Raw genomic sequence first — 72,089 nt, forward strand, 5'->3', positions numbered from 1 at the left:
AAGATTTATGTAATAGAGTATCTAATTATAGGAGGATGTCACTGAATGTAGATCTTTTCAGTGGACAGAGTCATGACATGCATTTAACAGGTAACATTAGTAAATATTGGTATGTACAAACCAAATCCAATATTTTTTTAGTTTTTCTTATATTCCAACACTTTATTTTGTATTTTTTCCCTTAGTAAGAGACCTTATTCTCTGCTAAAACAGTATATTTATTCATTTTATCTATTTTTCTGTCACACATTAGATGATAAAAAATAGATACTTAACAACTGCATACTGATAGGACAACAATAACTTACCAACATACAATTTAAGATTTTCTTCAGTCGTTTTTTCCTTGTAATACCTCACACATTAATAATATTAATAATAACAGGATAATAATAGTGGCATATTAATGTATCTTACTAAAGGTACACAGTGTACACTGTTCAGAATAGTCAACCTTCAGTATCCATTGGTTTCAGGACCCCTAAAATCCATATATGCTCAAGTCCCTGATATAAGATGGCATAGACTTTGCACATAATCTATCCACTCCCTGCCATACATTTAAAGTTACCTCTATATTATTTATAATACCTAATATAATGTAAATGGGATGTAAATAGTTTTTATAATGTATTAGTTGGGGAATAGTGAAAAGAAAAAAGCCTGTTCATGTTCAGTACAGACACAACTATTATTAATTAATTATGTATGTATTATTGTTATTGTTATTTTGCGACAGAGTGTTGCTCTGTCACCAAGGCTGGAGTGCAGTGGTGTGATGTCGGCTCACTGTAACCTCTGCATCCCAGGTTCAAGAAATTCTTTTGCCTCAGTCTCCCAAGTAGCTGAGATTACAGGTGCCAGCCACCACACCCAACTAATTTTTGTATTTTTATAGAGATGGGTTTTCACCATGTTGGCCAGGCTCTCAAACTGCCAACCTTCAGTGATCCTTCCATGTCGGTCTCCCAAAGTGCTGGGATTGCAGGCATGAGCCACCACGCCTGCCCCACAATCATATTTTTTTTTTTCCTGAATGTTTTCAGTCTTCAGTTAGTTGAATGCACTGATGCAAAACCCACGGATACAGGTCAATCATACTGTAATTTCCATGGTCATGTTATCAACTTAATATTCAATTAGATTAATTTGTTTCTGTTTCTATTTAATTTTAAAGATTGTGTTTGCTTGGCTACATGTGTTTATTGTGCATTTTTTAGTTTTGTTTCCAAAAAACAGTTCTTTCTTATTATCAGTTGGACATTTTTGGTTCTTTGAATTTACAGATTCCTTTCTTATGTTTTACCTGTTTTCTTATGCTTTACAAAATGTTTTTATCAATATCATTGTAATCAGTATTTTATAAATATATAGTTCACCAATTTATTAAATCAAATAAATACTATATCAAAATGATATATCTGTATTTCAGTATTTTCAACAGTGATTTTTAAAAATCAGCAAGTCTCTACCTCAGATGAACCCACAACCTGCCCATTCTTTAGAAGGAAAACTCCTATCTCTTTTTCTTGTTTTCCCTACCCCACAAACTTTCTCTGTAGTGGCTCTTGAGGTATTTCACTTAGATCTCTCTTCAAGAAACAACTTGTTATAAAACTTCAAAGAGAACATTTAGCTACAGCTTCTATATATTAGAGTCTTCAGAGTTATCCTTCCTTGAGCTAAGGTCATATTCTTGAATATTTCTATAAAGTCCCAGATAATGTCTTAGCATAGTGGCATGTTTCTCTCTAAACTAATAACCTTGTGATAATTTTTGAATATTTATATTGTTTGCACAAATATGTAATTTTACAATAACCAAAGGTTCATCTCTCCTAATTATTAATTGTTTAAAGAGGATAATTCCAGATAACAGAGACTATGCAATAATCTGAAGGCAATTATTTAATAATTTAATGGTCTCTTACCATTTCTGCCCCCATGTAAGTCATCTCTAGTAGTTGATCTTTGTTCCAGAGCTCCCAGAATTGACCAGGAGTTTATTATGTCTGCATTATTGTTTGGAAGCTTTTCCTTTCCAATCCTCTTCCTCCCTCTTTTAACTATACAAGTGTTACTCTTCAATAAATCTTCTGCACTCCTAAATTTATCTCATAGTCTGTGACCTAGGAGGCCTAAACACACACACACACACACACACACACACACACACAAATGTGTACACTGCCAGTTGTACATATATGAATTCTAGACTTAATGTGTATGGTAGATAAGTTTGTATGTCATTAGAACTCTTCATTCTACCTCTAATGTAGTTATATTGTACCTGTTTATTATTATAAATACATAAATATTGTCATCTAAGCAGACACTAAGCCTAATTGCTTGGGGTTTTTGTATACATGATTTTGTGCTATCTGGAATAAATATGTACATTATACCTATATATAACTTTCATCATAACTTTTCTACATGGCTAATTTTATCTCATAATCTATAATTTCTATTTATTTTTAACCTAGAAAGATCTCTCCTGGTGCTTCCTGTTTATTAGCTCAAGACTCTGACCAAATTTCATAAAGTTCATAGAAATAGCCCTCCTTTAATATTATAAACTTATTAGAATAAATGTTTTAATTATCACAGACTTTACCAAAGTAATCCATCATTTTTTGTTATTTTCTGATTAAAACTACAGTAACCAGCTCACAGTATATAGTGATCACTTGCAATTGCAGGCTGCATTAAGAACAAATGTTTAATATACTGGGTCCAGTTACAAAGCACACTAAACTTACATATGCTTATAATTTATATATGTTGGTTCAACTGGCTTTGAATTATCGCATAGTCTCTTTTTTCTGGAATTTTGCTCATTAAGTGTTTAATAAAAATTAGGAGGGATAAGACTTCAGGATTTATGAAATTATATATTTATACTAATAATATAAATATTATAAATATACTATATCAAAATGATATATCTGTATTTCAGTATTTAATAGTATAATATAAATATTATATATTATACCATTATACTAATAATATAAATATTCAAAAATTATCACAATTGTATCTGTTTTGAGAGAAACATGATGCAGAAGTTACCACCCCACCCTTCCCCAGACATTTCTCATAAATAGCCCTTTAACCTGCATGTTATTAAAAATGAGTATAAATATGACTGCAAAACTGTCCTAAGCTGCTACTGTCTGCCTACGGGGTGGCCCTTCTCTGCAGTAGCCACTTCACTAATGCTGCTTTCTACCTCTGGAATGCCCTCAAATTCTTTTCCTGGGCAAAGCCAAGAACCCTCAAAGGCTGAGACCCACTTTGGTGCTTACCTGCCCTGCATCAGCATCATTTAGTTTCCAATATTTATTATAAGAATAGAAATCTCAGTTTGTTAAAATATAGACACATAGCTCCTTGGAAGTGCAATAGACCCAAAATATTCTATGGTAACTGTAACTAGAGGATGAAGGGGGCACTTTGAAGTTTCTAGAACCAAAAGCTGACAGAAGTGGCTGGAAGTTCATTTCTCATCAATTAAAAACTAAAATTTCTTTAATAAAAGCAAGCTCAAAAAGATACTGCTGCCTTTGTGAGTACATGCTAAAACTTCTACTACCAATACCAGGGATGTGGCCGCCATGAAGCTGTTGCCAGGGCTAAATGGTAAGAATTGAATGGATCTTCCTTCTGGGTCATAAAGTGACTCTGTAACATCTCTACGAAGAAGCAACTTGAGCCTGCACTCCAATACCTGATTTTGAGCTAGGAGGCCAGGGGACCAGGTACAACCCACTCAGCTTGAGGATTTTTCTCAACTTGAGGCATTTTTGAAACTGGAGAAAGGTTTTTCTCAAGAATTCTTGAAGATTTCTCTCCACTTGAAGATGTTCAAATGAGCAGAAGGAAATACATAATACCATGAAGCTCTCAATCAGATAAACTTGCAGATTTCAATTTCACAGTTGATGAGAAAAACTGAGCCATGAAAATACAAGATTTATAAGAAATACAAAGATAGGGTCCATATGCAGAGATAGAGTCTCTTTTCTAGGGACTACACAAATGGGTCTCTATGATACTCGTGACATTCCAGTTTTGAGCTCTATCTTACTTTTTTGTATGTGATCCAAGGATACAACAATCTTGCATGGCAATATTAAATTTCTCTTTCTTCTCAACCAGACTCAATCTGTTACTTCTAATCAAATCAGTCATAACAAAACCTAAAGGAAATAAAAAAATTAAAATAATTAAAAATAACAGTAAAATATAACAAAAACAATATATGGATATATTTCCAATAAAACATTCAACCTAATGATATATTTGACTTGCACTTTATATATAACTTTACATATGACTTATGTTCTCCAAAACTTAAAAGGAAAAAAATGTATAAAAGCAACAAATAATAATGAACCTGTTAAATTAGTTACAAAACAGAAGCTATAAAATAATTCTGGACAAAAAGTAACTCAAATTTATAATATAATATTGCAAAAGTTTCTCTGTCACTGATTATTTATAAAATATATTCTACAGAATGAAATAACTAATGAAATTATATTTTGTTTAAATTTGAGGAGGCAAGAAACATGCATCATGATACAGTATACACTATAGAAATTGCACATTCTGCAATAAAATTAGGCCATAATTTCTACTTCAAAATTATTATCAATTTATCAAGATCCATGAGAATTACAAACATGTGCATAGTTAGCCATCCTGGATTTAATTAAATATGTTCCATACATTATGCATTTAGGACAGCCACATACACAAAAAATGTTTCATATAATAAAAAGCAGTTAAATGCAGTATAATAAAATTTTCTTCCTGGTGTGTTTTGTTACAAAATAAGAGGTACCAGTAGCAGTAACCCAAACTATGAATAATGTATATTTTAATGTGTTGGTATATTTGTAAATAAGCTCAATCATATGTCAGGAGATATCTCTGCAAAACATCGTGCTTGGAATAGCTTTGCATATCATTAAATATCTTTAATTTTAATTGAGAAAAAAATGTGAGTAATACTTCACACAAAGTGCTTTTCTCTTGAAATTAAAATATTAGTTTTTCTCAGAAGTGATAAACCTGGGTCAACATATGTATATGCATTATATTATAATTAAACATCATTCTATTTACACAATTAAAATGTAAAGAAAAAGAAGTCACTGAGAAAAGTGACTACAAATTATATAAAACATAAATAACATATCATTGGCATGTGTAAAATAAGAAAATGAGACTTTGATCTGGATCTCCACAGAACAGACATTTTCTGCACTAATAGAGGAAAGAAATCTTATGATCTATTTGTATGCAGTTCTGCAGAAGATTTAATGTCAAATTCCCTAAACAGTGAGTAGTCAGGGCATTTTGGAGAGACTCTCATTCTTTAGTCATCTTTTTTCAGATTGTTTCTTACATAATTTTACTTGCTCTGTATTATCTCTACAAATGAAGGAAAAGCAAGTAGCAACAAGTATTGCACTTCTCTCGTGGGGTAGCAAACACAATAGTAAGAAAATAAATTGCCTTCACTGTGCTATCTTTTGATGTACTGCTTAACGGTAGGTGGCCCTCCTCTGATCATCGGTTGAATGCCTTTAGGAACAGTTTGTGGCAGTTCAGAAGACAGACTCCTAGGAATTCTATAATTGCAGCAGAATACAAGAGCTCTAAGTGTGTTACCCTGAGGAAAGCCTGCGAGGACTGGAGTAGTCAGGGTCTATTTATTAAAGTGAACAAAAAAATCTGAGACATAACCCAAAGTGATCATTTCTTAATACATTGTCCCCTCAAGTACACCACATCATTGTATATACATAAAGTTAGACAGGCACTTTTTATGGTAAGGCTATTATGATCTTCATTTTATAATTCATTTATTTTTTATAAGGCTGTAAACAAATTTAGTCAATGACATGTGTATACACCAAGCTGAGAACCACCCTTTAGGTACTCTTGAATAGTATTCGCTTTTTTTCTTAATTTTACTTCAGATCTTCTTTTTCCTCCATAACCCTTAACCATCTTTGCAACTCTCAGATTTCAGAAAATTAATCAGGAAAATACAAAAGTAGTATAAAGGATTAACATTTTGATTCCCAGCATATAAAATATTGATTATCATCTTTTTTTGCTAAGCTCTCTACTAAGAATTTTAAATATATTATTTTACTCAATTTGAACATTGTTGTTTTAGTTTGAGAAAACTGGGGTAGATACAAAATTGTCCAGCTAGCAACTGCCAAAATCAGGCTATGAAACTTAATAAATCTGACTATAGGATTTATATTCTTGTCACATTAAACAAATTAAAGAATGCAATACTTCAATATGTATCACTAAAATGGGATAATTGATTATATACATATTTAAATCACATATTTATATTCATATATATGTGTATATTCATATATACATATATATGTAAATTGTACTCACAGTAAAAATTTTTAAATTTTCTTCCACTTTAAGAAAAACATTGAATTATAATATTTTTTGAATTTTTAATATTTTTGAATTTGACTATAAGTATAGTCAAATTCACAGACAATAAATCTGTGTTGATTAATTGCTTGTTCCTTGCTTTGTCTGAGAAGAAGCTCAAACCCTCCATTATTACCTAACCATTGATTAAAAAATAAATTGTGGTATGCTCTTTGTGTGGTTTTATTTGGTGTAGAATGCGTAACATTAACTTATTTAACTTAAAAAATATTTGAACTTTTATTTTCTTCTTATATTCCCTTTGGAAATGTGACATCAATTTATTTTGCAGTATTGCATTTTAGAAAAAAATACATAGGAGATTATATTTGGGAAGTAGAGGTTGGCATTGAATTCTTAGATATGACACCAAAAGTATAATTTATAAAAGGAAATAGTGATATATTGTACCTCAAAATTACAAGATTTTTCTATGAAAAGACCACTTAAGAGGATGAAAATAAAAACTGCAACAGGGAGAAAATATTTGCAAACCACGTATGCAACAAAAAGCTGGCATCAAGTTCTAGTCCTGGTCCCAGTTCTCAAAACTCAAGAGTAAAAAACAATACAATTAGACAATTGGCAATAAATATAAAAAGGCATTTCTTCTAAGTGGATATAGAGATAATGAATAAATACATTAAAAAGCATTTAGCCTCATTAGCTTTTGGGAAATGCAAATAAACCCACAATGAGAAATCACTAACACAACTATCAAATGGCTTTCAAAAATAATGACAACACCAAATGTGGGTGAGCATGCACAGAAATTGGGTTATGCATATATTGCTGGTAGGATCATAAAATGTATAACTCCTCTGAAAACAATTTAGCAGTTTCAGAAAAATAGTTACATATGCAACTAACATACAATCTAGTAACTACCCAATTAAAATTCATATCAAAATTTGAATTGCTGAGAAAAGTCCTTACTATATATTACATAAAATATAAAGAGCATGTATTTTCCACTACCTAGCATCTTTAAAATGGCAAAATTATAGAAATATAAAACATACAAGTGATTGGCAGAGTTTAAGAAGATGGAGGTCAGGGAGGAAGTCTAGGAAATATAAAAGCCAACTTTCAATACTCTTATTCATCATAGTACTGGAAGTCATAGCCAGAGCAATCAGGCAAGAGAAAGAAATAAAAGGCATTCAAATTGAAAAAGATAAAGTCAAGTTATCTCAGTTTGCTGTTGATATAATTTTATACCTAGAAAAACCTAAAGACTCCTCCCTAAAACTCTTAGATTTGATAAACAAATTTAGTAATGTTTCAGAATACAAAATTAACATACAAAAATCAATGACATTTGTATACACCAAAATGAGAAGCACACCAAGAAGGCAATCCTATTTATAGTAAATAAAAATAAAATAAAAAAATAGGATAAAATAATATACGATAGTAGGAGTATATTTAACCAAGGATGTAAAAGGTCTCTACAGGAAAACTACAAAACATTGACAAAAGAAATCATAGATGACACAAATAAATAGAAAAACACCCCAGGTTCATGGATTGAAAGAATTAACATCATTAAAATTACCATACTGCCCAAAGCAATCTCTGAGGATTCAACCCAATCTCTATCTAAATACATCATTTTTCACAGAATTAGAAAAAAAAAAAAAATCTAAAGTTCATATGGAACTGAAAAAGAGCTGCAATAGCCAATGCCATTGTAAGCAACAAGAACAAACCTGAAAGCATCACATTACCTGACCCCAAATTATACTACAAGTCCAAACTAAAACAGGATAGTACTGGTATACAAATAGATATCAATACCATTCAGTTCCATTCTTATCAATAGAACCAAATAGAGGACCCAGAAATAGAGCCACAGATCTATAGACATCTCATCTTTGAGAAAGTCAACAAAAACATACACTGGAGAAAGAACAACTTTTTCAAAAAATGGTGCAGAGAAAATTGGATTGTCATATGCAGAAAATGAAGCTGGACCCCTATCACTCACCGTATAAAAACATCAACTCAAGATGCATCGAAGACTTAAATGTAAGACCTGAAAGTATAAAAATCCTGGAAGAGAACCTAGAAAAACTTTTCTGAACATTGGTCTTCTTGCAGTCTGCTTAGTCTCTAGTTCAGGTAGTTTTGAATTCTTGTCTCATCACCAAGAAGAATAAGGCATGTGACCATCAGAGAGTGAGTAGAGTAGGATTTATTAAGGAAAAGGAAAGCTCTAAACAAAGAAGGGGGTGCTGAAAGCAGGTTTCCAGAAATGGGACAGAGTTCTAGAACTTTATGTGACAGAAGCCAGGAAGTCTTCTGCGGGTTTTGCCCAAATAGGAAGGGTAAAGTTCCCTCCTAGGGGTGCCACACCTGCATATGCCTAGGGTTGGCCAGAGTGACTCCATCTTGTTTATTACCCATGAGCACTAAGCAAAATCCATGGGGTGGGGGAACTCAGGTAAAGACAAAAACACAATGCTAATGTCATGTTAGTGATATTATAATGAGCTGGATTAAGATAAGGAAATTTAGGTTGATTCATTGTACCTATACCAAAGTTGGGACCATCCCTTCTGAGCAACATCCTAGCACAAGGAGAATTTCTTAACCATATTCCATCCTATTACCAGCAGAGGCAGTGTAGGTGCTGTCCTGTGGTTTTTCCTTTGCTCTTCTCTGTCCTTCTTCTGAGACCCTCCCTCTCTGTCTGCCTAACCAGACCCTAACTGCCTCCTCTCTCAGTCTAGGCAAATAATTCATGAATAAGACCTCCAAAGCACAAGCAAAAAAAAAAATTAACAAATGGGACTTAAAATATAAATATTCTACACAGAAATAAAAAATAATCAACAGAGTGAAGAGAAAACCTGCAGAATGGTAGAAAATGTATGCAAACTCTGAATCTGACAGGGGACTGATAATTGAGAGTTTACAGGAAACTCAAACAAGCCACCAACAATAATACACAAAAAAACTCCATTAAAAAGTGGGCAAAGGACCTGAATAGACATTTTAAAAAAGAAGACATACACATGGTTAACAAGGATATAAAAAAGAAAACACTCAACATCCTAATAATAAAAGAAATGCAAATCAAAACTGCAATGAGATACCATCTTACACCAGTGACTATTATTAAGCAAGAAAATTCACAATTGCAAATATAAGAACCAACCTAAGTGCCCATCAATTGATGAATGGATAAAAAATATGGTATATATACACCATGGAATACTACTCTGCATAAAAATAATTAAATATTTTTTTTTGCAGCAACCTAGATAGAGCTGGAGGCTATTATTCTAAGTGAAGTAACTCAGGAATAGAAAACCAAGTACCGTATGTTCTCATTTATTAGTGATAGCTAAGCGATGGGTATACAAAGGAACGCAAAGAGATATAATGAACTTTGGAGACCCGGTAGGGGAACAGTGGGAGGTGGGTGAGGGATAAAAAACTACATATTGGATACAATGTATACTACTTAGGTGATGGGTACACTAAAATCTCAGACTTCACCACTATACAATTCATTCGTATAATAAAAAAACACTTGTACCCCAAGAGCTATTGAAATGAAAAAAAGAGAAAAATAAAAGCCAAAAATTAGCATGTCAGGATGCAGAGAAAAGGGAATTCATATGCACTTTTGGTGGGAATGTAATTTAATGCAACATCCATGGACAATAGTATGTAAGTATCTCAAAGAACTCAAAATAGAACTACCTTTCAATTCAGCAGTTCCACTACTGGATGTATATCCAATGGAAAAGAAATTATTAAATCAAAATGATACCTACACTCATGTTTATCGCAGCACTATCTACAATATCAAAGTCTTGGAATCAATCCAAGTGTCCCTCAACAGATGATTGAATAAATAAAATGTGGTATATATGCACCATGTAATACTGCACAGCCATAAAAAAAGAACAAAAACATGTCTTTTGCAACAACGTGAATGGAATTGGAGGCCCTTATCTTAAATGAAACAACTCAGAAGCAGAAAGTCAAATACCAGGTTCTCACTTATACGTGGGAGCTAAATAATGTGCACATGTGGACATAGAGTATGAAATAATAGTCATTGGAGGCTCAGAAAGGTGGGAGGGTGAGGAATGAGAAATTACTTTTTGTGTGCAATGTATACTAATCAAGTGATGGTTAAACTAAAAGCACAGATTTCACCTCTAGGAAATATATCCATGTAATACAATTGCACTTATACCTATACTCTATGCAAATAATAAATAAAGAAGCAACATGAGGGATCCTTGTGGTTGTCTGGTTTGTACTACACTACTAAAGTGTCTCAAGAAGTTATTATTGAGGAAACCTGAGTAAATAATACACATAATCTCTTTCTGTTATTTCTTACAACTAATTTCTTACAACTAATTATGAATCTACATTATCTAAAATAAAAGTAATTAAAATACATGGAGTCAAATTAAAAATGATTAAACTTATATTTTAGATTTGTACAAAGTAAATACTAGTTCCTAGCAATTTTAAGTCCAGGTATTATCTCTATATCCTATTATATATTATATACCTTGCATGAGGTAATATTGAAATTGCTCACGTTTGTATTATCATGGAGTTTGTATCAATCATAATATTCTCTACCTCTCTTTTCTAAATATGTCCTGAAATTATATTCTAGATTGAAAAATATATTATGAAACATAGTATTTAATAAAAGCACCCCAAATGAGAACTAAAACAAGATGAGTTTTTGGCAAACCGCAGAAAATTAGAACAAAGCAACATTCATTACTTTAAATTCTAATCTGTAATTTGTAAAATCAATAAGTTCAAAATATGCATCTTTGTACAATTTTGATGATTGAAAATTACAGTGAACTTCTTTAGTCACTGTTAAAAACTATCAAGTATAGTGTCTGTAAGTCATTTATAACACATCTTTTTTTTGAGACAGAGTCTCGCTGTGTCGCCAGGCTGAAGTGCAGTGGCGTGATAGCAGCACACTGCAACCTCCGCCTCCCGGGTTCAAGTGAATCTCCTGCCTCAGCCTCCCGAGTAGCTGGGACTACAGGCACACGCCACCATGCCCAGCTAATTTTTGTATTTTTAGTAGAGATGGGGTTTCACTGTGTCAGCCAGGATGGTATCGATCTCTTGACCTCCTGATCTGCCTGCCTCAGCCTCCCAAAGTATTGTGATTACAGGCATGAGCCACCGTACCCAGCCATAACACATCTTAAAAAATAAAATCCACAATATTAATTTAAAAATTAACCAATCTTTTGAACAGTCATTCAAAATTGTCATAGAGATTGTTTCATTTTGGAATTAATTGTATATTCTCTCACAACAAGCGATTTTTATTCAGGATGACTGAGCATTAACAGGATGACTGTACTTTAAAATTATGCCTAGAACATTTATAATCTACATACTCAAAATTTAAATGCTCAGTATAGAAAATAAGAATTTGCTTCCTACAGAAAATAAAATCTTATCTACACAATGAAGATATAAAACAAGGTAATCTTCAAGTTCTCTTCTAGCATGAATATTTTATTCTGTTCAGAGCTGTAGAATATATCTTAAAGAATAATTGGATTTACATTTTAAGCATTGGTTAATTGGCATAAACAAACATTTTAAACACTAAGAAGACACTAATCACATGTAATTCTTAAGGGTACTATGTATCTAAATAAAATTTCATAAATAAGATTTCTCTGAATGAATAGCCATTTAAAGTTTATTACATGTAAATATAATACAATTTAAATATTAATATACACAAAATTATGGTTTCTTATGAAATTATAATTTCAAATAAATGTAAAACTTGAAAAGAATTAATGAATCCATTTAAGATAATGTATTATTCTTAATAGATTCTAAGCCACTGTGTTAAATATTTGTAATCTAGTATTAATATTATCTAACTGCTGAGGCCATACAGAAAAATAATGTAGGAAATAGACGCATTGACAAACAGCAATACCTATTATGAAGTCACATGTGTTAGTACAGTAGGATAATATAATAAAAAATGAATCTGAATCTACTTCTGAGAGTCAGATAAAACATAACATAACATAGGAAAAGACATTTCAAAGTGTTTACAAAAGAAGAGTAGAATGATATTAGCAGAAAACCAGAAGACAGTCCAGGTCAAGGAAACATTTAAGCAGACACATTTAGTGTGAAGGAGCATTTCACGTGTAAAAAGTAATCTAAGTTCTTCACCGGACTAGATTATATGTTCCACGACTTAAATGAAAGAACTAAGATAGTTGTCTACATCTCTGTATTCTAGAGATGTTCAAAATGGGTTGCAGCATAATAAAGTGCTCAAAATTATCAATTATGGCTGAGGAAGAATATTTGTATTTATTTTGTTCAAATTTAAATATTATTAATAAGAAATTTATGATTTTATAGCTGCACACTCTGGCCACATGTCAATTTGTCTTGCATTACATATAGTATTTGAGAGGAGACAGAATATTCCACTATATGCAGAGGGTAGAAAATTTGACCTTTCCCTTATTTATTAATGTCCCACACATTTCCTTGGTTTACCTATGCTGGATTAAGTGGATTCATATTTAAATAATTAATTTTTAGTGAAATTAAATCTCACTACAGTTTTGAGAAAAGTTTAAATATTAACCTAAATGAATTATAGAAATCATAGGTAATTGATTATGGATTAGTGTGCTCAATATAATTGACATATTGTCTTTCCATATTAATATATACATGTAATGATTTTCAATTAAATGGATTATGTTGAAATTTTTGTCATTCTAAAGTGAATATAAGAAGATGAGAGATTAAAAATAGTCAAAATGATAATTTAAGAGAACAAAGTTAGGGGTGGTGGAAGGGACTTGCCTTATCAAATTAGAAAAATGTAGTGAAAATTATAGTACATAATTAAGACAGTTACGTATTTGCACAAAATAGAAAAGTTAATTAACAGAACAGAAAATAGAGCCTAAGAACCATATCTACTCTGATGTGTGAACTTGTTTTATGACATAGATGATATTTCAGATAAAAGTGGAAAGAGTAGGTGAAATTTCACTAGATTTTCTCGAGCAACTGGCTTTTTATATAAAGAAAAAAGGAACTACGATCATTCACAACACATAATAATCTTAGGAGAGAATATGATTTCAGGGTCAGAGAGCAGAAAACATGATAACATATTTACATCATAAATATAAAGTACACTATAAGTAATAATTCATAATGATCAAAGACACAATTATGACAAGCTACACACTGGGAGAAACCATTTGGAACACTAACAACCAACAGAGAGTTAAACGTAAAGAATATGTGGAACTCCTCCAGATGAATAGGAAAAATACAAATAACCCACTGGAAAATAAGAGAAAAAGAACAGGAATTTTAAAAAGATGAAACAAAGTGAGCATTAATTCATGAAAACATTTCATTACTCATTAACTATTTAGAAAATACAGAGAAAAAAACATTATGATGTGTTACTTTCTCACAAAAATATCCAAGTCTGTTAACTAAGTGGAACAAAGATAACCCTCATTTTCTGCTGGTGGTAATATAAATATGTAGAAGCCATCTGGAATTATTTAATAATTATTAACACATTTGTATCCATGAACAAGTCTGTTTCCACACTTGAACAGTGTAGTAAGTTGTTGGCTTCTATTCTATTAGGGCATTGCCCTTGACCTTACTTTGGCTAAATATTTTGAATATCATTCCTTTTAAAATTTCACAACATAGTTTGTCCATTCCCAGTTGAATATTTAAGAAAGTCTTGAACTTGTCTAAAGTAGACATTCCCAAATTATTTACAACAGGGTCTTTTTTTTTTTTTATAATAGCAAGCATTGGAAACAAAAGGATTGTCTAAGATGATATAAAATTAAGTCGTTGTGTTGAAGGACTTTTCCTTAGTTTAGCTAAAGACGGGATCTTTGTCCCACAGCCACAGAAGTTTGGGCTCGCAGACAGTTTGTAGGGTAAGGCAGGGTTTTACTGAGTGTAAAGGGGAAAAAAAGGGGAAACAGGGATCTTTTGCAAGGCCAGAGTCCCTGCTAGAATGCTTCCTGCCCACAGCTTGAATTCCAGGTTTCACACAGGAAGAGGAGGGGCCAGGCTCTTTCCCACTGCAAAGGGCAAGAACTTCCAGAGGCTCCACCACAGGGTGCATTCCCAGCACACAAGCTGGTTGGAATTTTCCAGGTACTCCCTCCCACCTGTCTGTCCCATTCCCCCCTCTAAAGATGTACATCTAACTGTTAGAATAAGGATAAGGACAAGACCGATCTTAACTGCTTCCTGCTGACAAGGGGTGCTGTTTTGGGGAAATAGCAGTTAGAGCTCCCTCAGAGGCCTATTTAAGGGCTCCCAGCAGAAATGGCCATTGTCAGAGGCTCCGGTTGCATGACCGTTTGGAGTCTGATGGCCTGAAGGCAGGAACAGACAAACCAGGTTATTAGAAAACGTATACCAAAACAAAACAAGGGGGAAGTAGGGACAGCTCAAACATTCTGGGGCCTTCTAGTAGTTTACACAGGAGAGGGAGCCAAAAGCCTGAATGGGAAAGAAACTTTACCCTTTTGCCAGCATGTTGGGCTTCTGGGTTCCCTTCCCCTGAGCCCAATCCTAAGCCAACCAGTTTAAGGTTTGAATAATTAACTCTTTCCAGTTTGGAGGATGCACCTGAGGGGAGTGTCCCATAGTATGGAGACACAATTACCTATCTGTGAAGAGAGAAGTGGGGAGGAGAAAGGAAAAAAGAAGCTATTTTCATTCAGGGGTTCAGGATGCATTTGAAAGGTGTATAGACTGAAGATGAATGGCTACCCATCTAGAAAGAGGCGAGAAGGTGTCCCTGGTTCCCTTCCTACCAGATACCTAAGGTACATGAGGGAGAGATGGAAGAGTGTCCTCTTTCCTCTTCTGTCCTGGCATCCCTGAGTCCCAGCGACCTTGGCAGGTGCCACCTTGGGTGTAAAAGTGGCTTGCACCCATGGCGGGGAGGGGCGTGTTGGCAGTGGGAATCATCTGCTTTTACCCACGTATGACCTATCTCCCCTGCTATCAGTAGCCTTGGATTTCTCTAGACCTCATTTATGCCATGGATATTAACGTGGCCTTTATCCATGAAACATGAAGCTTGGGGTTAGCTTATTCAGCATAAATCAGCCACACTCACCTGCACTGTGCCTTTTAATCTCTGTTGTCATCTGCCTCTGGATCCCTTAGATCCAGTTTTCTTTCCTAGGGCTTTGACCCCAAGTTTGGAATGGAATCTGGGACAAAAATGTGTCGGTGGGGGGATTGCATGGATTCCTTATGATAAGCCAAATGCTAAGGTGCAACTGTAGAACTGAATCCTCCTCCACAAGGGAGAAGAAAGGATGTCTTGTGACACACCCAGATAACTGGTGGCTATAGGTATGCTTGCTAGGATTTGGGTGCTTGGTGCTTGGCTTTAGTTAGTTCCATTGGTTTTACTTTCCCAAAAGGAAACCTCTGAGTGATAGGCATCCTATTTTTTTCCCATCACCTGGCAGGATTTGCAGGATAATTAATCAGTAGAATACTGATCAGGATTTCTTAATTACCCATCCCTGATGTTCTTTCTGAGCTGCAGCTGGAGGTTGCTGGTTGGTTCACAGGAACAAGCAGGGTTAGTCTAAAATGTAGGCTAAAACTTAAAAACAACTAGTGAGTTTAGAATGTAATGATAAATGTATGATAAGTTTTGGAACATAGTTTCTCTCTTTCCAGTCCTCAGATTTGTTTAAAAACAAATCATGGGGCAGGGCGCGGTGGCTCACGCATGTAATCCCAGCACTTTGGGGGCCGAGGTGGGTGGATCACGAGGCCAGGAGATCGAAACTATCCTGGCTAACATGGTGAAACCTCGTCTCTACTAAAAATACAAAAAATTAGCTGGGCGTGGTGGCAGGCGCCTGTAGTCCCAGCTACTCGGGAGGCTGAGGCAGGAGAATCGCTTGAACCTGGGAGGCAGAGCTTGCAGTGAGCCGATATCGTGCCACTGCATTCCAGCCTGGGTGACAGAGCGAGACTCCGTCTCAAACAAACAAACAAACAAACAAACAAAAACAAATCATGATAGGACCAGGTTGTTTGCAAAAATAGACTTTAGTCTTATATTTGGCTTGATTATTTGCATAAAGTGCAGCAAGAATAATTATTTCTACATAGGCCTTTTGGATTGGCTCTGATGGAACTCTGTTTCCCAAGGAATCTCAGATAAGACCTTTTAAAGCCAACCCCAGCCATAGGTTTATCCTAAAATACCTGTGAGTTGGGTGATTCTCTCCTCTTAAGATCTCAAGATAAATTTGGAGCTCCTGGACCTGTTAGAAAGTAACATTCTTTACTAACCATAGGTCAGGAACCCTTTCCAGGCACTCCGTAGGCAAGGTTATAATGCCAGTTTCTCCCATGGTTTTTTTTTTTTTTTTTAATCAGCTCTGCAAGTCGAATTTGACTCCTTAAAGGGAAGCATACATTTCCAGTCAAGGCCTTGGTAAAATAACCACTTTCTGCAATTGGGTCCTGTTGCAAAAGAAAAATGGATTCTTATTGCACTGATGCAAACAACAATATTGCCATAAGAATACTCACAAAGTTTCCAAATTCTAAAGGAACCAGGCAGAGAGAAACAAACATGCTCCAAATTTTGTTCACGGGAGAATAACTTACTCAATTATTAAAGGCTGTAAATAGTTCAAAATAAGTTTTCTTGACTCTGAAAAACAAAACAAGGATCAGCAATATTCCAAGTAAAGGTCAAAAAGATTTTCTTCAGCTTTCTGAGTTCAGTCTATCTAGTTAGCCCTTGTTTTGCTTGGCATTTGTAAACATTTCAGCTCTTTATGAGTCCTGTATATTTTCCTTTATTCCAATGTTACGATCTCTAAAGTTATCAGAAGCCTGTATTGAAGAGCACCAGTTAAAGTTCTATAGTTAATTAAAAACCATTTTTCAAAAGGATTAAAACAAGACAATTGTCTGTGAATAGCAAAATGTCCAGTATAGTTATAGTTAGAAAGATGATTGACATAGAAGTTCAGTTCTCTCCGTGGTTTACAATGTCTTACCATAAAAACCTTAATTGTGATTGATAGCATATACTCAGACATTAGAATTTTAGAAATCCCACACAACTTTGGAGAATATGTTTGCATTATTTACAATAATGTAACATAAAGAAGACTGAGCATCACTGTGACAATCCCATGTGCCTAAACATGTCAAATAATCCTGTTTACCTCTTTTCTGGAAACTGCCAGGGCCCTCTGAAGTACTCCAAAAGCCAGGTGCCAGGGAAGACAATTTTGAAACTGAAGTTTGATTTTCAGAAGGCTGTTAAATGCTCCAGGTTTAAAACACTTGGTATTATTAAATAGAATTCCAGATTACCATAAGTTATTTATTTTGCCAAAATGATTACTCAGAAATCTTAAAGGAGCAAAAAGCTTCATAACCCATTACAAATTTTGCCAAAGAGCAGATTAGCGCCTTAGGAAAACCTTGTTATGCTTTTATTTCAATGCTCAACTTACAGAAAAACCATATAATACCCTTTTTGGAATTTAGCCAATATGTCCACACAGAGAACCTCTTCTGCAAGATTAATTTCCACAATTCTTCCATCACTTCTTTGAACCTTCAGCTTTTTCCTACTTTAATTCAAAATAATCCTTTAACCCTAGGCCAAAGTTTACATTTCCATGACTTATTATAACCTTTTACTAAAAAACATAATTTACTGTTCTTACACACCTGACATGTAAATCAATTTCTAGTAGTTTCAATTAACTCCTAGCAATTTTAAATTTTAAGGTAAAACCTGGTAAGTTGCTGTAATTGTGTGCTACCTGCAGCCAAGGTTTACCTTCTTAGTTAAGGGCATGGTTAGTTCCATATGTCCTCAGGTCTCAAAAGCCACAAAGCAGTTTATAACCTCAAAACACTTAGCAAACCTTGCATCTGACCTGCATTTTACCAATAATCTTTAGGGCTGTTTTTATTTCTCAGGGGAAAAGGAAGCAGGTGAAGGCTTGTGGCTGGGAACCAGCCAGCCGGCTGTGTGGGACCCTTGGGCCATGCGTCCCAGCCCTGGCACAGAGGGGAGGGGCAGCAAGGAGCCCCACTAGCCTGTCTGTCCTGAAAAAGTAAGGAAAGGGTATTTCCCCCGAATCTGGGGGTGACAGGGTTGGGGGGCATGTTTTCTCTACCCTGTGAAATACCAGGATGGAAGGCTTAGAAGCCGCAGTGATAGGTTTTGAGTCTCTATTTCACTCACTGCTTCTCGAGCCCCCACGTTGCATGCCAAAAATGTTACAGGACTCTTCCTCAGTTTAGCTAAAGACAAAGTCCTTGTCCGTCCCATGGTCACAAAATTTTAGGCTCCTAGACTGAAGGGTGAGTAAGACAGGGTTTTATTCGGTGGAAAGGGTAAAAAAGGGGGAAACGGGGCACGGCGTGGTGGCTCACACCTGTAATCCTAGCACTTTAGGAGGCCGAGGCAGGTGGATCACCTGAGTTCAGGTGTGGTAGTGGGCGCCTGTAATCCCAGCTACCTGGGAGGCTGAGGCAGGAGAATCGCTTGAACCTAGGAGGTGGAGGTTGCAGTGAGCCAAGGTAGCGCCATTGCGCTCCAGCCTGGGCAACAAGAGTGAAACTTCATCTCAAAAAGAAAAAAAAAAAGGAGGGAGCGAAACAGGGATCCTCCACAAGGCCAGAGTCCTGGCTAGAATGCTTCCCCGCTGCAGCTGAAATTCCAGGTTTCACATAGGAAGGGGAGGGGCCAGGTTCCTCCCCACTGCAAATGCCACATACTTCTCAAGGCTTCTCCACAGTGCTCATTCCCAGTGCGCAGGCCCGTTGGAGTTTTTCTGTGGAGCCCCCTCCCACCTGGCTGTCTCAGTTGCATATCTCTAACCAAAATGCCAGATGTTCAGTCTAGTTTCTGCTGCTCACCAAACAGAAAAGTAATCTCTGAGACAATGAGTATTGACAAGGAAGAAGGCTTTAATTGGGTGCTATAGTAGAGGAGATGGGAGATCAGTCTCAAATCCATCTCCCTGACCAATTAAAATTATGGTTTTATATAACAGGGAAGAAATGTAACTACATGCAGGAAAACAGGAATTAGGGAGGGGTAAGGAAGAGGAGTTTGTCAACAGGAGGCAGGTGGTTGCTTAGACCCTCATGATGGGTGAGAAATCGTGTCTCATTGTCCAGATGTGGTGATCTAGTAAGTCTCAGTTCCTTGATACTATCTGGGAGTCCTGATGGTTGGCTTCTTGAGAAAGGAATTCAGATAAAACACATGTAATTTTCTCAAGTTTCAAGACTGTGAGGGTCAATTTCTACATTCAATCAAATTAAAACATAAACATCATTTTATGGGACAATTGGGTGAGATTCATATTTATATGCTGAAATACTATACAAAAGAAATAGGATAGAAAAATGTAAACACTACATTATTTTAAAAAACTATTCTAAAACAAAAAAGAACATTGTGAGTTTTTTTAAGGATACACACATAATTAGAAAGTCTATAAATAGTAAGTAAAAATTGAAATATAGCACAGGGAATACTTTTGGGACTAGAAGGGACCTACAGAAGACTTTTAAAATGTACTTCTTTTAAGTTTAAAACCTAACAAGCATATATATGCATGTTCATTATATTGTTATTCCTTAAATTGTCCAGATATTGTGCACTCTCCTTAGTATGCATGCTGTATTTCATAAAAAAAAACAAGAGCATAAAAATACCCTCAAAAACCCCTGTCTTTTAAAGGAAATACGAATGAGTTGGCAAGAAGAATACTTGACATCAAGACATCAGATGACATCACTTTTATCCTGGTACATCCCAGGTGAAAAACAGTCAAGAAGTAATATCATTGTCAGAAAATATGCCCAGTTGTTTATAAATCATCATAGAGGCTATTTGAAAGTGGAATTTTCATATGTAGTTAATGATTACTTTGGCTCTACGTGTTATAAGCCAGGATTATAGCCTATATAATCACATATAGACTGTGAAAAGATATACAAGTTTGCATAATTAAATAAATTTGAATACATGTTTACAAACAAGTGTATTCATTAAAATATTTTTAAGGAAAAGAGTGTATCTAATTTAATCTAAATTTTGATGTTGAGTGTGGAGAACAGGGAGAACTAGAGGCAAAGAGACAAGTTGGGAAGCTATTTTGGCAGTCCCAACAATGAAGAGTTATTTATTAGAGTAATAACTGTGAAAATATTGTTCGTATGTATGTTAATATGTTATAGGATAAAAGAAAACAATTTGCATTCAAATTTGCAGGTCTGTATATATCCAACTGGGCACAGCTATGCTGGAAAAAAAACAACAAAATTATATATTTGAACCTCAGCATAGAATCACAATATATGATACAATAAAAAACAGAGACTGATTTATTTAGCATTCTGTAATGAGTGATAGTATCATTCTTGGTGTGATATGCTTTTTTAAATTGCAAGAAGCTTTCAGTAAAGATTCAAATCAAACAGCGTGCAAATGTCTTTTATTGCAAATAATCATTGAATTCCTGAAAAACTCAGTGTATATCAAAGCTCTACAAAAACGTGTTGTTTTTATAGGTTAAATAAAATTAGGATCTAGTATGAAAAACTTATAAACAATATTTTACCATTTTGGTATATATACACACGTATGTGTGTACATATTCATATACATATATTAATGAATGATTCTTTGGAGCACATGGAAATCAGAACATATAGCCCTTGCCAACTCAATGCCAATAATCATCCTCATTATTTGTGGATCCCTACTGTTAAACACAAAGTCTCTCTAAGCTTTTCAACATGGTTCAGGTGATGTCACCATCGTTGTGGAGAACCACCATCCTAGTGGTTAAATAAAATCTAGGTGATTTAGGATTTTTGATGAATATAATATGGTGACTAGTGATCCAGGTAGACTGGAAAACAAAAAGGCAAGAAAAGGCTTATGGATAAGCTAAACATTAGATATTTTTCTCAGGCATTTCTTATTTGGGGTTGCTATGGAAATAAAACTAGAGAAGATACTTTAAGATTTGCAAAGCATGTGCAAGTTAGACTCTCTGAGACTAATTTGTACCGGACATTGCTTGATATCCATGGTTTAGTGGCTGGAATGCAGGCAATAATATATCCTGACATTCTTTGAGCCAAATAATGTCTGTCTACTCTATATTACCCTGAGATCTTAAGGTGTCATTGTTCATAGCAGGATGAGTACTGCTAGCAACACCTGGGTTTTCCACCCTCTGGAATCTGGTAAGACTGACCTAATGATTTTGAGGAAATCATATCTATTCCACTTAGCAATTTTAAAAACTAAAAGAAAAATGTCATGATATTACTTTATGTCCTTGAAAGTAAAAATTATTTAAAGAAAATGTAGGCACAAAAAATCAAGACTGAAACATGAAAAAATGGCAGTTATATTTTAGGAATGGCAGAATGGCAAGCTGAAAATAATTGAAGTCTCTGTTGACTTATGCCATACCAGTTTTAGACAGTCAACTTCTGGACTTTTAATGAAGAAATTTAAACCATATTTGATTCATTCATGTTATCTGGCCTTCTATTTCCCCCACTCATAGACAAACTTAACCCTAATTAATATGATTAATATGGAATTCCATAAGTGGACACAGGTTATAATAAATGACTATATTTTACATAATTATTCTGTATTCTACATATTAATCTACACTTACATAAGAATATGTGACATTAAATTAGTAGTTGCAAATCAGCTATCAAGGATTTAAATATTGCAAGCTGAAATAATAATAACCTTATTGCATTACAGAAAAAATATTTGATAAAAACTATAATCAGCACTACCATGGAAAGCAGACGCACATATCTTATCGTAAAGGAAAGTGATAGAAATATGTAGAATGTAGATGCATGTTGGCTTTTACCCTATCTTTACCCTATATTTGCAAAATCCTACAACTGGTCAGTTTGCAAACAGAGATAGAACATGTCTGCTCTGGTGACCTCTATCTACAGGTCACCTTTCTACACTAAGAACTTTGTACACAGTTCTACAATCTGAGTTTTGCTATTTTAAACCAGCCTATATCAGTAATCAAAACAATAATAATCAGTGGCTTGTATTGACATCATTAGCATAATTGTGCTGCAGAATCTTTTTAAGCACTTTCACAAAAATTCTACACCAGATCAGCAGCCAGCATACTAGTAAAGATCAGATTAAGAGTGTTTTTGCTTCAGGTGGTCTCAAAACAGTCATCGGTCAGGTGGTGGTGATGGTGGGCATAACACTGAGCCCAGTAAGTAAAGGACCAGAGTGTTCAGACTTTAACTGTCTACACCATTATTTGCTTATAGGAGCTTGCTTACAGAACTGAGAAACAAATAAGAAACCTATAAATTTGATGAAAAATTTATTGCCACAGAGACTGCAAATTTGACATGAAATTTCCTATAATTTATATATCCTGAAAAATATACACCAGCCCTCAAAAATGTATTAGCAGGACATAGGTTATACGGGTTATGTAACCATCAAGACAGTCATACTTCTCAGTGCCCACCTTAGATACAGCCACGAAGCTTACTGAGCAAGTATAACAGGTAATGAATATGTTAATTAGCTTGATTTAGTCATATCACAATATATACATATATCAAAATATGTTATACACCATAAATGTATGTAATTTTTATTTGCCATTTAAAAATTATTTTTAAAAAGGGAAAGAGAGAGACAGACCCTCCCAAAAGACAGTCATGATTCGGGGAGGATATTGGTGAAAAGATTTCTTTTCAGGAAGCAGAAGTAGACAGCCCAAATGGGCTAAACAAGGAAATTCCTCTGCCATAATCAAAAAGGGCCTTTACTAATTCACTTGAATTGTATTTCATAAGTGCTACAGACCACTAGTTGCTATGTTTTCCAATTACCCTCTTCCAAACAGGTATTTCTAGATGCTGTTATTTTTTTTTCTCTTTGTTTGGAACAAATGACCTGCCCTTTATTTTATAGATTACAAGACCATAAGGACTTAACATTTTATAAGGAAGGAGGTTAAATATTATCCTTATATCATGAACTTGAAGACTTTGGTTCTTCAAAACATGAGCTGAAGACTTTGGGTAGTCTTCCCTGGGGAAATGATGAATGCATTCTATGTGTGTAAAAAGGTGACGGCAGAAATTTGTGGGTATCTAATTAAACTGGCTGTGGCAGAAATTGCTAATTGTTTCACATTATCTGTTCTTTTTTTCTGCATCAAAACACTAGAATCTTATGGCTGTGCCAAATAAGAGTATATTCTTTGACCTTAGCAACAGGGTGTCATCATGTGACAAAAATCTGGCAAATCACACGTGAGCAAAATTGATGGAAATTCTAGGAAGTGTTCTTAAAACAAGAGGAAATGCATTTGTCTTCCCTTTATGCCTTCATGGTGGCTGGAATGTGGCTATGATGTTGGGCACTGCCACACTCATTTGAAGCAAAATAACCATGACAGATTAGTTATTACATAGAAGAAACATAGAAAGTCTTGGTTGTCTACATCTTTGTGGAACTGCTATACCCAGCCATAGAAGAGCAGTCTCTGGACATTAACATGAAATAATATTTTTCAGAGGCGTTGTTCTGCAATTTCCAACCAAATAGTAAATAGCATTTTTTTCATTTCTCATGATGTGTATAGACCCTAAAGAAATTCTTTAAAAAACATCAACAAGAGACAGCTACTCAAATAATTTGACATCTGTTGATATTTATAAACTTCAGCTTTCATTAGCTAGGAATATTTTTTAAGGATATATAAATGAAGTGTGACATGCTCCCTGTGGCTATTATTGAAAAGCAGTTTTGAAAATCTTGCATTTTCATTATGTGGTGCTAAACCACCAAAAATCAGTGAACGTCTCTAACATAATGTGTCATTTGAATTGAAAGAATAGTGTGGGGCTTAACGTGATTTGTGTGTGCATTTATATTTCTCATTTAACAAAATGATGGTGTCCTGGATATTAATTATATATGATACATTCCCAAAACAATCACAATAGAAATATATAACAAAATGATATCATTTTCATTAAAATATTAATCTATTTCAGGGAGTAAATAAATAGTTAAAAGCACAGAACAATCTCTACAGCCTCTCTTGGTTATGCTACTCAACTCTAACACATTTCTTCTTTGCCTGCCTCTTTGTCTTTCTAGTCTTAGATTCTCCCTCTAGCTTCAGTATGAAAATGAATCCATAGATCTATGACTAGCCCAAAAGGAACTGTCAGTAGCACTTATCGTATTAAAAGACACTAAAGTACAACAGAAAGTTTCATAAAAACTCAAATGCTCCAAACTTATTATTTCGATAGCTTGACTTTAAAGAGGATGGGGCCAAAGCAGTATAATGAGCAGCTTTGAAACAAAATATACTATAGAAATCACTCTTTTAGATGGTTTTTATTACCATGAAGTATTTCCCTTCTATGCCAATTTTGCTGACAGTTTTAATCATAAAGTGATGCTGGATTTTGTCAAATGCTTTTTCTGCTTCTATTGAGATGATCGTATGATTTTTAATTTTGTTTATGTGCTGTATCACATTTATTGACTTGCATATATTAAACCATGTCTGCATCCCTGGTATGAAACCCACTTGATCATGGAGTATTATCTTTTTAATACACTGTTGGATTCAGTTAACTAGTATTTTTTGATGATATTTTGCATCTATGTTCATCAAAGATATTGGTCTGTAGTTTTCTTTTTTTTGTTGTTATGTCTTTTCCTGGTTTTGGTATTACAGTGATACTAGATTCATAGAATGATTTAGGGAGGATTCCCTCCTTCTCTATCTTTTGAAATAGTTCAGTAAGATTGGTACTAATTCATCTTTGAATGCCTGGTAGAAGCTGTGAATTTATTTGGTCCCGGGCTTTTTTGGTTGGCATTTTTTTAATTACTATTTCAATCACTACTTGTTATTGGTCTGTTCAGTTTCTATTTCTTCCTGAACTAATTTAGGAGAGTTGAATGTTTCCAGGAATTTGTCCATATCCTCTAGAATTCCTAGTTTATGCACATAAAGGTGTCTGTAGTAGCCTTGAATGATATTTTGTATTTCTGTGGTATTGTTTGTAATATCTCCCATTTCATTTCTAATTGAGCTTATTTGGATCTTCTCTCTTCTTTCCTTGGTTAATCTTACCAATGGTCTATCAATTTTATCATTTCAAATAATCAGCTTTTTGTTTCATTTATCTTTTGTATTGTTTTTTGGTTTGTTTCTTTCAATTTCATTTAGTCCTGCTCTGATCTTTGTTATTTATTTTCTTCTGCCTGGTTTGGGTTTGGTTTCTTCGTGTTTCTCTACTTCCTCAAGGTGTGACCTTAGGTTGTCTATTTGTGCTCTTTCAGATTTTTTGATGTAGGCATTTATGCTATGAACTTTCCTCTTAACACTGCTTTTGTTGTATCCCTGAGGTTTTGCTAAATTGTGTCACTTTTATTATCCAATTCAAAGAATTTTTAAATTTCCATCTTGATTTTATTGTTGACCCAAAGATCACTCAGGAGCATATTATTTAATTTCTATGTATTTGCATAGTTTTGAAGGTTCCTTTTGGAATTAATTTGCAGTTTTGTTCCACTGTGGTCTGAGACAATTCTTAATGTAATTTTGATTGCTTTACATTTATTGAGACTTGTTTTGTGGCCTATGATATTATCTATCTTGGAGGAAGTTTCATGTGCTGTTCAATAGAAGGTGTATTCTGCGATTGTTAGATGGAATGTTCTGTATATATCTTTTAAGTCAATTTGTTTCAAGGTATAATTTAAATCCATTGTTTCTTTGTTGACTTTCTGTTTTAATGACCTGTCTAATGCTGTCAGTGGAGTATTGAGGTCCCCCGCTATTATTGTGCTGCTGTCTATCTCATTTCTTACATCTAGAAGTAATTGTTTTATAAATTTGGGAGCTTCAGTGTTAGGTGAATATATATTTGGAACTGTGATATTTTCCTGTTGGACTAATTTTTTTATCAGCATATAATCTCCCTGTTTGTCTTTTTATTGTTGTTGTTTTGAAGTCTGTTTTGTCTGATATAAGAATAGTTCCTCCTGCTCACTTTTGGTTTTCATTTGCATAGAATATCTTTTTCCACCCCTATAACCTTAAGTTTATGTGAGTCCTTATGTGTTAGGTGAGTTTCTTGAAGAAGCTTGGTTGGTGGATTTTTCTCCATTCTGACATTCTGTATCTTTTAAGTGGAGGATCTAGGCCATTTAAATTCAATATTAGTATTGAGACGTGAGTTACTGTTCTATTATCATGCTAGTTGTTCACTAATACCTTTTTTTTCATTGTGTTATTGTTTTATAGGCCTTGTGATATTTATGCCTTAAGGAGGTTCTGTTTTGGTGTATTTTGTGGTTTTGTTTCAAATTTAGAACTCCTTTTAGTATTTCTTGCAGTGCTGGCTTGGTAGTGGTGAATTTTGTTGGTATTTGTTTGTCTGAAGAAGACTTTACCTCTCCTTCATTTACGAAGCTTAGTTTTGCTGGATACAAAACACTTGGCTGACAATTATTTTGTTTAAGGAGCCTAATGATACAACCCTAATCTGTTCTGGCTTGTAAGATTTCTGCTGAAAAGTTAGCTGTTAATCTGATAGGTCTTCCTTTATAGGTTACCTGTTGTTTTTGTCTCACAGCTCTTAGTCTTTCCTTCATCTTCACTTTAGATAATCTGATGATAACGTGCTTAGGTGATTATCTTTTTGTGATGAATTTACCAGGTGTTCTTTGAACTTCCTGTATTTGGATGTCTATATCTCTAGCAAGGCCAGGGAAGCTTTCCTCAATTATTCCCTCGAATAAGTTTCCAAACTTGGATTTATCTTCTTCCTCAGGAACACCAATTATTCTTAGGTTTGGCTGTTTAACATAATCCCAAATTTCTTGGAGGCTTTGTTTATTTTTACTTTTTTTCTTTGTCTTTTTCTGATTGGGTTAATTCAAAAGCCTTTTCTTCAAGCTCCGAAGTTATTTGTTTTATTTGTTCTAGTCTATTGTTAAAATTTTTCAGTGCATTTTGTATTTCTCTAAGTGTGTCTTCCATTTCCAGAAGTTATGATTTGTTTTCCTTTATGATACCTATTTCACTGGAGAATTTTCTATTCATATCCTGTTATTGTTTTTTTAAATTTCTTTTTTTTTGAATTTTTTTATTATACTTTAAGTTTTAGGGTACATGTGCAAAACATGCAGGTTAGTTACGTATGTATACATGTGCCATGTTGGTGTGCTGAACCTGGTAACTCGTCATTTAGCATTAGGTATATCTCCAAATGCTATCCCTCCCCCTTCCCCCACTCCACAACAGGCCCTGGTGTGTGATGTTCCCCTTCCTGTGTCCATGTGTTCTCATTGTTCAATTCCCACCTATGAGTGAGAACATGTGGTGTTAATTTTTTGTCCTTGCGATAGTTTGCTGAGAATGATGGTTTCCAGCTTCATCCATGTCCCTATAAAGGACATGAACTCATCATTTTTTATGGCTGCATAGTATATTCCATGGTGTATATGTGCCACATTTTCTTAATCCAGTCTATCATTGTTGGACATTTGGCTTGGTTCCCAGTCTTTGGTATTGTGAATAGTGCTGCAATAAACATACGTGCACATGTGTCTTCATAGCAGCATGATTTATAATCCTTTGGGTATATACCCAGTAATGGGATTGCTGGGTCAAATGGTATTTCTAGTTCTAGATCCCTGAGGAATCGCCACACTGACTTCCACAATGGTTGAACTAGTTTACAGTCCCACCAACAGTGTAAAAGTGTTCCTATTTCTCCACATCCTCTCCAGCATCTGTTGTTTCCTGACTTTTTAATGATGGCCATTCTAACTGGTGCGAGATGGTATCTCATTGTGGTTCTGATTTGCATTTCTCTGATGGCCAGTGATGATGAGCATTTTTTCATGGGTCTTTTGGATGCATAAATGTCTTCTTTTGAGAAGTGTCTGTTCATATCCTTCGCCCTTGGCTTTCATCTTTCTCTGTATGTCAATTAGTAGCTTAATAATCAACCTTATGAATTATTTATCTGGCAATTCAGAGATTTATTCTTGGTTTGGATCCATTGCTGGGGAGCCAGTGTGATTATGGGAGTGTTATAAGACCACGTTTTGCTATATTACCAGATTTACTTTTCTGGTTCCTTCTTATTTGGGTAGACTTTTTCCATGGAAATATTTGGAACTCAGAGTATGCTGTTCAGACTATTTTGCCCCACAAGGTAATCCCTTGATGTGGTGCTCTCCCTCTTCCCCTAGGGATGGGGCTTCCTGACAGCCATACTGCAGTGACTGTTATTGGGTGTCTGACCACCCAGCAAGGCTACTAGGTTCTGGGCTGGTGCTAGGGAATTTCTGCAAAGAGTCCCGTGATGTGATGTGTTTTCAGGTCTCTCAGCCATAGAAACCAGCACCTGCTCTGGTGGAGGTGGCAGGAGAGTGAAGTAGCTTGTGAGAATCCTTGGTTGTAGATATGTTTGGTGTGCTGGCTTTCTCGAATGCTGGTTATGCTAGCAGTGAAGTTGTCACATGGACAGACTCAGGATCTTTGGTTAGCCAGGATGTTGCTGGCAGTGATATTAGCTGTGTTTTCTTCTTCCTAGAAGCAGGTTTTTTCTGTCATGAGTTGCTGTAAGGTCTGAGTTCGTTGGCCTCAAGCCAGGAGGTGGCGCTTTCAAGAGTGTACCAGCTGCAGTAGTAGTAGGGGGATATAAGCTTGCCCTGTGTTGGCCAGGGTAGGTGTTCTGGTTTCTCAGGCAATGGGTGGAGCCATAAAGCCCCCAAGACTTTATGACTTTTGTGTTTGGCTACCAGGATGGGTGGAAAAATACCATCAGGTGGGGGCAGGGATATATGGGTCTCAGCTCAGAATCTTCTTGGGTGGGGCTTGCTGTGGTCACTGTGGTGGATGGAGGGGTGGTTCTCAGGCCAATGAGGTTATGTTTCAGTGGTGATTATGGCTGCGTCTGCTGTGCCATACAGTTCACCAGGGAAGTGGGGGATATCCCATAGTGAAAGGCCTCACCCAGCTCCAAAAACCACCTGTTCACCACAAGTTATTGGAATAAAATACAAAGAAAGAAAATCACTCTTTTATTCATCTAGAAAATTCTTACTGATGGTTTTAAAATTTCTTCTGTTTCCCAAGTAAAATTATTTCTGAAATTTCCAGTAAGTGTTTTCACAACTCCAGGCCTTTAAAATCATAAAGATGATGTAGACTGGGACAAGAAAAATATAAGCATAATATAGTTTGTTCTTATTTCATATATATGTACATATGCTGACTGGATACATATATATATAGTTCATAACATAAATCTTTCTGTGGGAAGTTTTAAATAGCGTAAATGAATGTGAATGTGTGTATTTTGAGATCCCACGTGGTATAACTGAGAAAGGTTAGAATTCTGGGGAGCGGAACTATACATTATGAAAACTTAATTTTTAATTCAGACTTGCTTAATGCTAAAATTGAAACCTGGAATCAAACAATTTTAAGTAACAGTTTCCTTGAGAGAATGAGAATCTTAACATTTTAAGCACAAGTAATTTAACACATATAAATAAAGGTAAAAGCTGGAAAATAAGTCATCTTAAATTTAAAATATAAATATTAGCCAAAAAGGATTGAAAATATTTGCTTACATTATTATTGACTATAGGTACAATGTCATACAGCAGATCTCTAGAGCTTATTTATCTTGCTTGACTGAGACTTTATGCCTACTGATTAGTAACTCCTACTTTCCTCTCCTGTCAGTCCATGGCAAACACAATTCCACAATTTCATACCATGAATTTGACTATTTTAGATACCTCATGTAAATGAAATCATGTAGTATTTATTTTCCTGTGGCTGGCTTATTGCACTTAGCTCCCCCTCCTCAAGGTTCATCCGTACTGCAGAGTATTGTAGATTTGCCTTCTTTTTTTAAAGCCTGATATCAGCTCACACATGTTCTGATAGCTTCTATCAAAAAAGAGTGAGAGAGAGAAGTGTTGCTGAAAATGTTGAAGAAATTGGAACCCTTTGCATACTGTGTGAATGCTAAGTAGTACAGTAACTATGGAAAACAGTACAGAAGCTCTTCAAAATAATAAATATATAACGTTTTTACAATCCAGAAATCCCACTTTGGGGTACTTATCTAAAAGAATCAAAATCAGTATTTTGAAGAGATGTTATCAATCCTATGTTGATTGAAGCACTGGGCATAATAGCCAAGATGTGGAAACAAATGTCCATCAATAGATAGACACAGAAAATGTAGTGTGTGTGTGTATATATATATATATATATATATATATATATATATATATATATATATACACACACATACATATATATACATACATATATATATACACATATATATGGAATTTGCCATTGTCTTAAATAAAAGCAGGCTCCATGAATTAAAATAGAGATGTTTTTAATGGAAAACTGTATAATCGTGTAATCCATAATAGAAGTTTACATGTAATGATAGTTAATATTTCCCTTTACTGTTTTCACTTTTCACAAAAATTAAAAATAATTGGTGTTTATCTTTATTTATCTATGAAACTGACTTTATAAACAAATTTTTTATTTAACAATGATAAAATGTATTCAGTTTTGTCTTTAGAGGTACCATGTCCACGGAATATCAATAGAACTGTTTACAATTTCTCTCTCCAATTAAATCAAAGTAGACAGCCAGACTGAATAATTTGTGCAATGTTTGTCTGGTAATATACATAAATACATGGATTTTCAGCTGCTGAAATGCTTACATCATGGGCTATTTGAAAACAGCAGCTATATTTTAAGGCAAATAATTTAAGTAAGACCATTTTAAATATTTTTTAAAACTCACCTGGCTATCCATATATACTAATATAGGTGCAAGACAACTTCTCTTTCTTTGTGTAGTCTGAATTAAATTTCAAAATTCGATTTCCATAAAGGCTAGCCTTTTTGACCTTTCTCAAGCTGTCTAACCAAAAGGTTGTCTGCCTCATTACCATTAATAAAAAGAATGTGCTTTTAAAGTTTAACTAAATTATCTTAAGGGCAAAAACTGAATATAACTGTGATCTGTGGTTTTTCAACTAACTGGGTTTCTAAGACTTAGAATGGTTGATTGTTCAGCAAATATGAAGATTATTTTTACATATATATGTGTGTTATATGATTTCTCTTTTTTGTTAATCTTTGTTAGTTTTATTTATTGAATTACGAAAAACATGTTATTAGTCATTTTCAAACCTGAGCTCATAACATTAACCGAATTACTTAATAAAACAAAATATAATTTAATAATAATGAACATGACTGTTTACATGTATAGTTATTGTTATATATTATGTAAATAAATATATAGTATGTTATTAATATTGTATATATGATACATGTAATAAATGTAATATTTTTAATAAACATATGTTGAATTTACCAATAGAGGCCAGGGAGTTGAGTGCTGTTCTATATTAATTAAACACTAATTTAGAGAAAAACTTTAAAATTCTAATTCAGGACTTTCCACATACAGAACAATTTCATAAAATGTATGAGTTGTGAAGTATTTTTTCAACACAAAGAGATTAAGTCCTATGCCACTTGCTTATTTGTAAGCACATATTATAAATGCCTACTTATGTTTTAATGCTTAACAGGTATATCATTTTAGTAGCCATACTAGTGTTTTAATACATTTCTTTAATTTATCATACTTAATATTATACCTCAATATTGGGTAAATAAATGACCTTTACATCTGGATATGGCAGTTTCTGTCAGGTTGTTAATGTGAAAGTTGGAGTCAACGTAGTTGGAAGTTGAAAGTTGAAGTTAAGCTGAGTTTGTAATTCGTCATTGCTATAATTATCTCCAGTGCAGCCCATAATTCCATATCCTCTAATAGTTATCTCCTCTTGCCTTGAGTTCAGGGTGGGGGGTCCTGAAGGTTTCCTCTCAGTTTACCTGCTGCTCACTAACTTTCACTATTTATTGCTCACTTATAATACAGATAGGGTCTGTCTTCATGCTTTTGCTCCTCCTCCAGGGGTAGGTAAGTGTTTATTACTCAGTGCAAAACTTTATTGCAGGAACAGGGGTATTCTCTGTTGTCATAGGACAACTACAATCTTAGATGAATTCAAGTCTTTATGGCCTTGAAACTGAGGCTATTTTCAGATTTCCCTTCATACACCCCATCCCAGTCCAAATTCTTATTTTATTTTTAATTTTTTTTTAATCTTGAGAATGAGTTTTCTGCTCCTCTACAGGGATAGAAATCTACTTGGTTTAGATTTAGAGTTTTTTTGTTCAAGATCTCTGTTGTCTCTTACCCAAGATAGGGATTTCATTCCCTTTCTCCCTTTGAGCTTCAAAGGAAGTTTGACTTCATCTTGGGTATCACAGAGTTATTATTATTATTATATTTTATCTCTCCCATAGACCAGTTTTGTTTTTGCTCCTCTTGTAGAATCAACTGAATCAACTGACTTTTTTTTCTTTTGGGTTCTGAAGGACAAATATTTGCTGCTTCTTCCTCCACAGTTTATTTTCACTTCTTAGAAGAAAAGGTCACAGGTATATCAGCAGAGGTCTGTGCTCATTTGTAGCAACTGTCAATCATTTTGTGAACATTTGTCTTACAGAGGGAAGCTCTCTATGGACGACTGCCCCAGCCACATTGTTTTGTGAGAACACCCGATGGAAAACAATATAGAAGATCTTGTGAGTGTTTGGGACCCTCATCTTACATTTGAGACCCTCAGTTTTTCCAAACTTATATAGCAGCCCAACCTTTAGCTTTGACATTATTTTTTTAGGGTTTTACTGATTTTTTTTCTAATTTGTTTTTAAGAGTCTATCAGTTTCTTCTTCGCTTTGGCAAAACTGAAACAATTCATTTACACTATCATTATTCCAAGAGCATTTCTCTCTTTGAAAGTCTGGATAGTTATCTGTTGTGTGAGCTCAACTCTCTGATATGCTCAAGATATTTTATGATTTTGGAGATGATTTTTTCCTCATGGTTATGTTGGAAGCAGTATTATTTGCATTGTTCTACAACTTAAATGACTGGTTACCTTCTATTTTTATGCTTTCTCTTTGATTTTAGCAACTGGATTATGGTGTGTCTTTCTTCATGTTTCTTCTGCTTAAAATATGTTGAACTTCTTGGATTTATAGGTGTAGGAGGCAAAATAATGGGCTCCCAAAGATGTCCAAGTCCAAATCCGCAGAATCTGTTAATGTCTTATGGTACATGGAAAAGGAGAAGTAAGATTGCAAATGAAATTAAGATTGGTAATAAACCAACCTTAATATAACAGGTTATCATAGATCATTCCATAAGGCACAATGCAATTACAAGCATCCTTAAAAATGAAAGCTGGGGGCAGAAGAGTCAGCATCAGAGTTATGCTATGTAAAAAAGCCTTAAAAGGCCCATTATCGGTTTGAAGATGAAAGGGAGGCACATGCAAAGAAATGCAGGCAGCCTTTAGAAGCTGCGTAAGACAAGAAAACAGATTATACCCGGAACATCCAAAAATAAATGTGGTACTGCTGATACTTTGGCTTTAGTCTGATGAGACCCATTACAGACTTCTGACCTCAAGAACTTTAATATAACACGTTTGTGTCATTTTAAGCCACTAACTTCTGGTAATTGGTTACTGTAGTAGAGTGAAACTAATAGAGTGGGTTTATAATTTTGTCAAAAATGTATCAATTCTTTCTCAAATAATTCAAATTCTACATTTTAAAAAATAATTATTCAATAATTTAAATAAGCAATAATATTCAAATAATAAATATTCATTATTAATTCAAGTATATTTTGCCCTCTCCTCCTACCACTTTCTCCTCTTCTTCTGAGATTCAACTTACAGGCATCTCAGAGATATTGAAAGTTAGGTTCCGGACTACTGTAATAAATATTGCAATAAAGCAAGTCACACAAATAGTTGGTTTCCCAGTGCATATAAATGTTTTTCTTGCACTGTACCATAGCCTACTAAATGTACAACAGCGTTATGTCTAAACAAAGTACATATTTTAATTACAAAATAATTTATTGCTAAAAATGCTAATGATCATCTGACTCTTCAGCAATTTGGAGTATTTTTGCTGGAGGATCTTGCCTTGTTGATAGCTACTGACTGAACAGGGTGGTGGTTGCTGAAGGTTGGCATGGCTGTGACAATTCCTCTAAATAAGACATCAATGACATTTGCTGCCTTGCTTGACTCTCCCATTCACAAAAAATTTCTCTGTAGCTGGCAATGCTGTTTAATAGCATTTTGCCCACAGTGGAACCTCTTTCAAAATTGGAGTCTATCCTCTCAAACCTTGCTGCTTTCTAAAGTAAGTTTATGAAACAGTCTAAATCCTTTATTTGCATTTCAACAAAGAGCATCTTCACAAGGAGTAGATTCCATCTGAAGAAACCACTTTCTTTGCTTGTCCATAAGAAACAACCCTTTATCCATTCAATTCTTATCATATGCTTGTTGCAGTTAAGTCACATCTTCAGGCTTCATTTATAATTCTAGTTTTGCTATTTCCACACATCTGTAGTTATTTCCTCCACTGAAGACTTGAACCCTCAAAGTCATTTATGAGTGTGGAGTCAGCCTCTTCCAAACTCCTGTTAATGCTGATATTTTTATCTTCTCTCATGAATCACAAATGTTCTTAATGGCATTTACAATAAGGAATTTTTTTCAGAGAGTTTTTAAATTCACTAGGCCGAGATCCACCAAAGGAATCACTATCTATGGCATCTCCAACCTTACACAAGGTATTTCTAATATATTTATAAGACTAGAAAGTCAAAATTACTCCTTAATCCATGGACTTCAGATGTGGTGTTAGCAAACATAAAAATATTAATCTTGTACTTCTTCATCAGAGCTCTTGGGTGACCATTTACCTTGTCAATAAGCAGATTATATTTTTCTTTCTTTTTCCTGAGCAATAGGTCTCAACAGTGGGCTTAAAATATTCAGCAAACCATGCTATAAACAAATGTGCTGTCATCCAGGGTTTGTTGCTCCATTTATAGAGGACAGGCAGAGTAGACTTAGCATAATTCTTAAAGGCCCTAGGATTTTCAGAATGGCAAGCAAACACTGGCTTCAACTTAAAGTCATCAGGTACATTAAACACTAACATGAGAGTCCATCTATCTTTTGAAGCTTTGAAGACAGACGCTGACTTCTCCTATCTAGCCCCCAACCAACGGGGGCTGGATACCCACGGACCAATACTGGTCCATGGCCTGTTAGGAACTGGGCTGCACAGCAGGAGGTAAGTGGCCCACAAAGCTTCATCTGTTTTTACAGCCGCTCCCCATCACTCACATTACTGCCTGAGTTCCATCTCTTGTCAGATCAGTGGTAGCATTAGATTCTCATAGTAATGCAAACCCTACTGTGAACTGTGCATGCAAAGGATCTAGGTCACATGCTCCTTGTGAGAATCTAATGCCTGAAGATCTGTCACTATCTTCTATCGCCTTCTGATGAGAATGTCTAGTTGCAGGAAAACAAGCTCAGGACTCCCACTGATTATACATTATGGAGAGTTGTATAATTATTTCATTATATATTACAATGAAGTAATATGAGAAATAAAGTGCACAATAAATTTAATGTGCTTGAAACATTCCAGAATCATCCCCCTCACCCCTGTCTGTGCGTAAAAATTGTCTTCCATGAAACTGGTCCCTGGTGCCAAAAAAAGGTTGGGGACCACTGTTATATGGCATCTTCTTCTAATAGAAGGCTATTTTGTATGTGTTAAAAATCTGTTGTTTAGTGTAGCCATTTTATCAATGATCTTAGCTAAATCCTCTGGATGACTTGCTGCAGCTTCTGACTTGGTACTTGCTGCAGCTTCTGACTTGGTACTTGCTGCTTCACCTTGCACTTTTATGTTACAGAGATGGTTTCTTTCTTTAAAGCTCATGAGCCAACATCTGCTAGCTTCCCACTTTACTTTTGCAGCTTCCTCACCTGTCAGCCTTTTTAGAATTAGACAGAGTTAGGACCTTGCTCTGAATTAGGCTTTGGCTTAAGAGAATGCTGTTACTGGTTTGATCTTCTATTCAGACCACTCACATTTTCTCCATATAAGCAATAAGGCTGTTTTGCTTTCTTATCGTTTGTGTGTGTGTGGGAGTAGCACTTTTAATTTTCTTCAAGAACTTCTGGCATTCACAACTTGGCTAACTATTTCATGCAAGAGGCCCAAATTTTTGGCCTATCTCAGTTTTAGGCATTAAATCATTTCTACCTTTTGATTTAAAGTGAAAGAGGTGCAACCCTTCCTTTCCCTTGAATACTTAGAAGCCATTGTAGGGTTATTAATTGGCCTACTTTCAATATTGTTGTGGCTGAGAAATAGGGAGGCCTGAGGAGAGAAAGAATGACAAGAGAATTGCTAATCAGCAGAGCCATAACACACAAAATAATGAAAACGTTTGAAATATTGGAAGAATTATTCAAATGTCACACAGAGACATGAAGTGAGCACATGGTGTTGGAAAAATGATACCAATAGACTTGAGCAACTCAGGGTTACCACATTTCATCCTTTTGTCGAAAACATAATATCTGCGAAGAGTGATAAAGCAAAGTACAGTGCAAAAGGTATGTCTGCATATGATGTTAGACAAATTGAGAATAACTCACAACTTATTGGTGCTCTATTTAGTTTTTATTTTTCTGTTTTGCAGTCTTGTATTTATGCTATTAGGCTAATTTATTTTATTATGTCCTTTAAATGCAGTAATCTTGTTTCCTAAAGTGTTTAAGATACTCTTAGCCTTATAAAATGTATTTCTCATTTTTGATATGTTTTTCTCCACTAGCAGTTTTATTTCTCTCCTTATCACAGCTGTGTTTTCTTCTACTTTCCCAAACACATGGAAGATACTTGCATAGGCATTTTAATATCTGTGTTTACCTTTTCTATCATTTGGGTTATATCTGTGCCTGTTTCAATTGACTGATTATTTCTCTTGGTGATAAATGTATTTTATATTATTTTAGAATGCCTGGTGATTTTTGATTGGATGCTACACATTGTGAATTTTACTCTGATTGGTGTTAAATTTTGTTATGTCTCTAGGAATATCATTGAACTTTATTTAGATACAGTTAGTTTACATAGAATCCTCTGAAGTTTTAGAGACTTGTGTTTAAACCTTATCATGGTATATCCAGAGCAGTCTTTAGTTTAGGACTAATTTTGCACCACTTGTAAAACAGACTATTCTAAAGATTCTATGTGGTGTCCCACATTTGGGGAGGCTTTTTACCCTGGCTGGTTAAAGTATGACCTATTGGCCAATTTGTATGAGCTCCAGGGATTGTTCTACACATTCATTTACAGTGGTTTATTGCCTGGCTGCCGTATTGTATCACATTCATACATAGTTCAGGCACTCAGACAAAGCTTCAAGAGGGCACTTTTACAGAACTCCTGGCTTCTTCTATCATTACAGTGTTTTCCTCTCCATTATTTCACCCTCTAAATTGTACTAACCTCTGGATCTCTAAACTCTGGATCCTCAACACAGCTTGTGTTTGAGCTCCCTTATCTGTTTTTCAACTTGGAAACTTTCTCCAAGCAATAAGCTGGGTCAATTGAGAGCTTACCTCAATTCATTTTCCTTTTCTCAAGGATTTTTTGTGTTGTTTGTTTTCCAGTATTTGAGAACTTTATATCATATATTTTATTGATTGCCTATTTGAAGAAAAAAACCCAAATTTTAGTCTTTGTTACTACGTTGTCACCAGAAGCACAAATTCTTGTATATAAATTAGTTTCCTTTTTTTGTCTTTCCTCTTGTTTACCTAGAGAATATGAGTTTCAAAGAGCCAAAACAGAAACAAATAGAGATTATAAATCTCTAATTGTTATCAAAAGTCTTAATATGTTTAAAATTCAGTATAATTATTTCATAAAAGTCTAGATTAGAAACTAAAGAAATGTAGTGTTCTAGGGTTACATATATGCTAATTTATGTTATAAAATGCATCATATTAATGAGTCCTGAGTGTGTCTCTTTCCCAGAAAGAACAGAAAATGATATACAATGACACTAAAAAAAAACCTATTATGTTTTTATACAAACCATACTATGTAATATAAAGTTGTTTTAACAGCTAATATTTATTATAATAATTTCCATTATGAATAAAATAAATACTAATTTTAAACAAACCTTTACAAAATATCTCATTATATAAGGTATTTCTCTTATTTGATAAATGCAGGCAAAATAACTACTGATGTGATACTATTGGCAGATAAAATTTTGTTATTAAAACAAAAACTAAGTTTTACATTTCCCTATTATATTGCTTATAATTATTATAGAATTTGACAAAGGTAATAACCTCACCAATAAAATAATCGTATAAAAATAAACAGTTTAGTAAATCTATCTAAATTTATCTAAATAAATAAAAAAGAGTGTATAAAAATTATTCATAATAGGTATATTGGCCTGTAGTCCCAACTACTTAGGAGACTGAGATGGGAGAACTGCTTCAGTCCAGGAGTTCGAGTCCAGACTGGGCAAGATAGCAAGACCCTATCATTAAAAACAAACAAAAATAATTCTTTATAAATCTAGAAATTAGGAGTGCAGACAGAAAAGAATAATGGTCTATGAGAAGCATTCTTCCATATATACTAATAAGAAAATCATTCACAGAGGGAAAACAATCCTAAAATTTGTTTGAATCTTTCTTTACCTCTCAATTCTCATTATGACTGCATATGAATCAAAATAAAGGAATAAACAACTTAACTCATTAGGATTTAAAAAGTCCGATGGTTTTCTAGCCATTGGACTTAAATTAGAGCCAACTGATCTATCCTTTTGTTGTTAAAGAAACACAGGACTACTATGTTTAATCATTAATGCCCAAACCATTTGAGTTACTTTTTACTATGTGTAAAGGCTCCTAATGCTTTGGCAATGTCTAAACATTTGTTAAATATATAGTGCTGCTATAAACCTAAATAGTCATATGAACAAGAAAAAGAAATAAGTTATTCTGATTATAAATCTTAGTGATGAATATATTTTTTCTTGTCTGTTCTCTTTTTTGTACTCATAAAAATATTTATTTTCAAGTGAATTGTAAATATATTCATTAAAGACAGATAATTGTGCTTTCAGCCTTCTTAAAATAAAACTGGTAAAATTATTTTGGAAGTCCTGAGTGGGAAGGTGGGGGGACAGCAGGGCAAAAATGACTCCAAGGTTAAAAATAACATTAAAAGATGTTCTCAAGCCTGAATTCTTTTTCAAGAATCAGGTTTTTCAATTCTTCACAGACATAATTTGTGAAAATTTATTTTATGAATACTTTCCCTTAAGAAAAATGTTATCATCAGCCCCAGGCAAAATGTGCATTTACATGACATTGTTTGAGAGAAATTGGTAAAGCTTTAATGAATGAACATATATCATCCTTAGAATTACAAAAAGTTTTACTATTAATAAATGTTGTCATTCTTATCTCATTTAATTGTAAAATTGTATAGCCTCTATCATGGGTATATTTTCAGCCTATCCCTTGGATCAGTCCCTCTGGGGAAAGCACGCTGACATTTTTGAGCAGCCCTTGGAAGAAGATTTCATGCCGAAAACTGGTCTCTACCTAAAACCGGAGAAGACAAAAGCCCTTGGACAACCACATGAGTGACCTAAGCTATTCCCTTATTCCTGACACTCAGAAACTAAGATTGTAAATGATTGTTTTAAGCTCTTGAATTTTGTGATCTCTTTTATGTACCAGTAGATAACTAATGCAGTCTATAATGAATTTATAAAGAGACTGAGACAAAGGAGTACGTGACTTCGTAAAGCTACTCAGGCAGCTAATGACTATGCTACACACTCTTGCTTGCCTAAAAATGTTTATCCGCCAACATATCGCTTATTAATATAAACCCAATTAAGTTATCCTTCAGTGAAGAATGAACCTTTCACTAATCCCAGGTAAAGAATCTTTGTTGTTCGATATCAGTCATGGTAATTCAATTTTCTTGACATTAATTGTGAAACCAACCCAACAGTCCCATGGATGTTTCTTTGGATAATATAGAAATTGATCTTTCTGATCTTAAAGCTTGAAGCTTACATTTGTTTTATCACTATTCCTTCCTCAGGAAAGACCACCAGACCTCTGAAAAAGTATCAAAGAACTGAGACTCTCCAGGTCATCACATCTAGACAATAGGAGACCTCAGGCCCCTTATTCATCACGATTGCTGTCTTCCCTTCCTTAGTTCTTGTTTTCCCACACATAGTTAGATTACTTCCCTGCTATATAAATCCCTAATTTTAGTTGGTTAGGGATATAGATTTGAGCCTGATCTCTCATCTCTTTATAGCTGCAACATCCAGTTAAAGCCTTCTTCTTTGGCAATAATCATTGGCCCAGTGATTGGCTTTCTGTGTGGCAAGCAGCAGGACCTAGACCAAACCCCTGGTGTTTCAGTAACAACTGGCTGATATTTTAGAGAACAGTGTATAGCAAAACACTGGCCACCAAGGGAACATTATTGAAGCGCATCAAGTAAGTTCTTTTCCAATTATAAGAGATGTTGGATGCAAAATATATTTTTAATGTTTATTTATTTATTTACTTCTGCTTGGCATTATCATATCTGCATCTAATACCTGAAATTATTGGATCCATCTTGGGGACAAGAGAAGTAGTAGGCATGTTATAGACTTAATGTTTGTATCCTCTCAACATTGATATGTTTAAGCTCTAACCCCAGTGTGTTGGTTTTGAAGGTGGAGACTTTGGGAAGTAATTAGGTTTAGATGAAGGGTGTGTGGGTGGCCTTTATGAATTAGTGTCTTATAAAAGGAGAAGAAATTGGAGATCCTTCTCCCTTCTACTCCCTCCCACTTGCTGATATCAGGAAAGGCCATGTGAGGCTGCAGTGAGAAGGTGGCCACTTGCAAACCAAGAAGTTGGCCCTCGACAAGAACTGAATTGGCTGAAACCATAATCTTAGACTTTCCAGCCTTCAGAACTCTGAGAAATAAATGTCTGTTGTCTAAGCTACCCAGTTTTTGATATTTTATTGTGGCAGCGTGGACTGATTATAGCAAGGTTAACTGGAAAAGCAGAGAAAAATATGCAAAAATTATAAAATAACTCTATATCTCTCATATAGCACACTTGGCATACTGTTTAAGCTATTTCTGTTTATGTCTTTTGTCACCTGAAAGTATTTTCATGGATAAAAACATCAGAGTCAAGAGTAGAAGTAGCTAGTCAATCCTACTACAATTTTCTCTATAATTCATTTTTCTGGGTCCCAGCATGCTCTTGTTATGGCAAGCAATTGCCAATTTTCTCTAAAATTCAGGAATTACATGCAAGAACAGACATGGACAAGTATTATGTGTCATTGACTCATCAGCTAGCCAGGCTATTACTTTTTTTTTCTTTGTTTCATTTCTTGCTTTTTTTTTTTTTTTTTCTGAGATGGAGTCTCAGTCTCATTCTGTAGCCCAGGCTGGAGTGCAGTGGCATGATCTTGGCTCACTGCAACCTCAACCTCCTGGGTTCAAGCAATTCTCCTGCCTCAGCCTCCCGAGTACCTGGGAATACAGGTGCGCATCACCACACACAGCTAATTTTTGTATTTTTAGTAGAGATGGGGTGTCATTAAGTTGGGCAGGCCAGTCTTGAACTCCTAACCTCAGGTGTTCCACCTGCCTCGGCTTCCCAAAGTGCTGGGATTACAGGTGTGAGACACCATACCCAAGAGACTATTACTTTTTTACTATTACTTTTTTAATAGACTGTCTATCATGTTTCTAATAGCTGACATCTTTGCATGTAGCTCTACTTCTATTTTCTCTTTTAGGTTTTTGTTTATCTTCAGGCTATTTTCCTTGTGTGTTTTGACTGTGAAATAACCATTTCTTTTGACATTATATGTATGTTTGGTTTTTTGTGTGTTTATCGTACTTGGTATGCAATAAAATGCTTGGATGTGTAAGTGGATGTTTTTCATCAAATTTCAGAAATATGTCTCTGTTTTGTTTTATTTTTCTCAAGAAGTCATAATTTTTTATCTGATTTATTGAAAGACCAACAAAAATACTGGGTTATGGATTTTACTTCTGTTTTGGTTTTTCCTGTTTGTTTTTCATGATTAAAGACCCTTTCACCATCTCCACATAAATATGTATTTCCACATACATACAGTAGAATAACTGGAAGGAAGGATCACCTGTGGCCAAAAAATTTTTGATGTAATTATGGCTGCAAATATTATCTAGGCATATACCTCAATGTATTATTTTTGTTTCTGTAGTCTATTTTCATTAAATAAATATAAATTTTAATGAGGGCACAACTTGTGTTACTTTTTTTCTTAATTCTGGTAATAAATTTTATCTTAACACTATACACGTTGGGAACAAGCCCTCCAAAATCTGGCTGTAAACTGGCCCCAAAACTAGCCATAAACAAAATCTCTGCAGCACTGTAACATGTTCATAAAGGCCCTAATGCCCACGCTGGAAGGTTGTGGGTTTACCAGAATGAGGGCAAGGAACACCTGGCCTGCCCAGGGCAGAAAACTGCTTAAAGGCATTCTTAAGCCACAAACAATAGCATGAGCGATCTGTGCCTTAAGGACATGCTCCTGCTGCAGTTAACTAGCCCAACCTATTCCTTTAATTTGGCCCATCCCTTCGTTTCCTATAAGGAATGCTTTTAGTTAATTTAACATCTATAGAAACAATCCTAACGACTGGTTTGCTGTTAATAAATACGTGGGTAAATCTCTGTTCAGGGCTCTCAGCTCTGAAGGCTGTGAGACCCCTGATTTCCCACTTCACACCTCTATATTTCTGTGTGTGTGTCTTTAATTCCTCTAGTGCCACTGGGTTAGGATCTCCCAAACCGAGCTGGTCTTGGCAATACATATCCACTTCATTTTGAGTGTTTTCTTTCTCTTCTATCTTGGAATCCATTATTGGCTTCAACAAACTTTGTTTTAATTTTTAACTCAATTTTGAAATAGAACATCTCTATTCAAGGTCAGCTTTCACATTTAACATGGTAATTTTTTTTCTTCAATTGATGTCATAGTCTACTGCTATGCTAATAAATTTTTTTCTTTCTGAACATTATATTAGTGGTGGTTCTGCAAAGATCTTCATTTTTTAAGGATGTAATGATTAACTGGAATTACTCTGCATAAACTGAAAAGTACAGCTAAAAATGTATTCTGAATGTATTTTGTATAGTGATGCATATCTTCTGTGCAAGAGCAAATGCAAAATAACAACTCCTGCTGTGTAAAATTCCCACAAAACTTATTTTTCCCTTAACTATTTCCAACTTGATATTTCAGCATATACTGTTTTAATACCTTTCCTTTTTTTTTTTTTTTTTTGAGACAGAGTCTTGTTTGGTCACCCAGGCTAGAGTGCAGTGGTGCAATCTCCACTCACTGCAACCTCCACCCCCAGGTTCAAGCGATTCCCCTGCCTCAGCCTCCTGAGTAGATGGGATTACAGGCACCCGCCCCCGCTCCCAGCTAATTTTTGTATTTTTAGTAGAGACTGGTTTTTCACCATCTTGGTCAGGGTGATCTCAAACTCCAGACCTCGTGATCCACCTGCCTCAGCCTCCTAAAGTGCTGGGATTTCAGGCGTGAGCCACTGTGCCCGGCCAATGCCTGTCCATTTTTATTCAAGGTTGCATTACCATATGGAGAATTATTATTTGTAATAATATTAAAATTCTGTATTTTTTCCTTACTTTTAGTGAGCATTCTTCTAAAATATAAAGGGAGAAAACTAGCATGTTATCTGAACACATAAATTTTCTTCTGATTTTTTTCAGCTGCATTTGAACAGACACTATTATATGAGTATACATTAGGAAATTAGTCATTGACTATGAATAATTGTTGCTTTCAACATTGTTGGAGTAAAATTACTGATATGAAAAGAAAAGGATAAAGAGTAAGAGGGTTGTCTCTGGAGTAGGACTCCTTCTATCTAAGTCTTTATTCCATCGCATTACTAACAGAGTAATATTCAGCAAGTTAATTAATCCTTCTCTAAGTCTGCATTTTTCATTTGTGAAATGGAGTTCATATTGAAGCCTGACTCCTGGGGCTGATGTGAAGATTAATGAGGTGAATTGTGTTCTGTGATTATAAAAGTGTGCCTGGTGGGCTCTCACCATTATTAGTTATTATTATTTTATTATTTCTAAAGCCTACCAGCCTGCATGGAAGGATCATTCTTTGCTGAGTACTGTATTTCTTTGATATTCTCATGGGTAAGCAAAAGCATAGCAAATCTTTTCAGTTAGTACATACTGATATCCTCTCATTGGCCTATTGTTATTTTTGAATAATACCTCACTTTTAAAAGTGTTGAAACAGATGCAATAGTCTCATAGACAGGTTTTTTAGAATATATATAAACATACAAATTGACCCTTATGGTCTTAAACCTTGAAATGTATATTTATCTGAGTTCCTTCCTCAGGAAAGAAACTTCCAGCCTCTCAAATAATTATAAAAGAACTGAAACTCACCCGATCACCACATCCTAACAATGAAATGCTGGACCCCTCATTTATCATGATTGCTTCCTTGCTCCTCCTAGTTGCTGTTTCCTTACACATTGTTACATTTCTTCCCTGCTATATAAACCCCTGGTTTTATTGGGTGAGAGAGATGGATATGAGACTGAGCTCCCATTTCCTCAGCTGCAGGACCCGATTAAGCCTTTTTCCTTGGCAATAATTATTGCCTCAGTGATTAGCTTTCAGTGCGGCGAGCAGCAGGACCTAAACCGAAACCCTAGTGTTTCAGGAACAGTGTTTTAGTTTGTAAGGCACTTTCAAATCTGTTTTATTTGATATTCACAACATTTAAGTTTGTTAGATATTATTGGCTTGATTAGGTAAAGTAAATGAACCTGAGTTATATGTAAAAAAAAAAAAAAGGCCATAGAAATAATACAATTAAGATGCCACAATAACCCAGGTCTTGTCACTCCAAAATTCATGCTGCTTCCATTGGGTCATTTTTTAAAACATTATTTAATCACTAAAGATAAGACCATACAAAATATTCTCTATGTAAAACATAATATGACATACTGTGCTTTTCAGGAAATATAAAACTTAGCTCCTTAACCACATAATTTTTTAAAAGGCGCTTTGCATGTGTATTATACAATGCAATTTTCAGGAAGTTTAAACCTCAAAGTACAAATGGTTGTACAGTATCAAGCTGCCTTCCATAAGACAAGTGTTTGACTTTGTAAATATTTAATATATGTTTCACTGAATGTTCCAAAACTGCCATTAAGCGTTGACTAATATTACTCAATAAAATAAATAAATATTAATTTCTGGATGATGATATAATTAGCATAATTGCTCTTTAAAATGAGCATAATGCCTTAATAAATGCTATTATTAGAAATAGACAAAAATAGTTTTAAGATCTGTAGATAGGTAGTCTATACTCTGAAGGTATGTTTCTCCTAAATCACATAATCTATCTTTATAAACAACAGAAAACAATTTTGAATGTAGTCTATACACATCTAGAGTTACATGTACCTGTAGTAAAAGAAAAAATATGAAAATTTAAATTCATATTCTACATAATGTCATATGTAAAGATTACAAACTATAAAATACTATACACGTTGGAATTAGTAAATGGTTTGTTGTTGTTCCAAGAAAAAAAACAATATTTTTATTGTTGATTGATCTACCATGTAAAATTGTTAAGGATAAAAGTGGATATATTTATCCATACTCTTGAGAAAGTTGCTCTTATATAGAGAAATGACGTTTCAAATGTTTTAATTCTATTTTCTTAACAATTATATATTTAAATTCAGATTTATAGAGGTTCAAACTACAATATTAAAAGTTGATGTTTTAACTGGTTAAAGAGAATTTAAAACTATTATTTTCTTTTATTATGAGTACAAAAATTATTTTCCATAAAGCTGTTGTCTAGTCATGTTTTGAAAACAGATCCTTCCACTTTGTTATTTGGAGTATAAATTTGAATAAATATAATCTGCATATTATTTTAACATACAGATAAAACTTGCTACAAAATATCAATGTAAGATATTGGCTTTTGTTTTGTTTTGCTTTGTGTTATTTTTTTCTGAAACGTATAAGGTACAAAGTGGAATTAAGTAAACGCATAGAATATTTCTAGCAATGTTTAAATATTTTGCTGGTAATCTGCAATTGTAAACTGTTGGTAATTAACACAAAGGGGATATCTCATAGAAACTCCAGAAGGCTAGGTTTCAATTACTTCCAAAAGTGTAGTACTTCTTTCCTTTCCCTGACAAATATTTGTTGAATATGAATATGACTACATGGTAAGCACTGTTATTGAACGTGCATACAAGGCAATGAAGAAAACAGTTTAACTTTTGAGCTCTTGGAGTTTACAATTTAATGGGGAAGAAGTGAAATATAAAAATATACATATAAATATCAGGTCCAAAATGAAATTAAATGAAATAAAGCAGGGTAAGATGATAATGAGTGCCAGAGAAGAAAATTACAATTTTATATCATGTGCTGAAACCAAGTTTTTTCATAAGTGACTATTGATAGGAGGCCTAAGAGCAGACAGAGAAAGTATGTTATGCAGAAATCTGGGAAAGGAATATTCCAACTGGAGTAACAGAAAGAACAAATATACTACAATATTCAAGATGAAAGGATGAACCTTAGCAACTTGAGTGTAAAATACAACCAGAGGAATATGCATCAGTGTATCTCTTGAAGAGGATTAATACTGTAAAACTGGTATGTTCATAGGAACTCACTGCTGGCAAAACAGGAATGTGCAGATATGGAAAATGTTAGAAGATCAAGGTCTGATGGCAGAATCAAGGGAAAAACCATGATTTGCTGGGTCATTAAACATGGTGAGTAAAGCAAGTTGCTAACTGAAAATGGCCCTCAATATCCAGGCTTCACATGCAACATGTTGTGTGAAAATCAGGTTATCTAGGAATTAAACTTCTGAATAACACCCTATGCTTAAAACTGTAAAACACTGTCATAGATATGTCCAACTTTGAACATTTGTTGGCAAAATTCACAGCCTGGGACCTTCAGAGAATAACTTTTCTCATACTCCTCATATAGAACACTCCCAAAGCAGAGAAGAATAAAAAATAAAATATGCTTAAGTATTATATTTATACATATTTGATTTCAATTTGTACTATCCAAGCAGATATAAAGTAGCCACTCTTTTATAAAGTGCATGTAACATTACAATCTATTTTTTTAACCATTAGAGTTGTTCAAATGCATTCATGTTCATCATATGAACTAAAACAATTCATGAAGATGCAGAATATTCTCTATCATGGTTTGATCTGTCATATTCACATCTCTCTAGGTCACCACGCACTGAAGTAAATTGACTTTAATGAATGAGGAGCTAAGGAGCTAACTTATTAGCTGGAAATTTCCTGAGATTAAAGGATTTCAGCTTGACTTCAAAAACTTTATTAAGCAGAGACTCATCATTTATCTTAGCTAAACTGTTGATAGAGATTTCTAGCTTTCATTTATATCTAGATTAAATTTTTTTTCTTTTTGCTTTGACTTATCAGATTCTATTTTTTGACTTATCAGATTCTATTTTTATAGAAAATAAAATTTAAATCCAATATGTCTTATTTATATAGTATCAACCCTTCCTCTGGTATGTGTTTATCACTTAGAACTTGAATATCCCAGACCCTCAGCAAATATACTGTACTATACTATATTATGTGGGAATCTATTAAAAAAATAGCAAACTGAAAACAGTGGCACAAGCCTGTGCCACTTGGGAAGCTGAGGCAGGATGATTGCTTGAGCCCAGGAGCTCAAGGCCAACCCGGACATCATAGTGAGACCCTATGTCTAAAAAAATGGTTTTGAATCTAAACTTTCAAATGTCATTATATCAGTGGGCTTGTTACCAAAGCAGAAATAACTATACTAGGAGGCTTACAGAATTTCATAACATGTCAAAATTTAGGATATATTATTATATAATTTGAAACCACAAATTTTGAAATTTTATGCAAATCAGTTGGACACTTCTTTCTCCTTAGTCTATGTCTTCCTGGATTCTCTTTCATTACCCCCAATAAGCAAGATCACAGAAACTGCATTTTAGTTTCAGCTCCACCATTTATTAGCATTATTAGTTTGAATTTCTCAACGTTTCCTCTGCAAACTGAGGTAATATTAACTGATATACAAAAATAAATTCATTCTTTACTATTCATTAGAAATCAGTACATAGTAGATAATAAACAAATGCTACCACCTCTCTTTTTTCCTTAAGCATTTAATAATTGTTCTATGAAATGTTTGTCTTTACTAGTTTCAATTTCTTTACCTTCACAGCAAATCTCAATAAATGGCTCTTGTAAATACTTCAGGGAGATAAATTTCTCTCCTCTTCACACAAAGTTTCTCTCAAACTTTTTCCATCTCTTCCTAAGGTCAGAGTTGTTTTCTGTGTAGTAACATTGAAGGTATGGTGCTTGAGAAGGAAACTGGGTTTGATTACAGACTAGACCTTAGATTATGGCTAATCACTTCAATTCTGTGAGATTCCAAGTTTAGTCATTTATGAGATTCACTCTGTAGTCATCTTAGTAATGCTTAACCTCTTATGGCTTGGTTAAATTTTAAAACTATGAGGTTGTTTCTAAGAGTTAAAGGTGTCTTTAAAGTTAACTTGATACCATATATTGTAGATGTTTGCAAAAGAATTTCATTGTCCTTCCAGGTTTGGCAATAAGTGTCAGGAGGAATCATATGTTAGAAAATAAAAGCAAAACAAATGTTTTAACTCAAATATTTTAATTATTAGCATTTAATATAATTAATATTTTAAAATTTCAATAGTATTTTTACTATTACCACAGTAAAAATTATGTAAAATATTTTATGTAAAAAATGGTGTTACTAAAAATAGTGAAATTTTCAAAAAATATTTTAACTTTTAATAATATTGTATTACTTAAATCTAACGAGAGTATTCAAAATTAAATATGCACTATAAGCTTAGTAAAAATTTACCTTGCATATTTTGCATACTTTCATTTGACACGTGGCTAATGTGTCTCAAAAGCAAATATAAGAATCTGTAAAAGTCACTTTTGAAATCAATATTTTGTAGGGCAGCTGCTTAATACTTGTTTGTATATATGATTAAAGGATAATATGATACAATGATTATATTACCAAAGTACGTGACCTAATGTTAATAAAAGGAGGAGCCTCAAAAAATAAAAGTTTATTTCTCATCATGCAGCAGTTCAATATAGATATCTGTGGTCAAGTGGTCTCCTAAAGAGTTGTACTTTTGCTCTGAATTCCTAAGTTCCTAAACATCTTAATTACTTGAGGGAAAAACGATCACTCAGGCTGAGAAAGCACAAACTCATTAAATTGCTGTAGCAGCACTTTGACTGTCCCGAATTCAGGCACAAAGCTACAACCAACCGTACAGGAAGATGGAAATTGTAAGCCAGATATATGCACAGGATGAAGAGAACATAGAAAATAGCACTAGCGGTAGCTCTTCCACACATATAAATGTATATCTCTAAAAGCTAATTTGCTGTTTTTTCCCAAGATGGCAGATTAGAGGATTTCAGCAGGTCTCAGTCACTTGGAAATAGCAAAATAGTGCATACAGGTCAATTCTCTGAGCTTTAATTCAAGAAAGAAAACAGCAATTTACCAGAATAGCCAAGGACAGCCCAGACCATGGGGAGAAGAATCTGGGCAAGCAGCCCCTGTGATGGCATTTGGTTGATAAAAGTGAGTGAAGCCCCTGTGTGTGAGAGGGATGGTAAGCCTCCCTCTGTGACTCACCTTCCCACTTGGGATCTGGGCAACCCAGGCTAAGAGAGAGCACATACTGTTATCCCAAGACCCAGAGCTAAGTTGAGGAGAGGCTGAGACACAGAGAGGGAAAGTGGTATCGTTATTTGTCCCCCTAAATCTCATGTTGTATTGTTATCCCTAGTGTTGGAGGTGGGGCCTGGTAGCAGGTGACTGGATCATGGGGGGGTATTTCTCATGAATGATATAGCGCCCATCCCCTTGGTACTGTTCTCACTATAGTGAATGAGTTCTTATGAGAGCTGGTTGTCTAAAAGTGTGCGGCACCTCCCTCCACTCTCTCTCTTGCTCGCTTTCACCAGGTAAGGTTCCTGCTGCAGCTTTCCCTTCTGCCCCGAGTAAAAGCTTTCTGAGGCCTCCCCAGAAGCCAAGCAGCTGCCAGAGCCATGCTTTCTGTATAGCCTGCAGAATGATGAGCCAATTAAACCTTGTTTCTTTATACATTGCCCAGTCTCAGGTATTTCCTTATGTCAATACAAGAATGGCCTAAAAGCAAGAAACTTGGAGCCAGGCACGGTGGCTCATGCCTATAATCCCAGCACTTTTGGGAGTCCAAGGCAGGTGGATCACCTAAGGTCAGGAGTCAAGACCAGCCTGGCCAACATGTTGAAAGCCCGCCTCTACTAAAAATACAAAAATTAGCCGGGCATGGTGGCACATGCCTGTAGTCCCAGCTACTAGGGAGGCTGAGGCAGGAAAATCACTTGAACCCTGGAGGTGGAGGTTGCAGTGAGTCAAGATTGCGCCACTGCACTCCAGCCCAGGAGAAAGAGCAAAACTCCGTCTCAGAAAAACAAAGAAAGGAAGAAAGGAAGAAAGACACTTGGAAAAGCTCCAGGCATTCTCCTAGAGGCAAGACTCAGAAAAGGATGACATTTTAAATTTGGGCTCATATAAATTCACTCATTGTTTTGTGATCTGGCAACCTCGGCCACTACCGATATTTTATGGTGAAGTCAGAGATTGGAGCGCTTTTTCTGGAGTGGGGGAAGTGCTCCCACAGCCAGAATTGAGTGGAAAATATGGAGAGCGCCCAAGCTATTGGCACTGGTATTAGGAGCTCTCCTGCCATAGTAGAGTTACTGAAGCTAAGGTTTCTACTGGGTAGTAAAGCTTGCAGACAGGGACAGCTTTGTGATTTGGAGTCTGCATCTGTCATTGTTAGATGCTCCAGACTTCTCCCTTGTTCAGCTGGGGGAGAGTGCCTTACCAGCTCCAAGGAGTGGGAGGGAGGTGAACCCCACTCCCCTGCAGATCTAACTGCTGGCACAAAGCACCCCTGAGAGAGAAGAGCACAGCCCATCAAAGCCCCCCTTGGGTTAAGGGAAACATGAGCAAGGCACCAGAAGCTGAAGGGAGGCATCACCAAAATCTGAGAAAGAGCTTGGAGTAGGAGATCATATGTCACCTCCTGCTCCCTTCCCTGGGAACGCCTGCAAACACCATAGCAGCTCTTCCCTTTGGGGCCTGGGGAAAGCATTCTGAAAGAAGCTGCTTCTCAGACATCTCCAGTGGCCCCATCCCCACAGAAGGGGAGGGTTTTTCCATGATTCTTTGCGCCCCACCCCCGCTGAAGGAAAGTATGAGCCCAGAGATTATCTGCGAACTCTTACTCTTATCTGCCATCTCCTCAAATGGAGCCTGAATTACAACACCAAACAAAAATAACATCAGTATAACAAGCGACATCTGAGAAAGCCACTATCCGAACCTATCTGCAACCAAGGAAACCATAAAAAACCTTGGCCCTCTGAAAGCACTCAGAAATGAAGCCAGTCAGTCATATACAACATACACAACACAGTAACAACTTCAAGGGAGAAAATAATTTAAAAAATCAAAAAGCCCCATCCAAATAATAATGACAACAACAACAAAAAAGCATTCACCACCTCCGATGAGAACGAACCAGTGTGAGAACTCTGGCAATACAAAAAGGCAGTGCTTTGTTACCTCTAAAGGATAACACTAGCTCCCATAGCAATAGATCCTAACCAGAATGAAATGACAGATATAGAATTCAGATTATGGATGGCAAAAAAAAAACTCATTGAAATTCAAGAGAATGTTGAAATCCTATACAAAGGAAATAGGAAAATGATCTAGCTTTTGAAAGATGATATAGATGTACAAAGAAAGAACCAACCAAAACTTCTGAAATTGAACATTTCACTACAGGAATTTCACAATACAGTTATAAGCCTTAAAAATCGACTAGACCAATCAGAAGAATTTTAGAGCTCAAAAACTAGTCCTTCAAATCAACCCAGTCAGGTAAATTTAAAGAAAAAGAATTTAAAATATTAATCCTTTAATCCTTTAAGAATATCGAATTACATGAACCAACCAAATCTGTGACTGTCATTTCTGCAAGAGAAGAAGAGAAAGTAAGTAACTTGAAAAACATATTTAAGAATATAATTCAAGAATATTTCCACAATGTTGCTAGAAGTTGACACGCAGATACAAGCCGTCCAGAGAATTCCTGCAAGATACTATACAAAATGACACTTTCCAAGGCACATGAGCCTTGGATTATTCTAGTTAAATGTGAAATTAAAATAGAAAATCTTACAGACAGCTAGAGAAAAGACTCATACTACCAATACAGAGAATCACATCAAACAAACACCAGACATTTCAGCAGAAACCTTACAAACCAGAAGAGACTGGGGACCTAAAATAGATGGTTAAGAGAGTTCTAAATATAAAAACAAAAGAACAATACTCACCACCAAAAAAGCACATATAAGCAATACCCCACAGTCCCTATAAAGCATCTACACAACTGAGACAACATAGCAACTAGGCAGCAATATTAGGACAGAAAGAAAACCTCACACATTAATATTAATCTTGAATGTAAGCAGCCAAATGATAGAATTAAAAGACATAGAGTGGAAAACTGGATTTAAAAACACGCACATCCTTCTGCTGTCTTCAGGAGACCCATCTGACATGCATAGACACATAAATCCTCAAATTAAAGGCATGGAGGAAGTTCTCGCATGAAAATGGAAAACAAAAAAAGAGCAGGGTTCACTATTCTGGTATCAGATAAAACAGACTTTAAACCAACAACAGTAAAAGGGATAAAGGAGGGCATGACATAATGATAAAGGGTTCAATTCAACACAAAGGTTTAACTGTTCTAAATATATACATGCCCAATATTGGAGCACTCAGATTTATCAAACAATCACTTCTAGACCTAAGAAAAGTTTTTGACAGCCACACAATAGTGGTGGAGGATGTTTGCATCCCATTGATAGCGTTAGACAGAACATCAAGGTACAAAACTAACAAATTCAGAACTTAACACAACCAATTGGACCTAATAGACATCCGTAAAATATCCCAACAACCACACAATATATATTCTTCTAATCTGCAAATGTAACGTAATCTACCACTGACCACATGCTCTGCCATAGGGTAAGTTTCAATACATTTTTAAAAATTGAAGTCATACCAAGCATCTTCTCAGACCACAGTGGAATAAAAATGAAAATCAATAAGAGAAACTTTCAAAACCACAAAAATACATAGAAACTAAACTTCCTCCTGAATGACTTTTGAGTAAACAACAAAATTGAGGCAGAAATGAAAAAAAAAAAAAAAAACCTTTGAAAGAAATGAAAACAGAGACAGAACATACCATAACCTCTGAGATGTGGCAAATGCAGTGTTAAGAGGAGAGTTTATAGCACTAAGCACCTACACCAAGGAGATAGAAAGATCTCAATTTAACAAAAAAATTAACAAAATAACCTAGCACCTGAAGGAACTAGAAAAACAAGAAAAAATTAACTACAAAGGCAGCAGAAGAAAATAAATTACCAAATAAGGGAAGAACTAAATAAAATTGAATGAAAAAAATACAAAGCGTCAACTAAACAAAAAGTACTTTCAAAGATTAGACAAGATAAATAGACTGCTAGCTAGATTAACAAAGAAAAAAGAGTGGAGAGCTATGTAAAGATGATCAGAAATGACAAACGGGACATTACAATCAATCCCACAGAAATACAAAATATCCTCAGAGACTACTATGAACACCTTTATGCATATTATGCATACAAACTAAAAAAATTAGAGGAAATGGATAAATTTCTGGAAACACACAAAACCTCCCATGATTAAACCAGGAAGAAACTGAAACCATGAACAGAAAATAACAAGTTATAAAATTGAATCTATAATAAAATTCTACCAACCAAGAAAAGCCCTGGACCAGATGGAATTCACAGCCAAATTCTGCCAGTCATACACAGAAAAGCTGGTACCAATCCTACAGGAATTATTATTATTTTTTATCAAGAAGGAGATATTCCTCTCTAACTTATTCTAAAAAGACCAGAGTCATTCTGATACAAAAACTTGGCAAAGACTCAACAAGAAAAGAATACTACAGGCCAAAATCCCTAAAGAACAAACATGCAAAAATCCTCAACAAAATGTCAGCAATCCAAATCCAGTAGCATATAAAAAATTAAACTCACCACAATTACCTTTACTTTATTCCTGGGGTATGAGGTTGGTTCCATATACACAAATCAATAAATGTGATTCACCACATAAACAGAACTTAAAAAGAATAATCACATGATTATCTTAATCCATGCAGAAAAAATGATACAATCCAATATCCCTTCATAATAAAAACCCTCAACAAACTAGGCATTGGGGAAACATACCTCAAAATAATACATTTATGACAAATCCACAGCCAACATCATATTGAATGGACAAAGGTTGGCAAAATTCACCCTAAGAACTGGCACAAGACAGGGATGTCCACTCATCACTCCTATTCAACATGGTACTGCAGCCAACATCATATTGAATGGACAGAGGTTGGCAAAATTCACTGGCACAAGACAAGGATGTCCACTCTTATTCAACATAGTACTGGAAGTCCTAGCCAGAACAATAAAGAAGGAAAAAGAAATAAAAGGCATCTAAATAAGAAAAGAAGAAGCTAAACCATATCTCTTCACTGACAGTATGATTCTATAGATTGAAAACCCTAAAGATTTAGTCAAAAAATTCCTAGACCTGATAAATGACTTCAATAAAGTTTGTGGACACAAATCAATGTGCAAAAATCAGTAGCATTTCTATACACCAATAATGTCTAAGCTGAGAGCCAAGTTAAGAACACACCATTTGCAATAGCCACAAAAAAAGAAAATACCCACAAATATATCCAGTCAAGAAAATGAAAGGTTTCTACAAACACAACTACAAATCACTACTGAATAAAACATAGATGACACAAACAAATGGAAAAACATCCCATGCTCATGGATTAGAAGAATAAATATTATTTAAATGTTCATACTGCCCAAAGAAATGTACGGATTTCATGCGAATCCTATCAAATTACTACCATCATTTTTCACAGAATTAGAAAAAATGATTGTGAAGTTCGACCAAAAAGACCCCAAATAACCACAACAATCCTAAGTAAAAAGAACAAAGCTGGAGGCATCACATTACCCAACTTCAGACTATACTACAAAGCTACTGTAAACAAAAATGTTACTGGTGCAAAAATAGACATTCAGACCAATGGAACAAAATAAAGAACCCAGAAATAAGACCACACACTCACAACTGATTATTGAAAAAGTTGATGGTAAACAATGGGGAAAAGACACTCTATTTAACAGATTCTGCTGAGAAAGCTGGCTAACTGTGTGCAGAATAAAGAAACTGAGCCCCTACCTCTCACGTTATACAAAAAATAACTCATGACGAGTTAAAGATTTAAATGCAAGACTTCAAACTACAACAATCCTATAAGAAAACTTAGGGAATACTTTTTTTTGACATTGCCCTATGCAGAGAATTTATAACTAAGTCCTCAATAGCAAATGCAACAAAAGCAAAAATTGACAATTGGGAACTAATTAAACTGGAGAGATTCTACACTGTAAAAGAAACCATCAACAGAGTAAACAGACAACGTACAGAATGGGAAAAAATATTCACAAACAGTGCACCCAACAAAGGACTAGTATTCAGAATATATAAGGAACCTAAACAAATCAACAAGCAAAAACAAAATGGGCAAGGGACATGAAGACACTTCTCAAGACATACAAGTAGGCAATAAACATACTAAATAATGCTCAACATCACTAATCATCAGAGATATGTAAATAAAAACCACAGTGAGATATCATCTCATGCCAGCCCAAATGGCTATTATCAGAAAGTGAAAAAGCAAAAAAATTTGGTGAGATTGCCTAGAAAAGGGAATGCTTATACACTCTTAGTGGGAATGTAAAGTAGTTCAGCCCTTGTGGAGAGCAATTGGAGATTTCTTAAAGAAGTAAAATTAGAATTACCATTCAACTCTACAATTCCATTACTGGGTATATACTTGAAGGAAAATAAATCATTCCACAAAATGTCACCTGCACTCATATGTTTATTGCAACACTATTCACAATAGCAAAGACATCAAATCAACCTAGGTGCTGGTAGATTGGATAAAGAAAATATGCAATATATATACCATGGAACACTATGCAGCCATAAAAAAGAAAAAATAGCATCCTTTGCACCAACATAGATGCAGTGGAGGCCACTATCCAAAGTGAATTAATGCACCAACAGAAAACCAAATAAGCTCAGATATATAAAACTATTATTAGCCTTGCTGTAAAATCTGCTTCTTTATTATTCCAAGTTACTTCTCGGGTCTAAATGTTTTTTGTTGTGACTTGTACAACTAGATTGTGAGCTCATCAAAAATAATATTTTATTGTGTATTATATCTTCAGTGCCTAAGTCAGGTCCTGCTGTAAAACACACATTTGTGCACACATGCATGAACATGCACACACACACAAATACAAAGTTTCTGGAAGTTAGGCTACATAACAGCTATTCAATAAACTTGTTTTTGATAAATGAGTAAATTTGAAAAAAACTCTATGACTTAAGTTATCTTTACATATAATCACTTGGCATTTTTAGTGCTAAGCTAAATACAAAAAAATTCTTATAAAAACAACAGTTTTGTATATATATATTTCTTCTGTTCGTGACTGATTTTTTGCAAAATTTTATACAACTTTGTCCTTTTATGATTATTTATGAAAGTTTAATACAGCTATAGTTATCCTCACAACTTTTTAAAAGATTCAGAGTATTATTTTTTATCTGACCAAGATTTTACAAATTTAAGAACAATCTATTGTAGTGTCCAAGATTCTATTATTATTTTTATTATCATTATTTTTATTTACTATTGAGTTAGAGATGCAATGAATGAAATACCAGTCTGAGTCCAGAAAATGTTTCTGGTTTCTGGACTTATGAAGATAATATTCTGGTGTTCTTATTATTTTGCCTATTGTTATTTTCTGATAGAGAAGTATTTTTATACAACAATTTTAAAAATTGTAGTTATATTTTATATAAAAAATCATAAATATGAGAAACAGAAATAGCTGTTATTGAAAGAAAATATTGAAAATACAAACTTTATAATGAGCTAAAATTGATATTGCTTTTTTAATTTTATGTGATAACAAGTTATTTCACTTTTTTTGTTTTTGTTTTTTGATGGTGATATAAATAGCTAACTAAGTATTCTGATTAACGCAAATGAACGCAGCATTTACAAATATAATACAATGAAAACTAAAATGATGAAAGAAGCGGTATCTCAACTTTTATACTAAAGTTAATAACTGGTATGTGTAACTTCCAATAATGTATTTTTCAGTTATTGTAGAATCATTTATATGTTTATGCTTAATCCAGCTTTACGGCTAAATATAGGTAAAAACAATATTTTCTGTAGACAGAAAATAAGTTAAGCATGTCATAACTGCTGTGATACTGCTTCTATTACTTTTAAATTCTATCAAATATTTATTTCATTTTTATTTGCCTCTTATTTAAAATTATTCTTTTTTGTGCTTTAAAATGTGATATAGGTTGTATATTAAGAATAAATAATTTACATTATACATATAATATATATTCAAAATGATTTCCAAACCAGAGAATAGATATTTACACGGAGACATATGTCAGACCAAATAGGAGACTTTGAGTGGGTGAAATTAAGTTAGGCACAATGGTGAATTAGCATTCTTATCTTAATAATCAGACATACTACACCATGTTGCAAAGCTGACAAAATGTCAGCAGGCATTTAAAAAGAAGTAGTTAAGTGGGTTTTGAGAATATCAATCATTATTCAGACAGAGGTACAACTCTAGATCAAATATAAGGAGCAAGATCAAAGGTAAATTTAGAAGGTGGAGAGGGTGGCCAAATAGAACCCTCCAACAAGGACTATAAATTGAACAATTATCCATATAAGAAAGCACCTACATGAGAAACAAACAAACAAAAAAATCAAATGACTGGTTGCAGTACCTGGTTTTAACATATTAACAAGAAAAGGGGCATTGAGGAGGGTAGGAAAGACAGTGTTGCATTGCCTATACCACCCTTCCCCAATCTCAGGCAGCAGAGCGCAGAAAGAGAATCTGTATGCCTGGGAGAGGGAGAGCAAAGTGAGTATGGTATATTGCTTTGGAACTCAGTGCTGATTTGTTACACTGAAATACAACACAAGGAAGAATTCTGCCAGTGCCCATGGAAGAATTTAGATCAGCCCTGGGTAAAATGGAAATCTTCTGTCCTAAGTGGGAGGAAACCAAGTCCTGGTTGGCTTCACTACCAGCTGAATAAAGTGGCCTGGATCCCCACGTAAATTTGATTGGCAGTCAGGCCACAATGACTGCAGTCCTAGGGCAAGCCCTGTTTTGTCACTGGCCCTAGATACAGTGGACTTGGGGTGCAACTCAGTGTGACACTGGCTGTGGCAACCATGGGAGTGCCTGCATTGACTCTGCCCCAACTCCAAGCAGCAAAGCTCAGGGAGAGACATTTTTTGCTCAGGGGAAGGAAAGGAAAGAGCAAAGACTTTGTCTTATAACTTGGGTACCAGCTCAGGCACAGTGAAATAAAGGACCTGGAAGATTCCTGAGTTCCCAAATTCCAGGCTTTTGCTCATTGATGACATTTTTAGACACACTCCAGGCCAGAAGGGAATCTACTACCCTTGGGGGCTGGACCTAAGTCCTAGCAAGATTCAGTATCTGCTGACTAAAGTGGCCTTGGGGCTTGAATTAGCAGCAGCCAAGCAGTAGTGGCCATGGGTCTTTAGTGAGCCCCAGTACTGTACTGGTCCGGGAGACTATAAGCTTCAGGTGCAACCTAGCATGTTGCCAGCTATAGTAGCCATGGAAGTGAAAGAATCACCCCTCTGCCAACTCCAAACAGCCTAGCACAAAGGCAGACTCATCTATGTCTGGGAAAGTGAGAGAAGAGAGCAGAAGACTTCACCTGGGAACTTAGGGAATCTTTTCTTACCACTGAGGCTGTGTTTCTAGGAGTTCACAAGCATTGTAGTGTTCTCAAGCTTCAGATATCTCTTAGTATTACAACAGCTGCAAAGATCAGAGTTAGGTAAGAGCATTCAGTCCCCTTTGGATTCTTGAAAAGTTCTCTCAAGAAGGACAGGTAAAAACAAAACCAGACTGCAAAGATTAAAATAAATAACAAACTCTTCAATGCCCAGACATCAAAAAACATCCACAAGAATAAAGAGTATTCAGGAAAACATGATCTCAGCAAATGGACTAAATAAGGCAGCAGTGACCATTCCAGGAGTAATGGAGACGTGTGACCTCTCAGACAAGGAATTCAAAGTAATTTTTTGTCTTGAGAAAGCTCAATGAACTGCAAGATAATACAGAAAAGGAATTTAAAATTCTATCAGCTAAATTTAACAAAGAAATTGAAATAATAAAAATATATCAAACAGAAATTTAGGGGCTTAAAAATTCAATTGGCAAATTGAAAATGGAACAAAGTCAACAGCAGAATTGATCAAGTAGAAGAAAAAAATTAGTGAACTCGAAGGCAGGCTATATGAAAATACACAGGCAGAAGAGAAAAAAGAAGAAAAGGGTAAAAAAGAATGAAGAACACCTACAAAATCTAGAAAATAGCCTCAAAAGGGAAAAAACAAGAGTTACTGGCCTTAAAGAGGATGTAGAAAAAGAGATTGGTGTAGAAAGTTTACTCAGAAAAATGATAACAGAGAACATCTGAAACATAGCAAGAAAGATATGATTATCCAGATGGAAAAATGTCAAAGTACAACAAGCAGACTCAACCAAAGTAAGACTACTTCAAGACATGTAATAATCAAACTCTCTAAGTTAAAGGACAAAGAAAGGATACTAGAAGCAGCAAGGTAAAAAGAAATAAATAACATATAAAGGAGCTTGATGTGTATGGCAACAGAGTTCTCAGCGGAAACCCTATAGTGTAGGAGGGAATGTGATGAAATTTTTAAAGTACTAAAGAAAAAAATGCAATCTAAAATTTTGTATCTAGCAAAGTTATTCTTCAAATATGAAGAAGAAATAAAGATTTCCCAAGACAAAAACTAAAAGAAAAAAGAAAAAACTGAGAAATTCCATCAATATCAGACCTGTCTTACCAGAAATATTAAAAGGAGATCCTCAATTCAAAATAAGACAGTAACAAGCAAAAAGAAATTATCTCAATAAGACCCACTGGCAAAAGTAAGTACACATTCAAATATGGAATATTCTAACATTGTAACTGTGGTGGTAAACCACATATAATATTTTTGGTATGAAGACGTAAAAACAAACCTAGCAAAAATAATAATTACAACAATTTGTTGAGATATACACAATATAAAAAATATAAATAGACACAATAAAATATGAAAAAGACCCAACTATATGATGCCTTACAAGAAACTTACTTCACCTAAAAAGATACACACTGACTTAAAATGAAGGAAAGAAAAGGGATACTCTACGCAAATGGAAGCCCTCAAAAAAGACCAGGGATTGGCTGGGTGCAGTGGCTCACGCCTGTAATCCCAGCACTTTGGGAGGCCAAGGTGGGTGGATCACTTGAAGTCAGGAGTTCGAGACCAGCCTGGCCAACATGGTGAAACCCTGTCTCTACTAAAAGTACAAAAAGTTAACTGGGCGTGGTGCCAGGCACCTGTAATCCCAGCTACTTGGGAGGCTGAGGCAGGAGAATCTCTTGAACCCAGGAGGCGAAGGTTGCAGTGAGCCAAGATCGCGCCATTGTACTCCAGCCTGGGCAACAATAGTGAAACTCTGTCTCAAAAAAAACAAAAAACAAAAAACAAACAAACAAACAAAAAAACCAAAAAAACAGGGATTGTTATTATACTTACATCAGATAAACTACATTTAAAAACTATTTAAAAATACAAAGAAGTTCATTATGTAATGATAAATGAGTCAATTCAGCAAGAAGATATAACAGTAGTCTATTTATATATACAATAGTGCAGCACTAACATATATAAAGCAAAAAGCAAATATTATTAGAGGTAATGGAGGAGAAAGAGAGAGAGACCAGTACAGTAACACTTGGGAATTTCAACTCCTCACATTTGGCATTAGACAGATCATCTAGTCCCAAAATATAAAAAGAAACATATGGCTTAATCTACATATAGACTGAATGGACTTAATAGACATTGATAGAACATTTCATTCAACAGCTATGGAACACACATTGTTTTCTTTAGCTCATGGAACATTCTCAAGGAGACACCATATGTTAGAACACAAAATGAGTCTCAAAAATTTTTTAAAAAATTAAAATTATATCAAGTATCTTTTCTGACCACATGGAATAAAACTAGAAATGAATACCAAAAAACGTTAGGAAAATATACAAATACATATAATTTAAAAATATACTCTTGCACTACCACTGGGTCAATGATGAAATTAAGAAGCTTCCTGAAACAAATACAAATAAAAACACAACATACCAAAACCTATGTAATACAGCAAAAACAGTACTAACAGGGAAGTGTAGAGCAATATATGACTAAATCAATAAAGTATAAAAACTTCAAATAACCTAATGATGCATACTAAAGAAATAGAAAAGCAAGAGCTAACCAAACCCCACATTAGCAGAAGACAAAAATTAGAGAAGAAATAAATGAAATTGAAACAAAAATATTAAAGTCAACACAATGAAAAATTAGGTTTTTGAAAAAAACCAAATTGACAAATTTTAGCCAGATGAATGAAGTAAAAAACCTCAAATAAATGAAATTAGAGATGAAATATTAGACATTACAGCTGGTACTGCAGAAATTTAAAAAATCAAAGCGACTATTATGAGCAACTGTATGCCAACCAATTTGAAAGCTTTGAAGGAACAAGTTAATTCCTAGACACATACAGCCTACTAATATTGAACCATGAAGAAATACAAAACCTGAATACACCAATAACAAGTATAGAGATAGAAGCAGTAATAAAATAGTCTCCCATCGAAGGAAAGCTCAGGATCTCAGGCCTTCATTCTGAATTCTACCAAACATTTACAGAAGAACTAATACCAATTCTACTCAAACTACTCTAAAAAAAAATGAGGAGAAACTACTTTCAAACTAATTCTACAAAGGTCAGTATTACTCTAATACTGAAACTAGAGAAAGACACACCAACAAAACCACCACCACCAACAGGCCAATATCTCTGACAAACATAAATGCAAAAATCCTCAACTAAATACTTGCAAACTGAATTCAACCCTACATTAAAAAGATAGTGTCTTATGATCAAGTGGGATTCATGCCAAGAGTGTAAGGTATATAGAACATACAGAAATCAACATCAAATCAACATATAGAAATCAATAAACATAATACATCCCATGAACAGAATGAAGGACAGGAATGATAGGGTCATTTTAACAAATGCTGAAAAAGCGTTTCTTAAAATTCAACATCTCTTCCTGATAAAAACTCAACAAACTGGGTTAAAGAAACATACCTCAGCACATTAAAGGTCATTACAACAACCCCACAGATAATATTATACTGAACAGGAAAAAAAAAACTGAAAGCCTTTTCTCAAGATCTAGGACAAGACAATTCAATTTAGTGATTGAATGGGAGGAAAAGGCAGATTAGAAATGTGCAGTTGTGTACTTTAGCCAATGTTATACAACATGGTACTGGAAGTCCTAGACAGAGCAATTAGAAAACATAAAGAAAGCACATTCAGGTTGAAAATTAGGAAGTCAAATTATCCTTGTTTGTATGTGATATGATCTTATATTTAGAAAATTGTAAAGACTTAAAAAATTTAGAACTAACAAATTCAGTAAAGTTTCAGGATACAAAATCAACATGCAAAAACCAGTAGCATTTCTAAATGCCAACAGTGAACAATCTGAAAAAGAAATCAAGAAAGTAACCCCATTTACAATACATAAAAATAAAACTAAATATCTAGGGATAAACTTTAACAAAAAGTAAAATATCTCTACAATGATAACTATATAACATTTATGCAAGAAATTGAAAACGACACAAAAAATGGAAAGATATTCCATGTTCATGGACTGGAAGAATCACTGTTGTTAAAATGTTCACATTACCCAAATCAGTCTAGAGATTTAATGCAATTGCTGCCAAAATACCAAAGACATTCTTCACAGACATAGAAAAACAATCCTAAAATTTGTATCAAACCACAAACGACCTATAACAGCCAAAGCAATCCTGAGCACAAAAGAGCAAAGCTGGAGGCCTTACAATACCTGACTTCAAGTTACAAAGCAACAGTAACCAAAATAGCATGGTAGTGGCATAAAAACAGATACATAGACCAATGAAAAAGATTCAAGAATCCAGAAATAAATCAATGAATTTCCAGTCAACTCATTTTTAACAAAGTAACCAAGAACATACATTAGAGAAAGGAAAATCTCTTCAATAAATGTTGCTAGGAAACTGGATATTCATATGCAGAAGAATGAAAGTAAGTCCCTACCTCTTACCTTATACAAAAATCAAAACAAAATGGCTTAAACACTTCAATGGAAGACCTGAAAATATGAAACTACTGGAAAAAAACGTTGAGGAAACACTCCAGGACATTGGGCTGGGCAAAGATTTCTTGAATAAGACCTCGAAAGCACAGATAATCACAGCAAAAATTGACAAAAGGGTAACATCAAGCTAAAAAACTTCTGCAGAGCAAAGGAAAAAGTCAACAAAGTTAAGAGCCCACGTACATAACAGGAAAATATTTGCAAACTACCTATCTAGCAAGGGGTTAATAAACAAAATATCTAAGGATCTCTAACAACTCAATAGCAAAAAAAAAAAAAACCAAATAATTCAATTTAAAAGATGGGCAAAAGTTCTGAATAGACATTTCTCAAAAGAAGATATACAAATGGCCAACAGATATAGGATAAAATGCTCAGCATCATTAATCTGTGGCTTTAATCAAAAAAGCAAAGAAAAAAGGCAATAACTGATGCTGTGGAGAATGTGGAGAAAGGAAACCTCCCGCACACTGCTGGTGGGAATGTAACTGAGTGAAGACACTATGGTGATCAGTATGGAGGTTCCACAAAAAACTAAAAATAGAGCTATGATATGATCCAGAAATTTTACTACTGGGTATATATCCAAGTAAAGGAATCATTGTGTCAAAGAGGTATCTGCACTGTCATGTTTCTTGCAGCACTATCAACAATAGCCAAGATATGGAATCACCCCAAGTGTCCATCAGCATATACATGGGTTAAAAGAGTAGTATAAATCTACAATGGAATATTATTCAGGCATTGAATTGAATCAAGTTTTCTAAGGGCTCTCCACCCACGCGGAACTGTGAATCAGTTAAACCTCTTTCTTTATAAATTACCCAGTTTGGGGCATTTCTTCATAGCAGCATGAGAACTGACTAATACAGCCATATAAAAGAATGGAATCCTATCATTTGTAACAATATGATAGAACTTGGAGACATTATATTAAGTGAAATTAGCCAGGCACAGAAAGACAAATATCGCCTGCCCTCACTCATATGTGGGACCTAAACAATTTTGATCTCATGGAGATAGTAGAATAATAGTTACCAGAGGATGGGAAGGGTACTGGGGAGGGAGAGATACAAAGAGGTAAATGGGTACAAAAGTACAGTTAAATAGGAGTAAGATTCAGTGTTCGGTACCACAATATGGCAACTACAGCTAACAATAATTTATCGTTTATTTCAAAGTAACTAGAAGAATGGAATTAAATGTTTCCAAAACAAAGAAATGATAAATGTTTGAGGTGATAGATATCCCATTACCCTAATTTAATCATTACTCATGGTATGCTTCTATCAAAATTTCAGATGTATTTCATAATTGTCTACAACTATTATGTATTCATAAAAATTAAATGTAAAAAAAGTAGGGAACCAGTTCAATGTGAACTCCTCAAACACCCCAGACTGGGATAGATATTGTTTTGCAGTGTAATTATTAGCCTGAGGTAGTATGCAATTCTCTTTATAGGTGGCTTTATAGGTGAGGCGATTCTTTTTATACGTGGCTTTTAAAGAACTGGCAAAAAAAAAAAAAAAGGCATATATGAGTAAAGTTGCACCCTCGGTAAGCTTAATTTTTTTGGATCAACCTGTTAGGAAAATAGAAGTACATCATTACCATAAATAGATGTGACACTCATAATTTGAAAAAAAAAAACTGTTGCTGTATATTTATTTGGGGATATTTCTACACTTTTTCTACTGGTTCCTTTTTTGTGTTTTTTCTTCTCCAGAAAATAAAGAAGTAATGTTTAATTATCTGAATGAATTTTAGCAGTATTACATATATTTCAAAATATTAACCTGCCATTTCTATTTGTTTTATATGATTTTATTTGTTTAGGGATAATTCATATTTTGATTATATTGTTTATATGCCTGAACACTTAGTGACTTTTTATTTATTCATTTAAAAAATCCTCAGACGAGTTATCTGTTTTTGATTTGGTTCCTCTACTTGTTTATTCATGGGCATTTTATAATTTTTCTAATCATATTAAATGGAATCTTGTCTTCTAATATGTGTTCGAAATTGTTCTTTAAACAGAGAAATGCTACTTATGTTCTATATTTAGTAGCCAGAAAGTTTAATAAATTTTTATTTTCAGTGTCTAACAACTAATGATATATCAATGATAACTTGTACAATATTTTTAAAATTAAAATCCTCAATTATATCTACTCTTTAACTTCACTTTCTGCTAGTTACATAACAATGTCAAAAATAATGGTAACATGGACATAGTATTGCAAGAAACTTGATTTAGGTATTAGGGCTAGATTAGCTTCAACTAGAATCCTCAGGAAATATCTATTCCTTTGCTATAACTGTCTTGGTACATGTTTTACTTATTTCTGATTCATTTTCTCTTTTGAGCTCTGCTCTCTTAAATCCCTATATATTAGCTAACAGCAATTACAACTTCTCCACCTTCTTTTTCTGTTTTTCCTGCCTATGGTGAGTTTTAGGGAGGGTCTAACTTTATTGCTTCTTTGGGTTACCACTTTACCCTTTTGTGTGATCTCGCTCCATATTTGGTAATAAGATTCTGTACAAAGTAAGATCCATTCATTCGTACAATCTGTTTCTAGAAATAATTTCTGCCATGATTACCTTTCTCCTTTTTTCAGTACCGCTGAATTTGCTTAACATGTTGGAGAGAGCCTTGAAATTTTTTTTCTATCATTCCAGTTTGTACTTCACGGTCATCTAACAAACTCTATTCTCACTTTCCGCTGAGCAAGGCTAATGTTACCCTTCTCTCTATCTATGTGTGTATATATATAAATATATAATATATACATTTATACATATATAATACATTTATATGTGTAAATATATAATATATATTTAATTGCCAGAAAGTTTAATAAATTAACTTTTATTTCTTATATTATTTTAAAATAACATAAATACATATATATGTATATAGGAGGGTACATATATATATGTATTCATTTTATATATGTGCGTTTTTTTAAAAAAAATACTTTCCTAATGTCTCAGTTAATTAGAGAGAGGACAGACAGGAGATTTTATGTCTAAATTGAGGTAAGAAATTGGTTAAAAATAATAACACAATATTCTTATGTAGTTGAGTATTTCTGAATTTTACGTTTTCTATTCTGAAGAAACATTTGAATCCATAACCTGCTGAGAAAAGAGATTATGTTGAAGGGAAATAAATTGTTTCTAGGAAGTATATCAGTTAATTAAACTACTCATTTGATTTAAATAATATTATAATAATAACAAGATAGCTAGTATCAAACTGAGTAGAAACCTGTACAACTATCAGAATACCAAAACAATGTTGTTAAAAAGCCCTTAAATATGAGGGAAAATTTATTCTTTAATTGTAAACAATCACTTTACCAGTCTCAAAAGACATAATTTTAATATCCAATAGACATTTTGAGGGCATTATTTACTAGAAAACAAAAACTTTCACTGAGAACAAATGTAAATAGATAAATAATTTACTAATGTGCTTATCTCAGCAGACAAATGCTAGCAGAGTTACACACAACGAATATTCTTATCTCCAAGCACTTTAGCAGTTTTCTCAATGGAGGTAATAAAAACATTTGCGTAAGAAAATATTTTATTATATAGAAATATCCTGCACAGCATAAGACATTTAGTATCTGATTGACTTAAGGAAATTAATATTTGCTATCATTACAATCAGATACCTTGCCAAAAATACACTGGCAATTCTCTGCCTATTTTGTGTCCCACCCTTTTGATTTTTTTCCCCTCACAAAACTCATTGAAATCTTTGCTTCATCAGAGACAACTCAAACTCCCATTCTCTGATCTGTTTTTCCAACTGTGTGTTAATTTCAGTGTGTTAAGTTCTTACTCTACAGGGTTGAATCAGAATTGTTTTAGAGATAGGACTTATGTTAATAAGAAGCATAAAATTTATGAGTAGAATAGCAATTTTATGTAATATACGTAGCAGTTTGTGCCATTATTCAAAAACAGTCATTTGGATTCATCCATTCTAATTTCCAATATTATGATTTGAGTGAATTCCTAAAATTATATTCTACAAATTCTAGTTATAAAATATTACATCATGAAATATAATACTACTTAATGAAGCATAATACTACATCCTGAAACCGATTTATAGACACATCTATAAATCTTTAAAAACACCCACAAGAATTTTAAATAAACAAACATCCCAGAAGGTAGAAAACTAAAATAGGATCACACCTGACAAATAACTTTTAATATTGACCTGAACATGATTCTTCGATTATACAATATAATAATTTTATCGTTTAACAATATATAAATAAATCAAATGAGCATAAGTAAACCCCAGAATCAAAGTTAATCCTGTAATTCTAGCAATAATTCATTTAAAATGAAGTTATAATTAGGTTGATAGTTAAGTTTATATTCATTATGGCAGATTAAATTAAGAGTTAAATCTCTCCCCCACCCCTTTTTCACTACACCTTTAGTGTTCTCTGTTCCAAACTCACAATTAATGTGATTTTTTTCCAATTTTAAAACTTTGGATTGGCAAATATATTTATAATTAGGTTAGTTATTTGCTATCATTCTGTTCTGAATCCTTGCTCTTCATGCCTAACAATAAATCTGCAGCCTTTGCTCAGCCTCTGCAGGAAAAGAAAAGCCTTTTTCTTAGCAACTCTCTTCCAGATCTTCCATTGGCACTAGACATTGTCTACTCAAAATAGTTCCTTCTTTATAAGAATTCTAGGTATCAGATGCATCTCAATTTTCTTCCAACTGTTAACAAAAAATCCCAGTTATTTTAGTGATTGAATTGCAAGAAAAGGCAGATCAGGAATGTGCAAATTTAAACATTTTTGAAACTAGAACTTTCACAAGATTATCAGAGTAATTTTCTAAGTAGTTTCTTGTACTATTTTATAATAAAAGAATTAAATGAGTTCATCAAAGTTGTTCGATATAAGGTTAATATATAAATACAAATCTTATGTAATCTTTTAAATAAGAATTTTTTTTAAATGATCAGTTTGCCTAGTTGCAAACATCAGGTTAAACATCAACAAGCTTGAACAGAAAGAAATTTAATAAAGGATATTAGGTGTGTCACAAAATCTCTGAGAAGACCTCAAAACCAAGCATGCGTACTACACAGCCAGGAATAATAAAAACAAAACTTCATTGTCACAGTAGTGAATGCATGTCCAACCCTCCACCAGAGCTGTCCCCAAAGAACCAGTTGCCTTCACTACTGCATTGTCAAAGTCCCCAGCATCAACTTACCTTACCAATGGCATATCTGACTAGCTGAACATAGCTTTACTAAGTTTGAAAAAATGTCTACCTTTTTGTTTTCCCGAAGATTCAGAAGTATTTTATTAATGTTTCAATAATATTATTGTTAATGTATAGTATGCATAGAAAAAAGTATATAACTTATATTTTTACAGCTTGAAGACATCTTACAAAGTGAATATAACCACCTAAACATCACCTAATCAAGGAATATAATATCTCCATCATCCCTAAAGCCTCATTCTACCGTCTCCCTACTATATTTCTCTTACCCCAATTTGACTACTGCCTTAACTCCGAACTCCATAGTTTATTTTTGATTGGTTTTGAACTTTATCTAAATGGAAACATTCACGATTCACTGTTTTCTTCTGGCTTTTTTTTCTCCCACTCAACATTGTTTTTAAGTTGCATCTAGTATGTTGCACATGGCTGAAGACTATTCATTTTTATTGCTTCATTATGGGATTGGGTCATAGATTATGCCTGCTACTCAGCAGCAATAGATACAGCAAAATACAGATACAGCAAAATACAAAATACTGGGAAAGGTAGTGAGTTTTTTGTTTGTTTTGCGTTTTTACTTTTACTTCCAAAAGTCGTGATTCCTAGAGTGAGAATTTATGAAGATATTGGAGGGGATATTCAAAGGACATTGAACAACCAGAAATAGCAAATATCCATTTGTAATTATTGCACTAATTCTTAATACAAATTAGTGAATTTTTATTTTAAGAATTAAAAATTATGCAAAGGTCATGCAGCATCTAATGATTTTTAACAATAAAGTTTCTACAACTGTGTAGAAAATACAAAATAAGGACACGCATAAACACAAAAGTGTATTTTTAAAATTTTTTCTGCAATAATGCAAAGAACTCATCATGACTAAAATGTTACCATTTAAGGCAAGATGAGAGAAGTAAGAAGACATTTGCAACTAATTATCTTTTTTAAATTTATTTTGTAAACACTCTCAATGATAAACCTACTCTGTCCACAGTCAATTGCATTTTAAACACGTGTTTATTAATATTCCAAAGAAAATGTTTTAAAATTTATTGTGTACATTTGAGTACTTTTTATATAAGATTTATACTCATATAAACTAATCTTTTTTATCAGCAATGTTTATGCCAAAATTAAATAACTTTCATCTGAGAAAGACTTGAAATTCCAAGAGAAGTGATCTCAGTTTCCATAATAAATTCAATGATGTCTGCTAAAGATTCTCAGAAGCAGCTTCCCCTTTCTCTCTCAAGGAATTCTTAGTCAAGGAAAACATTAACATACTCAAGGCAATTTTAGTGAATTGAGGCAAATTTATGGCAAGTTTAAGAAGAGGAGATTGTAGCCTGAATGAAATTAGAAAATATAAACAGGTTTGATGTGTGATGAATATATCACCTCATGTATCATAGTTACACAGTGAAACCATCCGGACCCCTCTCTTTCTCAGGAAGTGTACCAATGCAGCTTTGGAATGTTTTTAAGGAAGGAATCTACAAGAGAAATAGTGTGATTATTTGGGAACGTGGCACAATATGCTTCCTTGCTTATGTTATTTTGCTTCATGAAGGAAGCAAGCAGAGAACCACACTTGAAAAAAATTTGCATGACCAGATAGACCCAGTTCAGAGTTGGAGGTGTGCCACACAGTACAGGCTTGAGAATCAGAAAGATGTGAATTCAGAATCCTTCTTCAGCTCACACTAATTCTAGAACTTTAAAAAAAGTTAACTTCTCTGAGTCTGTGTTTCATCAAAGATAATATGGCATGGAATTAACTCTGATATTATATGAAATTCATTTGGCATGGTGTGATTTCCAGTAAAAACCCTCAACTGATAGCCAAAACCCAAATCATCCAATTAAAAAATGGGTAAAAGGCCTGAATAGATATTTTTTCAAATAAGACATAAAATGGCCAACAGGCATATGAAAAACATACACTGTACGTTTTGTACACTGATGATGGAATGTAAATTGGTATGGCCATTATGGAAAACAGGATGGAGCTTTCTTTAAAAAATCAAAACACAACTGCCATATGAAAGAGCAATTCCTCTGCCAGTGATATACCCAAGGGAACTGAAATCAGTATCTTAAAGAGATATCTGCATTCCCATGTTTATTGCAAGCATTATCCCCCATAGCCAAGATATGGAAACAAGTGTCCATTGACAATAAA

The 72,089-nt window shown here is 34.3% G+C and overlaps 1 long non-coding RNA gene across 1 annotated transcript, besides 1 other annotated feature; it reads left to right on the forward strand.

Annotated features, from left to right (window-relative positions):
- The first annotated feature begins 14,596 nt into the window (after nucleotides 1–14,596).
- On the forward strand, nucleotides 14,597–47,543 carry LOC107985458 (uncharacterized). The gene is made up of 3 exons (XR_001737815.2): nucleotides 14,597–14,691; nucleotides 33,284–33,362; nucleotides 47,525–47,543. It is a non-coding gene; the product is annotated as an uncharacterized LOC107985458 (long non-coding RNA).
- Nucleotides 64,839–65,039: a silencer, noted in NCBI's record as "peak630 fragment used in MPRA reporter construct". NCBI's record gives its function as "represses an SCP1 promoter by STARR-seq MPRAs in K562 erythroleukemia cells {active_cell/tissue: K562}" and the evidence as "EXISTENCE:reporter gene assay evidence [ECO:0000049][PMID:32103011]".

This window comes from Homo sapiens, chromosome 1 (assembly GCF_000001405.40).
Source record: "Homo sapiens chromosome 1, GRCh38.p14 Primary Assembly".
Classification (NCBI taxonomy): domain Eukaryota; kingdom Metazoa; phylum Chordata; class Mammalia; order Primates; family Hominidae; genus Homo; species Homo sapiens.